The 72,089-nt window shown below is 37.6% G+C and overlaps 1 protein-coding gene, 1 long non-coding RNA gene and 1 pseudogene across 3 annotated transcripts; 1 reads left to right on the forward strand and 2 right to left on the reverse strand.

Moving 5' to 3' along the window:
* Positions 1-4,764: 4,764 nt before the first annotated feature.
* On the reverse strand, positions 4,765-6,720 carry LOC149029326 (rop guanine nucleotide exchange factor 1-like). 2 transcript variants are annotated; one of them, XM_089141547.1, is made up of 4 exons: positions 6,199-6,720; positions 5,909-6,024; positions 5,182-5,261; positions 4,765-5,060 (listed from the first exon to the last, which is right to left on the reverse strand). In XM_089141547.1, the coding sequence occupies exons 1-4, from the start codon at positions 6,482-6,484 to the stop codon at positions 4,895-4,897; spliced, it is 648 nt and encodes a 215-aa protein (XP_088997673.1). In that variant the 5' UTR covers positions 6,485-6,720; the 3' UTR covers positions 4,765-4,894. The 2 variants fall into 2 exon arrangements, with proteins under 2 accessions (XP_088997673.1, XP_088997668.1); XM_089141542.1 differs by having other exon boundaries at positions 4,765-5,078.
* Positions 6,721-6,731: 11 nt separating this feature from the next.
* On the forward strand, positions 6,732-10,468 carry LOC149029327 (uncharacterized). The gene is made up of 4 exons (XR_016171068.1): positions 6,732-7,092; positions 7,198-7,324; positions 7,954-8,467; positions 9,675-10,468. It is a non-coding gene; the product is annotated as an uncharacterized LOC149029327 (long non-coding RNA).
* Positions 10,469-53,963: 43,495 nt separating this feature from the next.
* LOC149029328 (uncharacterized) lies at positions 53,964-62,087 on the reverse strand (annotated as a pseudogene).
* Positions 62,088-72,089: the final 10,002 nt, after the last annotated feature.

Genomic DNA, 72,089 nt, shown 5'->3' on the forward strand with positions numbered 1-72,089 from the left:
GCTCTACACGGAAGAGACCGGTTATATTTTGGTTTTTCTTAAATATTTTATTCCAGTTGATTCAATAAAACTCAAATGTATCTAATCTAATGGTTTTCCCTAATTTTCCAAAGAGACACCAAGCCCAAAGCGGGCCCCAACCAGGTTTGCATCGGAGAGTGCCAAGTTTTGAAGCTTAGAATCCTGAAGACCCAGCCAGCCACTTGATTTTGGCCAATTAAACCCTTCCAACTAGATCCAGTGGATCTTGGAAGTCATTTTTGCCAAATAGAATTCAACAGATTTCACATTTTTTGGGAGCTATGTTTGATGCTAGTAATAGTGATTGAGGGCCCACATGCCCAAAGGTGATGGGATAGGGGAAGGGGAAGGTGTGGAAGAAATGAAAAATGGACCACTGACCTCTTTGGACTTTAGGTCTCTAAATAGAGGTTGCCACCCAATGTGCTAAAAGCAAACCCACCAGCAGCTTTCTTACCCAGATGAGAAATGGATGGACCGAGGGATTTTGAAGTGAGAAAAATTAGAACTAAGAACGCCATTGATTTGAGTAGAACTTTTTAGACAGACTGATTCATAAGTTAGTTCTCTCGTTTTATAGATGTATTTCTAGCATACTGGTGGCAGCCTCCATCTTCCTGTCCATATAAAGATAGTAAGATTAAAGAGGTCATGGGTTTCAACCTCTATCTTTCTATCCACCCACATCTTCCCCCCAACCACTCCCTTTTATTGCTTGGCGCTATTGCGCCCCCAGTCCCTATGATTGGTTTAATGACGACCCAAAAAAATAGTTTTCTGAACTTCCAAACTTTTGATTTGTCAAAACCCCTTAGGTGATACATAGATGAACCTCCCATACTTGATTTTCAGCACTCCACGAATTTTTGAGGTTCATTGCTTGCCCACTCACTTGGCAGTAACTATTCGGCAACCTTTCAAACTTGCAAATTTCTTGGAGCTTCACCTCCCTGAATAATAGACAATTGTCTGCAAACATCAAAGGACACAAAACACATATACACGATTTTGTACAAGTCAATATCTTCTTTCTTTGTTTTTTTAAAATTTTTTATTGAGTTAAAAAATTATAACAAACAGTGACATCTATACTACAAATACATCAAAGCCAAAGAAAGGCAGATGACCAAACTGTCGAGAGTTCTTCCAATAAGGCCAGCTTGGACAAGAAATTAGGCACTACACTAACATTCTTTGGAACAAATTGAAAAAAAAAAAAAAAGAAGCAAAGGAAGAACAGTTCAAACAATATACCATGTGAAAGAACAGGACAACAATTAAAAAATCCTCTTACTTTATTTTTTTTTGTGAAGCTGGTAGCCTGGGGTGGCAAAGGCATATTTATACTCACAGTTTTGGCCCGTAATACCACATAACTTTAGATTATGAGATATTTAACTTTAAATTTGACATAATATCCAGAACAATCCCTATATAACCAGAGATCCATTAAAATGAGTAACTATAACAGAATTTTACAATAAACCAACAAATAGACAAATCTCGAGACATTGCATAATAATTTTCAAATTAAATTGAGTCTTTGTCAGTAGGGATAAGTTAATTCAGTCTAGTAAAAACAAGGGATAATTACTATTGATCTCCTGTACTTTGATTTTATTACTATTGTATCCCCTGTATTTTTCAAAATTATTAATCCAACATTTAACTTTGTCTACAATTACTATTGCCTCTCTACTGTTAAGTTCCGTTAGTTTACTGATGATGTGGCATCTGTATATTTTCTCAAAAACCTTAAAATACCCCTATACTTATTTCTTTACTTATTTATCCTTTTGTCAAGTTATAGTAGTATCCTTAATTAACCGTGGAGAAAAAAATAACTATAATCTGTTTTATTCTGAAGAAAAAAAAATCATAAAATAAAGAAAGAATGATTGAATAAAACTCAAATAGAAACCAAAGAGGAAGGAAAATCGAATTTAATTCAAATTAGAAACTAAATATCACCTAAAATATTTTCAAAATAAATGAACTTTAGTGAAGGTGGGAAACCAAATTGGATTTGGATTTTGCTCATTTCTTAATTCAAAATAAATGAAGTTTAGTGAAGGTGGAAACCAAATTGGATTTAGATTTTGCTCATTTCTTAATTCAAAATAAATGAAGTTTAGTGATGGTGGGAAACCAAATCGGATTTGGATTTTGCCAATTTCTTTAATTCAAAATAAATGAAGCTTAGTGAAGGCGGGAAACCAAATCGGATTTGGATTTTTCCCATTTTTTAATTCAAAATAAATGAAGTTTAGTGAAGGCGGGAAACCAAATCAGATTTGGATTTTGCCCATTTCTTTTAATTCAAAATAAATGAAGTCCAGTGAAGGTAGGAAACCAAATCGGATTTGGATTTTGCCCATTTCATTAATTCAAAATAAATGAAGTTTAGGGTAAAATTGACATTTAATCTTGTTTTTATAAATGGGGTAGCATCGTCTTTTGATTTCTTAATTTTAATGAAGGGCAAATTAGACATTACATATTCAAACTTAACGGCTACTTAACACCGTTATAAGGAAGGGGCAATAGTAATTTTATAAAGAACAGGGTTTTATTAGTAATAAAATCAAATTATAGGGGGCAATAGTAATTATCCCTAATATTATGTATTTATTTGTTTTGAACTTTATATTTCTTAGAGCTTTTTACATGTGGGCCCCCTTAGTGGGCCATAAACTAATGTTGGGTCTCTTTAATGCAAAATATTATGTGTAGGTCCCAACTATATAACACCATTAAAATTTAAAGATGTTCCTGTACATTTAGTGAAACAGTATGATGCCGTTTTAAAGTTTGAAGGGGGTAGTGAAACGGCATGGTGTCGTTTTGCAAGACTTTGAAACAGTACCATGTCGTTTCAAATTTTGAAGGGCAACAATTAGTGAAACTATATGGTGTCGTTTCACAATTGCACAGAACAACACCATGCCCTTTTAATTTAAAATTTTTTCCCTTTTCATTTAGTATGTGTTGGTTTAAAAAAATAGTCATCGGATTCGTCTGCACCAAGGTACCTCCATCGAAGGCTTTACTAAGTTGCTTCAAATTCATGTAAATTGAATTATTTCAAACACAGCTAAACTAATTGATAAACATAAATGCGTAAATAATATGTACATAAAGGCTTTGCTTCAAAATTTGGCTTTCGGAAAAAACTACAAAAAATACATACCAAATTTTCATCAAGAGGATTCAACATTAGTTTGCATTAAGGATACCTAACATTAGTTTATGGCCCACTAAGGGGATCCACACGTAAAAAACTCTAGTTGTTATTTGTTAATCAAAGTTTTTAATTGGTTTCATGCACATTTGAATTTGGTATCCCTATTTAATGTGGGGTGCGAATTTAGTCATATTTATTGTTTTAACCATAAAATTTTGTAATAAAAACATATTTCTTGTAACAGTTTTATTAAACATTGATATGTTCTATAAGCGTTCTTTTTCCATTCCTGGAACGAGTTTATCAAACACCAAATTGTTCCGGGAATACTTTTAGAACAGATTTATCAAACGTCCGTCTATTTTCAAACAGAAAATGTTCTTTAAGCATACAAACATGTAAAAATGGTTTTACATAAGAACTGATCACTTGAAACGGAAACGTTACCAAACGAATACATAATTACCCCCTTCAATAGGAAATATCGGTTGAGACTGTAGAAACTACACTTAATAAATCACACAGCCTTTCAAGAGAATGCTGGAATATGGTATTCCCGTCTATCTACAAAAGAAGATTCTTTAATGTCAACAGTACTGAGTGTGGAAATTTGAGCAGTGAAATGGCAGCAAAGATTCAGAACTGGTCAATCATTTTCTCGGCACTATATATGGTACGTGAGGATGGATATACTCGTCCTGTCAAGGGTGTGGATTTCTCTAACTGCATTTATGTTTTATGTTTTCAGAGAGATAAAAGAGGAAATAAAGAAAACGATGGACTCACTATATTTCAAAAGTCTTATAATGTTTATGAAAAAGTGAAAAAGAAAACTCTTTTTTTTTTTTTTTTTGCTAGTACTCATATTTTCAATCATTTATCTTAGTTCATAGATCAAAATATTAAACATGGATTTTGAATTCAATCACTCAATGGACAAGAGCCCCTCTAATAAGAGGATCCAAATGGAAATAACGAACTAACAAGCTTTATTTTATCCATAATAAAGATCATTCTTGAGATCCAACAGAAACATTTATATAGCAAAAAGATAAATAAATGAGAATAACACATTCTCTTTCACAAGATTCCATCATGATTTAGATTACCGTGAGAAAAAACGAAAATGCAGTAAAAAAAAGTGAGAAGTAAAAGAAATCTAATGGGTCCTCAAGGGATTGGTCCGATTTGCTGAAAACAGTCACGGACAAGGTAGTAAGAAATTTTAAAGAAGTTGGAAGATGAAGAATATCTGCTGAATAATAATTAACATTAGAGTGAACATGTGAGATCATATATAGTTAGAGAACATGAAGACGTCAATTACTTGATACAATACCCTTTGCAAGAATTAAAGGAGATGGCAACCCTGTTCTTGTCTCCCAATTTTTGCTCTTCCCGATACTGTCTTCATGAATTAGCTTTCATGATCGAATCCAAAAATCAAGTTATTCCCATATTCTAAGATGTTCACGTCTCTGATCTTGCGATTCTGGATGATGGAAGCTTCCATCATGCGATTCTTGATGATGGAAGCTTCCATCATCCAGAATCGCAAGATCAGAGACGTGAACATCATAGAATATGGGAATAACTTGTTTTTTGGATTCTACCATGGAAGCCAATTCATGAAGACAGTATCGGGAAGAGAAAAAATTGGGAGACAAGATAACCAACCCAACCTTACAGTCACGCAGCTTCAAAGGCTTCATGCAACACTTCTCCAGGCTTCAGGCTCTTGTAGTCCAAGAAGGGTGGAGGTTTTTTTCTACGAAACGATCGTAAAACAAGGCTGCGTAGCTTCGTGTCTAACCCACGGTAGCATATGAAGATATTAAACGGAGGTCGAGAGGTCCTGCGAGCACTTTTCTTGCTATTAAATACAGAGAGATTAATAATGGATCAGGTATCCTATATATTTAGGAGCAATCAGGAGACAATATAAATGCGTTTAGAAATTATAAAGCAAACGAAACCTGTAGTAATTATTCATCCATTGCTGCTGCTGCGGAAGGTCTTTCATAGTCAAACGAATAGAACGTTTCTTCACCTTCATCTGAGTTGAAGGAACCATAGAGAAATTGATGCTTGAAGATAAATGAAAGCTAGGATACAGAAGAAGGAAGTGGAGTAACAATTCATAGTTTACTCTCTCTTTCAAGATTTGTTGAGCCACTGGCTAAATGAGTCTATTTATAATAATTCGGGAAGGGGAGGTCGCAAGCTCACATGCATGGTGGAAGAGATCTTCGTAAACTCACATCATGGGGGAGGAGATCTTAGCAAGCCGTGAAACTGTGGTTGGGGTTAGATTGATTTTTCCTTTTTCCATCTTCTGTTTTTTTTTCAATGTTAAAATAATAAAATGGAGGAAGGAAAATGGAGGTAGAACCGTAGAATAAAAGTAAAATGGGATACATTTCGTAATTATTGGTCATCGCATTATGCTTCTCCTTGCCTAACAAAAAGCAAGGAGCAGATGTCTGGTGATCGCATTATTGGTCCTTCTTGCCTAACAAAAAGCAAGGAGCACATGTATTATTGGTCGTACTTACGTTGAATTTTTTTGGGTAATTTAGTTTGACACTATTCGAACCAAGCTGCTATGAAATCGTCTGTTTTGGAATCCTCCGCCGGCCAAAAAATTTTCAAGGTTAAAAAAATCAACGAAGTACGAAAAAACAAGGGGAAAATAAAACTAACCAGATAGATTAGTAATGGCGTTCGAGATTGCCAGAGCAGTGCATACTCCCTTCCCCCACCCAACATGTCTTCTCCGAGCATAAGCTTAGCGAACCGCTCCTTCATCATCTCAACTTCTGCAGAGTAAAGAAACATTTATAATGCTAAAAATGCAACAGTGGAAGTGTGGAACCAGTAGTTCAAGATCAGAAATGTGAAAATTAAGCTCTTAAACGGTTAGTGAGTACGAATCGAAGAAAAGGACAAAGAAAATCCAACAAATAATTAAATAAAATATAGAGAACACTAACCAGAGAAATCTGCCTCTGGTTTTTCTGGTTTCTCATCCCAAACAACCACATCTTTGCCACCAATAACTGGTAACGTCAAAGCCTGCTTCGGAATTCTAGAATTTACGTTTAACGGACATCCGGTGAGCGGAGAAGAGGCGAGAGAACTTGAAGCGCCATCAGCATCATAACGCCGGCAAGAGAAACTACTCGAACTTTCAGACTCACTGACGTCGGCACTCAAGCTATAACTCTCAAATCGTTCACTCTGCAGATCGAAACCATCTTCAGAAGACAAACTTCCCATTGAGTAAAAGGAAGATAAATTTCTGGCTTTCCTAAAGTTCAGAGGCAAAAGAGAGATCTCAGGCGTGAATTTTCTTCCGGCGACCAAAAGTATTGAATCCAATCTAGCTCTCGCATGATGTGAGAGCTGTAGAGTCGCTTCTGAGCATTAGGCAGTGAGACAGAAAAAAGAAGAAAAGAGCACGACAGGTTTTGTGGTTGCGGTTTACTACCAGCACACTCTTCTCTCTCACTCTCTCTCTCCAAAGACAGAAACTTGTCTGTCCTCGTCTCAATCTCTGTACTCTATGCTGCAAAAGCAAAAGAAAGAAACGCCGTTTACAGATTTGCTTTCCGTAACGGCAGTTCGTCCCGACTCGCGATTTTGCGCATCAAGCAAACCGTCGGATGCACTCTAATCCATCCTAGCCATTGATCGCAGTTGAAAGGGTTAATGAGCAAACCGTTTGGGTTCTATCCAGAAACCGAACTAGCGCACTTGAGCAGACGAACCAAAGTTGTACGATTTTCAAAATGAAAAACACAAAACCAAAAGGGCGCATATCCTGCTTTCTTCTCAGTAACGTGATTTCAGAACAAGACGCTGGAGCAAAAGAAGCTCTAAAGAAGGTATGCGGTCGATTCCTCTTCTTCCTATCTCCCAACTCTTTTTTTGAATATCGTTGAAGGGAAACTTGATTTTGTCTTCTTCCATTTCATGGAGATAAAATGAAGATCACGGAACTAGTATAATCCCTACTTGTGAAGAACCAGCTGAAGGTGAAGGATGGTCCTACCTGATTTCGTCTTCTACCCTGATTTCAATAGAAGAAGATCTGAAGAAGAAGAAGCTCTGAATAAGGTATACGTAGATTTGTCTTCCACCTTCTCTCAACTCGTTTATGAACGTTTGTCCTCGCTCTCCTCTCTGTTCTTCCATCGTCCTCATCTGTTTCTGCTTTATGTTAGGGTTTTGATCATTTTTTTGGAGATTAGAATCCTATCTGTTTCTGTATTTTTTTCTAGTTTCACCCAAAGAATCCCTCAACTAGGTGTTGTTTTCCCTTTCTTATTTTGCCATAGCAAATCAGTTTTTTCTGACTAAAATGCTGGTTATGTAGGTGCATTCTTATATGTATTTACCGTTTGCTCTGGACTTCTATTTGATGTGTATCAATGAAGCATTTGATTGTTAGAAGATGATATTTTCAACAGTTTTTTGGGAGTTAATTAGTGGTTTAGAGGTGATGCTTGTACACTACCTACTCTTGGTTGAGATAGACCAATGTGGGTGACCTGACAGAGATTAACTGCGTCTAGTTTGATATATAGTTTCGTTGGATACTTTACTCTGGTTTATTTTGTAATTGTGTCCATAAAATCAATTTATTTTTTAAATTCTGGTATTGTTGAGTTATTTGAGTCCCTGGAGTTTCTAAATGTGGAATTTCTTTGTGATTTCTTTCCTTGCGGAATTGTCTTGAAATGCAGGGAAGAATAAGAAAGAATAGACAAACTCGGCAACAGAATTGTCAGATGCAGCTTAAGGGAAGAATGAGAAAGTGGAGAGATTTGTGACCCACACAAAGGAGCCCGTGTTTTGCTGCATACTTACAATACTCCAGAAGAGGCTGTGAGCCAAAAGAATCCGTGGTGAGAAGGCAAAGCTGAACTTTCCCAAGAAACCACCACCACCACCTTCCAAAAGACGCTGCCTGAAAAAAGAATCCAGCAAGAAGAGCTTAACTCTGTCACCACTGCCAGCAGAAGCTAAGGAAAAAGTACTGAAACAACCAATGGTTGTGCCTGGTAAAATGGTGGTGATTCCCAATGATTGGGCCTGGTAAAATACCAGATACTATGGACCATGGAGTGAAAAAGGATGAGACAACAAGATACGGATCATTTATGGGAAGCAGCACAACAGGTAGCAATTATGATGACGAAATGGAACAACAAACAGAAGATTGAGCTAAAGTAAGCTCACAGCGCTCAGTTCAATTGGGTAAGTTAGAAATGTATTAAAACTTATTTTCGTTTATTTTGTTAGAACATACTTACGACTGATTGTGATCTTTTGCTCTGCTGATGATCAAAGCTATTGCAGAAGTTGCCTTGACTTGTCTAATTGAATTTGTACAGGAAAACAGTCATTTTTTTTTATGTTTTCTTGCTCGTTTTAACAACTCATCCATAGGTCTGTGGTTGAGTCACTAGTTAAGGGAATTTTCTCTATTTGATTGATATTGATGAGGCCTAGTTAAGGGAATTTTACAGTTTTGTTGGTTATCAAATAAATGACTGGTGGTTTAGTTTCTTGCCATAATTGAGTATTTATAGAATATATGTTTGTTTTTCTTTTTTTGGTTAAGGTGGAGAACCTCAAGACAACAGGTCAGCATGAAAGCAATGTGATCTTGTTTTTCTTTTAAATTTTCTGAGGGTTGTTCTGACCAGCATCATACTCTACATTCAGATACACTATAATTTATGAATTTCATTCCAGCTGAATTTCTGTTTCAGTTTCTACATGCTTTCAGTTTTCTGGTAGTAGTAGGATTTGCCAGGGTATTGCTGCTATTAGATATCCTGATTTCACTGGAAGTTTGCAGAAACCTATTGTAATTGCTGGTATAACCCATCAATTGCATACTTAGATATATTTGATTTGTTTAGCAGAAGTTATTTACTTTTCTCTGTTTCTGGTTGCTTGTTCTTACAATCCGAATCTCCTGTTTTTATTCTGCTATATTCTTCTACTAGTTCTAGAAGTGCAAATTCCCATTAATGGGTCTGGTTAAATTTGAAGATTAAGATTCCTTTCTTTTGATACCTGTAACCTTCTTTCTATCTGTATTATGAAAGATAGCATTGAGCCAGCCAAAATGTGCTTATACAATTCCAATTATGGTTAATCACAACTTCTCATCATCGCCTTAATTGTTTCTCTTATCGTAGGGGAAGCAATTCGTATTGCATCAATATTAGTCTTGATTAATTTATTATTTTTAAGCTTAATATATGTAGATGTGTAGCCTGAGAGATTTGCCTATTTTCGGCAGGATTATTATCAGACTGTCACTTTAGTGAAATAACAACTGCATTGTTTGCTGTGTTGGCTAATGGGTTTTTTGTTTCTGTTTCCGTATAAGTCCTGTATTTGTTACTGTAGTAAGGAATTAGCCATATCTATCTCTACCCTTTTTTTGAAGGGAAAGCAAGAGAAGCACGAGGCATCCTGATTAGAAATGTGGAGGGGCCACAGAAGCTGCTACATCTCCTTTTAGTCAAGGTTTAAAGTATCCCACAACACTCTACAGGATTGAGCCTAGATGCCAAGATATGATCAAAGAAGACATCAAGACAGTAGAAATAGATGGGGTTGATGTCAAAATCATAGCAGGAGAAAGCATGGGTGTTAAGTCTCCAGTATTCACCAGGACACCAGCAATGTATCTTGATTTCTCCCTAAAATCTGGAACTGAATGGTTTCAAAGCACCCCAGAATCATGGAATGCCTTTGTGTATACACTTGAAGGAGAGGGTGTGTTTGGATCCTCAGATGAATCACCTGCAGGGCCCAGGAAGCTCTTGCTTTTGGGTCCAGGAAATGGGCTTAAAGTGTGGAACAGATCAAGCCAACCATTCAGATTTTCTTTGATTGGAGGCTAACCTTTGAATGAACCTGTTGTTCAGTATGACCCTTTGTGATGAACACTAAATCCGAGATCTAGAAGTCCTCTGAGGATTTTTGGTCCTACAAGAATTGCTTTGTAAATGCTTGGTATTGGAGTTTTGAAGTCTGAATCAGTCTCAATGGATTAAACAAAACAAGGAACATGCTTGGAGAGTCTATACTTGAGCTTTAATATACACAGTTAAAAAGCAGGGATATTCAATTTTAGAGATTAACAATTTCTTTTAGAGGCTCAATATATGAGTTGTGTTCTTTATTTTTGTTGAAAGGTTTAGATGAGTGCTTATGTAAGTTCCTTATGTACTCCATAGTGTGTAACATGTATACTTTTTTTTTTTCCATTAAAAGAAAAGTTCTTTATGATTTCTATTCATTTGAGACACAACTTAGAATTCATTCTTTTTTATGATAACTAAATCAGAGTATGAATTCAACTTTGTACCATTTGATACAATGCAGCAGGTTTTTTTGGCAATTGGATTTGTTAGACACAAAGCTAAGTACTAATTTGGCTAACTGGAATTGAATCTTATTACCTGATAACTTCTCATGCCTTCATTTTTCTTAGAACAGAAGCACACATACCCTTCTTCATTTATCACAAACAAGAGTTCTAAAACAAATGGAATTGAACTTGAAAACAGTGACAGATCACCCTTTCTCACCCTGCCAGACTCTAGGGAAAACAGAAAAACATAGGAACCATAATTTTAGATTATTTTGTCTAATACATGTAAGGTATTTCACACTAATGTGGGTTCTGAATAAAGGCTATAGCTGTGCTTTGTTTGCAATTTCAGATTAGATTTGGGTTTAGAATGTATTCCAATACCCAACTCTGTTTCCAACACAGCTGCAACTCCTCTGCATCTTATTCTGCCATGGCTGATCTTACTTAATATGAATCAAGTATGTTTGCATCATGGGATATCACATGGATCCTAGAGAAACAGAGCAGCAATCAACAGCACATATAGAGAACATTTAATTTGAACAGGGGCTGTTCAGGCCTTTTCTTCTGATGTGTAGGACTTGTGGGAGAAGCAACAAGACTGATAAGCCTTTCCATCAAATCACTTAAACACCATACCTTGGGCCAAAATAAAAAGGAATCCTAAAGATGCCCCCGTTAACGCTTACCTAAGTCTTCATGAAATGGTATGATGTACTTTTGCCCTTTGTTTCACTTCTCTATTTCTCAAGAGCACTGTGGAAGCTCATTTGCATCTACAGTTTCTTTTATTTCAACAATTAACTTTTTTCCCCAATGCTCTCTTATAGAAATGATCTAGAAGTTGTCACATTCAAGTATCAAACCCATATCAATTTACAAATTGTAGCTGTTAACAAGCAAAGTTGATGGTCCTAAGGTTTGGAATTTTAGAGAATTTATGTATCTCATTTTAAATGAGGAGGTTTCTTCCTCTGTGCCTGACATTTTGGGCTTTTACTTTCCCTTGGTTAGTGAAACTTTTTAGCACATTGTCTCAGCCAAGAATGAAACCCTGGGGGGACCAGGATTGCTGAACAATTTTTTTCCTTGCAAATATCTGAAAACCTGACTTTATAATGAAAGAAAACAACAGCCATGGTTCCTTTCCCAACCATTAGGATCTCACTGGAAAAGGTTATGAAGTTCATAGTACTTTTGCAAAGGATTTAATGAATAACAATGTACCAAATCCCCAACCTACACATATAGCTAAGCTTTCTTAAATCATTCACCTAAGTCTAACAATAATAGTTGAATGCTTTTAGACTTGTTTCAGCACAAATTACAAATAAACATTTTATATACCAAATCCTGATGGGGTTGAACCATCATCCCCTAGATAATATCTAGGTGCTCTCCCGGTTGAGCTCAGGATTCACCTAAAAAAATCAAATATGTGAGAACCTTTTAAGTTTTAGAATGGAATTTCAATTTTAATACCACTGTTCACCCACTCAGAAAATTGACCAAAAGTGTTTACCTCAATTGATGAACTGTTAACTTGAGTGAAGTCCATGATCTCATATTGAAACCATATAATTGTATTTATAGTATGTCAATTTCATAATACATATGAAACTATGAGACTATAGACAGTAATAGGGGTCTCTAGTCCCTAACATGAACCAGTAAAGGCTGTACCAGAATAATAAAGAAAAGAAGGATGAGCCCATGAAGGGCGAAGAACAGAGAACATTGAAACCCCCCAACCTTACCAATGTGCAAACGGGGAACCAGGTAAAACTGTTCTCTCATTTGAATAAAATCTGAGAACACAGCCACCAATTCCTATGAGCAAACCTTTACATACGACCTTAGCCAAGAAACCAATATAACAGCTCCAAACTCAGGATTCCTACTTGTTCGAAACTTGTTTATGGGGGAACATGGACCAGCCTGCATGCGATGGAGAGCTAGGTGGGGTTAGAAGCAGATCTGAATCAAGAGAGAAGGTGTAATAAAAATCTGTTGCTAAGGGAGTGCTAACCACTACTACAAAAAAAAAAAAATAAAAAAAATAAAACCCTAAGTTGCTAACTATCAAATCAAAATCATGACTTTCTAAAAATCCCTTAGCAACTCAATTAGCAACCTAGCTAAGTTAAAAAACAATACACATGCAAACTATGTAAGCTGATGCGGAGAGATTATGATCAGACCGGGTTCATACCTGGTCCGACCCTCGACCCCGGTCGAGACGGAGAGAACCGACTCGCTCCCGAGCGAACCGGATCTAGAAGATGGCTTGTTGAAGAAGAAAGCTTATTCGGCTGCAAGCGTGCCCTAATCCTACTTATGGATTAGGGTAATTACCCTAATGATGGTAGACTCGAATTGACGGCTGCGGATAATCATTACCGAAGGGATAACCATCACATAACCTAAAGGTTATCTCAGGAGTCCTCTACTAGTCCAAACTAGTAGAAGTCTATTGCTCAATGGATCTAACAGTTAAGATCCAACGACTACCCGAAGAAGGCTCAAGTGCATCCAACGAAGGAGATTCGAAGGTACACTCTATATAAACCTCACTACCATACAATGTGAGGAAATGAAAAAGAATACTATCTGAGACTTAGGTTCATATACATACTGATAGACCAAAAATATCAGCGATCTGCTATCTAGATCACCTTTCCCAGTTCTTCATTCCTTGGCTCTGTGCTTCTAGCAGAGCCGTTTGTGATTAAATTCATCAACTGACTTAGCCTTTGGAGGTGGACTCCCGACCCCAGCGGTCGGGCCACATCTGACGCTTTAGTTTTGCAGGTCATCACGAGGATATTTAAGGGCTGAGCAGATTTTGGACGCATCAATTGGCGCCGTCTGTGGGAAATCAACTTGAAAAGCCATGGTGACTAGATCAGCAGCCGCAGCAGCCGCTGCACAACGCAATTCCGGTGTTCAGATCCCTGGAGTGAATAATCCAGATATTCCCCAGGAAAGCCAAAATCCTATCGAGGTAGATGGTGGCCGGGAGGACGTAATCCTCCTCCCCGATACACTCCAAGATCAATTGGATCAGGTAAAGATTCAACTCTTGGAGGTGAGCCAAGCACTCCGCATGCTCACCAGACGAGTGGTTTTACCACAAGAACCTGATCAGCGTGATTCAGGGAGACGTGCATTGCCACGTGACCAGAGATTGGCTGAAGACCGAAATATCGATCAGAATTTTCGTGAAGGAGATCGAGGACTTAGGAGGATTGATGATCAATTGAGGCGAGATGATCGGTTTGACAAACTTCAAGAGAGTACAACTGATTCAAATACAAGGTTGGATACAGGGGTAAGAACTCACTCACCCACTGTCAGAAGAACCGTTCGTGATGATCGAGCAGTTCGCGATGAGCGGAATGCTCGGGAAGGACGGGCTGTTCGTGATGATCGAGTAGCACGGGATGATCATGTTAGTCGAGGTCGTGATCATATTGCTGAAGATCACCCGACCCAGATTGGTCAGGAATTGGCCAACATCAATGAGAAATTAGGGCAGTTGGCTAAGGGAAGAATAACTGAGGATATTTACTCAGTCATTCGGAAGACTCCCTTTGCCGAGCCAATTGCGGGATATCAGTTTCCCTGTAACTTCCGTTTGCGTACCTTTTCAACATTCGATGGCTCCGGAGATCCAACAGCTCACATCGGCTATTACCAACAGACCATGGCAGTTTCAGGTAATTCTGATGAAATTTTATGCAGGGTTTTTGGTTCATCTCTCACTGGAGCAGCACAAAAGTGGTTTTCGAACCTCCCCTTTGGAAGGATCGTAAACTTTGACGAATTGGCGCGCCAATTCATAGGGCGATTCCAGAGTGGAATACAGGTCAAGAAAACGGAAGAAACCTTGTTTACTGTCAAACAAGGAAAGAACGAATCAATCAGAGAGTTTCTGAAAAGATTCAACAAAGTGACGATGGAGATAGAAAATTTGGATGAACAAGTAGCCAAAACTGCTCTATTCACGGGACTCACTAATCGGAAACTCCTGGAGTTATTACTACAGGATATGCCTGCGACTTATGCTGAGTTGGTACAGAGATGCCAGAAGCAGGCTGAAGTCATGGAGATTCTAGATGCGCGCCAAGGAGATAATAAAGTCTCTAATAAGGAACAGAAGGCTCCTGAGCAGAAGCAGAAGCCAAAGAAAAATGTCCGTGATCGGGTTGGAAAATCTCAGGCTTGGCGCCAAAGGTCCCCCGATAAAAGTGAGTACACTCCATTGAATGCTCCTCGGGCTGATATTTTAAATATCCTCAAAAGAAAAAATATTTTAAAGTGGCCGCCTAAAATTCTTTTGAAACCCGGAGAGCAGCAGGATCGAGAAAAGTATTGCCGATTCCACAAGGACTATGGTCATTATACTAATGACTGTCGTCATCGAAGGCGGATATTGAGAGATTAATATCTCAGGGACATCTGTCCAGTTTCGTTAGCAAAAGAAGGGAGGAGCCACGTGAGCCACGTGCGGCTGCTCCTAAAAGGGACCGTTCGGTTAGTTCGGAACGATCAAGGGAGGCCCCGAAGTCTAAGAAGGGCAAGGAGGTGATTGAAGCTACTCGGTCACCAATCCTTACCATCTTCGGGGGACCAGAGCCCGAATCACTCGGAGTCTCGAAAACAAAATCCAAATTTGTTGGAACCGGAGAGACGCAGAAGCGGAAGAAGCTGAATGGTGAAGATTCTATCACCTTTAGCGAGGAGGACGAAAGAGATGTTTGTTTACCTCATGATGATGCTATAGTCATCAAGGTAGAGATTGCACGACGGGAAGTGCATAGAGTTTTGATTGATACAGTGGTCTGCAGTGACCTAATTTCTTACGAAGTGTATAAAAAATTGAAGGTGGATCACGACTTGATGAAACTTTCATCCACACATCTATATGGTTTTGCAGGGTCATCTGCAGTGGCGGAAGGATCGGTCCAGTTGGATTTATCCATTGGAAGTTTTCCTAAGGAAACAACCGTCCGAATCAATTTTTTGGTGGTTCGGGAACTGCCAGCTTATAATATGATCCTCGGGCGACCATCTTTATCCAAGATAGGTGCTATTGTTTCGACAAAGCACCTGAAGATAAAATTCCCGACTGATATGGGAATTGGTCAAGTCTCCTCGACCCAGAAGATCTCTTGGCAGTGTTACGTTGCCTATTTAAAAGACAAGGAGGGCCCGAGGAAGGTAACTGCCCTGCCTATAGAAGTTCGAGATGATCGGGAAGAGACAGAGATGCAAAGACCCGAACCAGTGGAGAAGCTGGAACAAATCCAGCTGTGTACCGAGGATGAGAAAAAGATTACTTATATCGGGTCCTGAACAATTTGGAAGAATTTAAAGATGAGTTGAAGTTATTTCTACAACAGAATAAAGATGTATTTGCATGGTCTGCTGAGGACATGCCCGGAATCGATCGGGCCATTGCAGAGCACAAACTCTGGATAGATCCTAAGGCGAAACCAGTGATACAGAAAAGAAGAAATTTCTCCATTGAAAAATATGAAGCCGTTCGAAGCGAAGTTGAAAAACTTAAGAATTCTGGTTTCATAGAACCAATTGAGTGCCCAACTTGGTTGGCCAACATGGTAATGGTAAAAAAGGCGAATGGGAAGTGGAGGATGTGTACATACTACACAGATCTTAACAAAGCTTGCCCAAAAGATTGCTACCCGTTGCCTCGGATTGACCTCTTGATAGATGCGACTGTAGGATATGAAACTTTAAGTTTCATGGATGCCTACTCAGGGTATAATCAGATCCTTATGAATAAGGAGGATGAGAAGTATACGGCTTTCATGACTGATCGTAAAAGCTATTATTACAAGGTCATGCCTTTTGGGCTGAAGAATGCAAGAGCAACATATCAGAGGGCCGTCAACAAGATTTTCAAAGAGCTGATAGGAAAGAATGTTGAAGCTTATGTTGACGACATGCTAGTGAAAAGCTTTACAAAAGCAAATCATATTACAGATTTGACTGAGGTATTATCGATCGCGGAAATATCAAATGAAGCTAAATCCAGAAAAGTGTGCCTTTGGAGTCTCCTCGGGCAAATTTTTGGGCTTCATGGTATCACGAGAGGGAATTGAGGCTAATCCTGCCCAAAATACAAGCTCGATTGATATGGAGGCTCCCAAAACTGTTCGGGATGTGCACGAGTGTTTAACGAGGAGAGTTGCTTGCTTTAAATCGATTCATCTCCAAGTCTGTAGAAAAATGTTTGCCTTTCTTCAAGGCACTTAAAGACCTGAAGGGCGATAAGGAAGCGAAATGGACTGAAGAGTGCCGAAAGCTTTCGAGGAATTAAAAGAAGCACTTGGACAACCACCGATCCTGTCCCGGACGGGAGAAGGGGAAATATTACAGCTATATTTAGCGACGTCCCTTTCAGCGGTCAGTGCAGTACTTGTTCGTGAAAAAGATAAAAAACAGTGGCCGATTTACTATGTAAGCCACGTGTTGCTAGATGCGGAGACAAGATATTCACAGATTGAGAAGCAGGCTCTGGCTCTCATGATGGCCGCCAGGAAGCTAAGGCCATATTTTCAGGCTCATCCAATTGAGGTATTTACAACTTTTCCTCTTAGTAAAGTTCTTAACAAACCCGATTTGTCCGGAAGGATAGTGTTCCGGTCGGTTGAACTCAGCGAGTTCCAAGTGAGCTTTAAGCCCGTAACGCAATCAAGGCTCAGGCATTAGCCGACTTTGTAGTATAAACTACTGCACCGGTGGAACCCACCATTGAGGATCCCATTATACCGACCACTTGGGAGGTATATGAGGATGGTTCGAGTAATAAAGATGGAGCAGGAGCTGGAATTCTATTAGAAAGTCCAGCATGATTTATTATTCGATATGCTTTGAGATTTGCATTTGAAGCAAGTAATAACGAAGTAGAATATGAGGCTCTGATAGCAGGACTTCGGTTGTCAAAAGCATTATCTATTGCAGATATTACTATTTATAGTGACTCTCAACTTATAGTCAACCAAGTCCAGGGGGAGTATGGTATTAAAGAACCACGCTTGCAGAAATATCAAGAGATAGTGCAGGCATTTCAAAACCAATTTCAGAATTTGAATATATCTCAGATTTCGAGGAATGAAAATTCAGTGGCAGATGAGCTATCCCGACTAGCCAATGCCAAAGAAAAGAATCTAGACCCTTCGGTCTACATTGAAGAAATAACTTTTCCAAGTTATCATGAGAAAGAAATTTCTTATATTGAAGCAGAACGTTGCTGGATGGATCCGATAATTGAGTATCTAAGGGATGACAAATTACCTGAGGATCCAATAGAGGCAAAGTTGATCAAGATTCGATCAGCTAGATTTGTCATTCAGAATGGGAGACTATACAAAAGATCTTATGCTCGACCCCTTATGAGATGTATAGACCCCGAAGGAGCAAAATCAGCTTTGCCTGAGGTTCATGAAGGAATTTGTGGAGCTCACATGGGTGGACGAGCCCTGGCTCACAAAATTCTGAGACTTGGGTTATATTGACCTAAGGTCCAAGAGGCTGCTATGGAATACGTTCGTCGATGTGGTAACTGTCAAATTCATGCTACAGTATCGAAGTGCCCGGCGGAAACTATGACTTCAATTCTAAATCCCATTCCCTTTGCGATGTGGGGAATTGATATCATGGGCAAATTCACCAATGCATCAGGCAGACAGGAATATCTGATAGTAGCAATTGATTACTTCACAAAATGGGTAGAAGCCGTGCACGGCGGCAATTCTCGAGAAAAAGTGGAGAAATTCGTGCTTGAATCAATCATATATCGCTTTGGGATTCCAAAGATTATCGTCACTGACCATGGTACTCAGTTCGACTGTCCACAATTTGAGCAATTCTGTGGAACATATATGATCGAGCATTGTATGTCCTCAGTGGCATACCCCCAAAGCAATGGACAGGTAGAGGTTACTAACCGAACGCTACTTGGAAGGAATAAAGAGAAGACTCGAAGCTGACAAAGCTTCTTGGGTCGAAGAACTTCATAATGTACTGTGGGCTTATAGAACTACGGTTCGAACACCCACAGGAGAAACTCCATTCAAGCTGGCATATGGATCCGAAGCATTGGCACCAGTGGAGATAATGGCGGGGACATTACGGGATCGTGAGTTCGAGGAAAAAGCAAATGAACAAGGACTGCTTGATAGTCTTGATTTGTTGGACGAAGTTCGGGCAAAGGCAATAGCACGAACTCAACATTATCAAAGAAGGATAGCGTCTCATTATAATACTCGAGTGAAGAATCGTCGGTACTTAGCCGGAGATTTGGTGTTGAGAAACACCCTAGCTTCCGACCCGCGTCACCAAAGAAAATTGGATCCTTCCTGGGAAGGACCTTATATGGTTGTAAAACCAATTGGTTCAGGAGCTTACAAGCTGAAGAACATCAACACCCAGAAAGAGTTGGATCGTTCGTGGAATGCCAGGCATCTCAAAAAGTTTTATCCTTGATGATGATTTCAATTTTGTTCGCGATGTAATCATTTTCAACTCAATCAATGCAATTTTTGGCTTTCAACAAACTATCTTTTGATTGGGGGGCATCATACACTACATTCAAGAACAAGATCCAACTATAAGGCATTGGATGAAAATTCGTGTGGGTCCTTCAACACTTATGGAATTTTTTCGGACTTTCTTAAATCGAGGCATCGGATGAAAATCCGAGTGAGTTCCTTTTGCAATGCGTCGGTTTGAAACCCGAGTAAGTTCCTTCAAGACTTATTGAATTTTTGAATAATCCTTAAGTAAAGGCATCGGTTTAAAACCCGAGTGAGTTCCTTCTCAGACTTATTGTATTTCTCCGAAAATCTTTAAGTAAAGGCATTGTTTCAAACAACTAAGGCCTAATGCAACAGCGATTCAAGTGGCTAGCAAAGTTCAAGATAAAGTTAATTTCTTATTTCTTCAAAAGATCCAAAGAGGCCAGTATCAAAACAATTACAAGAGCTGGATACAATATTTGGTCAAAAAAGAAAGTCATCATCAGTGACTGTTAGAAGTTATACAAGATCGACACGACTTTGCTAGAACAAACATATGAGTCAACCATTGGAGTGGATTCAAGGTAAAGAAGAGAAGAAATGAGGATTACAAAAAATATTTCTGTATGCATAAAATCCTCCGCAATTTCATACTCTTTGTCCAGCTTGTCCAGGAGAAGTATGGTCCTCAACCAAACTCGCATTCAGGACAAGCTCGTCATAATTGACTTCTTCCAGGGGAGAATAAACAGGAGAATCTTCCAGATAATGCATAATATCTGGATCGGAAGGTGGAGGATCAATCTTATCCTTGGTCCAGTCGGGAGGAGGAATACCCAGGTCGGTAAATACTTCGGGATGGCAAACAAGATCGTAGGGAGTCGTATCAAAATGAGGATCCTTCCTTAATATTGATTCCCATACTTCGTTCTCACCATCCCGTGACGCCTTGCAAGTTATAAGCATTCAGCATATCAACAAAGGGCTTACTGTGTAAATACTTGAAGACGCAGGCTCTGCGAGCATCAGTTGGAAGGGATTCGGGCAAAGGAACGACAACTTGCCTTTCAGTTAACGTTTTAGATCCTTTGGCTCCTGACTTTCCAACTGTTCGCTCCAGTCGCCGGATCTTCTCCCTGGCATCATCCAAGTCCGACTGAAGACGACCAATCATCGAATTTTTTTCTCCTGCCACCTCCCAAGCTAGATTCCGAAGGCGAGCAATCTCAACATCTTTAGCTTCAGAGAAATCCCAAAGCCTAGAAACTTCATTGCTCAACCTACTGAGCCTAGAAACTGCTTCCACTTGGTTGTGGAAGTTACTAGCAAGACTCCTGCAAACAACTTCCGAGTTAAGAAGGAGCAGATTTGTAATTTTTCAGAATCAGAGGATAATAAAGAAAGACTTACATCACCAGTGACTTCGTAAAGACTTCATCTGGAAGTTTGGAAAGAACTGCGCTCTCAGAAGTCATTCGAGCAGCAGTACACCATTCCAACGCTCTGTCAAACTCGTTTGACACTAATTCAGGCGAAGGATGAGAAGGATGAGCTACACCAAGAGAAGGATGAGCTGCATCACTTGTCAACTGACGGCGCTTCCTAGTGGCAAAATCCTTCGACTCGGAAGGAGAGGAGGAGGATGCCAAACAAGCATTAGAATGGGAAATAGGAGCAGCACCTGCTGGGACCACACCTTCATCAGACGCCAACATAGTTGCCTCAGATGCCCGAAGAGTCTCTTTCGGGGGTGCACCAACAGTCTCACCAGCAGGGGCGTCGGCAGCACCATCGGCAACAGAGTGATCAAGATCTTCCTGGGAAAGACGAGCGATCACTACGGGCAAAGGAGGCGCAGGGACGGCATCAATAGAAACTGTGGGAATCTGACTTGAAGATTCACCGGCAGCAGTCGCCTTACGCTTGGAGGATTCACTAGCTGAAACCACCTCACTGGCCCCAACCACCACCAACGGAATGATTTTCTTGCAAGATTTTGCTCTGATAAAGTTCGAGTTGATCTTGGGAGCCACTATGCAAACAAACAAGCCGTATCAGTACAGAAATAAAACGACGACAACAAGAGGGAAAAACCTAGTTTTTTATCACTTCCGACAAAACCAAATAACTAAACCCCAAGTATAACTACTGTGCAGTTTACTCAGGGGGGAAGTGGGGAAAGAGATGAGTAATCAAGAAACTCACTTGTTCAGAAGTTGATAGAGCTATTGTTGGAGTACGAGGAATACGGAAGCAGGCCGAAGGACAAAAGGTCGCTTTAGCACTTTAGCAAATCTAACTTGCAGATAGCACGATAGATGGAGGGTACCCACGAAGGCTTTAAATAGCCTCAGGTACTAAGACGACGGTTGAAGGCTAAGGACAACCGACGACCTAGATCAAAATGACTCTTCGAAATCCGCAGAAAGCAAGATCAACGGTCGGAGGGATACCACATGGAAACATGTGGAAACGAGCACCTGATGCAGAGATACCTCCAATCGTCGCACCGCCATTAAAATAATGGATGTATTTCCGATTCATTGGAAACAGTGAATGGTATACAAAAGCAGGAAAACGTTTGAACTTCGCAGAAGGAAAACGTGCGGACTTTGCAATAAATGAAGTGGTGGGGAAGATAAATGCATCTTTCCGAAACGCATCTTCACAATATTTCTACAAGATTATTATTCGGCGGGGAATGTAAAGTTAAGTGATAAGTTTTATCATTTATACTTTGATATTCAAGGCAAGATTTCGGCAGGAGACGGGGAAATATAAAGGCCAACATGAAAAATAAATGTCTATTCATTAAATAGAAGGTAAATCTTTACAAAAAGATAACTCCCTAAGCCTTTTCTTCATTGTTGCCCGAGGGACCCTGGTCGGGAGGACTTTTCTCAGGATCATGAGAAGAGCCTTCCTCAAGAATGGCATCGGCTGAGTCCTCTACAGCAGCAACTTGAGACTCGGCTTGTGATTTCTCCTCTGGAAGTGCCGGCTCGTCAGCCATGTATGCCTCATATTGAGGGTCAGGTGGAAAAGGATCATCTTCTTCCTGAGCCCAGTCCGGAGATCCATACCAACTTTCCGAAGACCTCTTTGTGGCACACCTCACGAAAGGGAGCAGTGTCGAAGGCAGGGATTGATCCGAGAATTTGCTCCCAAATGTCGTTCTGCCCCAAGCGATAAGCTTGAATGTTGTAGATACCTAGCAGCTCGGAGAAAGGTACGCTGTTCAGGTATTTCCGAACACACTCCTTCCAAAGCTCTGGCTTTATATGCTTGGGCTTGCTAGGGATCGCCAACTTCAGATGTTCTTCGAGCTCCCTACTTTTGAATTCAAGCCTGTCACCAAACAACGTGGCAGCTGCTTTTTGCTTCCTGGCCTCGCGCTCGGCAGCAGCGGCACGAATCTTCGAAGCTTCGAGGGCCTCCTTGAGGGAGATCACTTCTTCCTCATGCTTTTTCTGCAGCTCCACGGCAGCTGCAGTCAGTTGGTCTATTTCAGAATTGGCCTTGGCCAAATTCTCTTCACAGGTTTGCAGCAAGGAGCTGGTGCGACCAACCCGGCTCAATGCTTCCATGTGTTGATAAAAGCTCAACACAACATTCCTGGGAAGGCGGAAAATATCAGAAGAAGTCATAAGAAATTATGAAAAAATAAGTAAGCAAGAAGACCGGTACCTTGTAGATTGACTAACAGAGGTGTCATCCAGGGCTTCAAATTCCTGGCGATCAGAAGGAGCAAGACTGTGGGAGCTCCATTCTGCAGCTTTCTCAGGATCCCGAGTCACCCTGTCGGTCAGCTTCAGGGCCCACTGGGGGGTGAAGACCTCCTCACAATCCGTTGAAGCTTTGGATTTTTTATTGGAGGAAGCATCAATTGTGTCATGCCTCCTTTTGGTTCGGGCGGAGGAAGAGATATTGGACCTCTCCACCATCGGTTTTTTCCCTTTACCCGAAGCATCAACCATGGGCATGATATTCCTGATACCCCTATAAGAGGGGTCGGGAGAGGGAACAGAAGCCTCTTGATCTACGGTCAAGGCTCTGGGTGATCGTTGCTTGGCTGTCACAACGACCCTAGCGGCCTTCACCCGCAGGCTCTCAGGGTTCATTCTTGAGGGCGCTGCAAAGAAGAATGACAAGAGTCAGAATTAAAGACATATCACTTCAGTAAAATTAAAGGATGGTGGTTAGAAGCTCACAATGAGCCAAGCCCCAGTACTGAAGGATGGAGTTATACTCCACTTCAAGTCCATGTATCTCTTGATACCATGGAATGGATTTGATCTTCCTGACGGCCGCCTCGTCTTCTCTGGATAAGGGAAGGCCTCGGTTATTCTCGGAAGAAGAAGTACACCTCCTCCAGGTGGTTGGGAAGTTAAGATCTGATGGAGGCGCTCGATAGAAAAAGTATCGTTCGCGCCATCTTTTGTGGTTAGAAGGGCAAGTTCCTTTGACAAGGATGTTGCCCCTCCAATCAAGTTCAGCCTTATTGCATTTGGACAGAAAAACCCATCCGGGAGGATGGGAGATAGAAAGAACATGAAAATGTACAAAGAGAGAAAGAGATGGCGTAATGCCAAGTTCAAAACACAAACCCAAGAAGCCGACGATGAGACACCAGCTATTGGGGAGGAGCATTCCGGGACAAATATTCCAATGATTCAGAACTGCGGAGAACAAAGGATTAAAAAAGGGAAAGCGAACCCCGCTTTTCAGTGCATCTATATACAAAGAAAATTCACCCGAAAGGGTTGAATCAACCCTCTCATCAGGGTGGGGAGCCCTAACCTGATAAGAGGAAGGAAAATCAAAATCTTGGATAGCTGAAATAAGGGTTTCCTCATTATAAATGGAGGGAACAGAGCCAGGTCCACCATCGGACCCGGAAGTTTGAGGCTGCCTAGAAGACTCGACAATCTTGGAAGATCCAGACTCGAGAAGGACAGGAGAAGTTTCGGTTTTTCTTTCTAAACCTTTTTGAGAAACTTCAGCAAACTCGCGCCAGAGGACACTTAGGGTTTTGTTATCACTATCCGATTGTTCGGGAGCGGGGAGAAGCAAAAGCCTCCATTGCTATTACCAACACCGGGTACCGGAGAAGCCCTATCGTCCGCCATTACTTGTTTCGATAAACTACAAAAAGAAAAAGACCAAGTAAACTTACCGATTCGGTGAGGCGGAAGCTTGAGAGCAAGAAGGCGCGAAAGCGAACAACAAAGGTTCAAATTCCAGACGGGAAGAATGAAACCTACGAAGACAACGAACCGCTTTTAAAACTCCCGCACGAGTGTTCGGGAATCTGAACGATCGAGATTGATTCAAAATCAACGATCAAGATTGAAAGACGTTTTGAAAGTTTGAACTCACGAATCCGAAATAGGCGTTTGGAAACCGTCGCTTGGATGACGTGAGCCACGATAGATCAACTGCAAGGAGATACGTGGCCTTACACTCACAACGCTCGAGGAAAAGTGACCACCGCATTAAATGTGATATGACATTTAATGAAGCACACAGAGATTATCACCTGACGACGAACCAAGTTAAAAACCAAGCCTTCGGGATCGACTGAACGCTTGGTCTGGGGGGCTCGTGATACGGAGAGATTATGATTAGACTGGGTTCATACCTGGTCCGACCCTCGACCCCGGTCGAGACGGAGAGAACCGACTCGCTCCCGAGCGAACCGGATCTAGAAGATGGCTTGCTGAAGAAGAAAGCTTATTCGGCTGCAAGCGTGCCCTAATCCTACTTATGGATTAGGGTAATTACCCTAATGATGGCAGACTCGAATTGACGGCTGCGGATAATCATTACCGAAGGGATAACCATCACATAACCTAAAGGTTATCTTAGGAGTCCTCTACTAGTCCAAACTAGTAGAAGTCTATTGCTCAACGGATCTAACAGTTAAGATCCAACGACTACCCGAAGAAGGCTCAAGTGCATCCAACGAAGGAGATTCGAAGGTACACTCTATATAAACCTCACTACCATACAAGGTGAGGAAATGAAAAAGAATACTATCTGAGACTCAGGTTCAGATACATACTAATAGACCAAAACTATCAGCGATCTGCTATCTAGATCACCTTTCCCAGTTCTTCATTCCTTAGCTCTGTGCTTCTAGCAGAGCCGTTTGTGATTAAGTTCATCAACTGACTTAGCCTTCGGAGGTGGACTCCCGACCCCAGCGGTCGGGCCACATCTGACGCTTTCGTTTTGCAGGTCATCACGAGGATATTTAAGGGCTGAGCAGATTTTTGACGCATCACACACCCACCAGAAAAATCTAAAAATGGAACATCTTCAAACATAACCAATTATATGGAATTTAACGTACGTGTGAGTCAAGGGATGACTGATTGGGTCATTTTCTTTGGGTCCAAGTTCCTACGAATCATGATTTGTTTTGTCATGTGGTGTATGATAATTGATAAAGATCATGGATGATTGATTATGTCATTCTCTTTGGGTCAAAGTCCCTATGAGTCATGATTTACGTAAAGCATGAAAGATCTCTTGGGATCAATTTCTTTGGAAGAAAGTTCCTACAAATTATGATTGCGTAAAGCATGAATGATCTTTCATCTTTTGGGTCATTTTCCCGTAAAGCATGAATGATCTGTTGGCAAGGGCGGAACCAGGATTCAATATTGGGAGTGGGGCAAAGAATGAAAGCCACATAATCTTTCCATTGGGGAAGCACTAATGCTTTTTTGCCAAACATATTTTGTGGGCCCTTATAAGACTTATTGAGGATCCCACCTCTAAATTATTTTATTACATTAGGAAATAGCCCACATATATTTTGTGGGGCCCATACATATTTGAAAAAAAAAGAGGCAAATTATTGATAATAATAATTTTTTTCCCCACAAAATATAAGTAAAGTAAAATAACAACACAAAAATATACATATAAACTAATGACTTCAACCCTAAAAAATTAAATGCTAGTCAAAATTTTCTTTGGTAAGAGATGCAAACCAATGGTAGTTACTTTACTAACTATAGATATTTTATTCACAAATCACAATACAATCAAATAAAAAAAATTGAAGAAGAAATAAAGAAACATAGAAGTTAAAATCAAATAAAAAGAATATAAAAAAAAAACCTAATAATTGTGGAGTATATTTTTCAAATTTTCTTAATCCACGCTTATAGAAAGGGAAAAGAATAAATAGGAAGAAAGGAAGGAAGGAGAGAAGAGAGAACAAATAGGGATTGAGGTGTTAGTTTTTAATTAATAATGAAAACTTTTCAAAAATTTCCTTAATCCACGTTTATAGAAAGAGAAGAGAATAAATAAGAAGAAAAGAAGAGAGAGAAGAGAGGAGAGAATAAATAGAGAGAGAGAGAGGAGTTAGTTAAATAGGAATTGAGGAGTCAGTTTTTAATTAGGAATGAAATTTTGAATATCTATTAAGATTTTTTTTTTCAAAACCGACGTTTATAGAAGGAGAAGAGAATAAATAGGAAGAAAAGATGAGAGAGAAGAGAATAAATAGGAAATGAGGAGTTAGTTTTTAATTAGGAATGACGTTTACACCCAATATTTTACCTTTGAAAATTGTTCTCAATATTGGGGGGGGGGGGGCAATAGTGATATTTCACAGGTCGGAAGAGAAAAAAGCGAAAAATAAAGGAATTAATACTATTTTCAAAAAATCCAGGGGTTAGATATTCAAAATTTGATCTTAACTTAGCAACTCAGTTGGCAACCTTTGCTCTGATACCACTGTCGGGTTATGAAAAACCCACCGAATGGGTGGAGGTTTTTTTTACAAAACGATCGTAAAATAAAAAGGGGTGGAGGTTTTTTCTTACGAAACGATAGTAAAACAACCACTCCAAGAAAAAGGAGAATTAGTGACTTTTATTTAGTGGCGGTTTATTATGATATACATATAGTGGCGGTTTATTATAAACCGCCACTAATGGACAAAACTTCTCATCCCACCCCGATACTAAAAAAGTAACCCATATTTAGTGTCGGTTTTTTAAAACCGCTGGCAATTAATATATAATTAGTGGCGGTTTATATATAACCGTCACTAAATAACACAACATCAATTTTGCCTCTTCGTTATTTTGTAAATTAGTTGCGGTTTTTGTAGAGAACGACACTAAATTCGAGTAAATTAGTGGCGGTTTTGTAGAAAATGACACTAAATTCAAGTAAATTAGTGGCGCATTTGTCGAAAGCGACACTAGATTCAAGTAAATTAGTGCTGATATTATAGAAAACGCCACTAAATTCAAGTAATTTAGCGGCGATTTTGTATAAAACGCCACTAATCTACACTATTTCAGTTCATAAAAATGACCGAAAAATTGCCTCCAATAGTGGCGGTTTTATATACCGCCACTGTATTGACCGAAATTTTGCCTCCCCGCCCACCACTGCGCGCCCTTTTTTTCACTTGGTACTTGGGAGAACGCAACGAGTTAAGTCACTCGAGCCTACTCGCAATTTCCCAGCTTGCCTCTCTCTCTGTGGCAAATCTCAACTCGTCTCTCTGAAGTGGGGGTTTCCAACAACTACCAGCTCCAAAGGCTCGAACTGCTTGATAGTAATGGGCATATCCTCAAGATCCAGAAGGTCGGTGCGCGGGGATGACAGGCTAAAGCAAAGCAAAGATAGAAGGCGGCAGCGTCATCTCTTCTTCATTTTCACCGAGATCGATTCGTTCTCGCTGGCGATATCCATCACTCCAGGCTCAAAACCTCTAAGGTATAGTGGGTTCCGAATTTATTCTTTCTCTTTTTTGAATAACATCAAGTGGTTGCCACTTTGCCTCTCCAAAAGTCATACAGTTCCTTGCCTTCTATAAGCATCCTAACTCGCCTATGATTTCTCTCAAGTCTCAACGTTCATAGATTGCTGGTTTCTAGTGTGAAATCGCTCGGATTTCTACCCCTTTAACTCGTGGCTTCGAGACCGAGAACCTGCGCCTTGATTCGGCGACAATTGTGGACCATTCAATTCGAGTATGAAGGATTGGAAATTGAACCAATGTTGGTAGATGACCCTTGTAATGACAAAAAAACTCTCCTAGAGTTTAAGTGAAGACAGAAGATTAATCCCGATGGTGTAAAAAGGGTGATCTTGAATTGTCCACAGGTCAACGATGGAGAATCTGATTGACGCGAATAAGGTATCAAATTGAAGATCGTCGAAAGACCTTTCCAATGAGCCAAAAATCATCAAAATCAGAGTTAGTTTGAAGGTCCAACCATGGGCCGAAAGTTTGGAACGTTTGGGTGAACCAACCCCCACCCCATTTTCTATTTAGGGGCAATATTGGAATTCGGATTTTTAAACCCTATTTATGTTTTATCTCATCTGTAAATGCATTTTTGGAGGCTAGAAAGAGGCGAAGGCTTTGGAGAAAAGGAGAAACAAAAGGGAGGAGCGATTTCCATTCTTCCAAAGGTGTCTGTGATCCGAATCTTCGCAAAATCACTACGAAAGGTTAGTTTTCTTTAACCCTTCCCTTTAATCATAGTTGGCGAGAATTTATCTTCTCTTCTTTGGTGGAGATCTTGAAAGGGAAGGTTGTTAGGTATCTTGGATGCTTTCCTTTTTTGTGTTAATGTCCCTTCCTGGTTTGTGGGAGTAATTTCTCCTCTTTTTTTGAGGGATCTATGGAAAGGAATACTGATAGGTATCATACAAGCTTATCTTTTCTTATATTAATGTTTCCCTTGAGTATGGGAATAATGGTAAGATCTTATGCTAAGGTTTACGCATTTTGACTCTCTAGGTCACCCACGGGTGATTTATGAGAGCCAAATTTGAGGCTTTTTGAGATGGGTCAAATTTAATCAAATTGAAGTTACCCGCAGGATCCTATTATTTCCAATTAGACTTTCCCAAAGTTTTGCTTCATTATAAACTTCGAATTGGTGGTAAATTAGTGACCATTCACTAGTGACCCTTTTTAACCTAGTTTTTCAGATTTGGGTTTTTGTGGGAAAATTTTAGGATATCCTTTGAAATCCAAATTGGTTCTAATTTGTGATAATTATGTTTTTGCATAAATAGGTTAATATATCTTTAATCACTAATTTGTGGGAGTGGATTCTTGGATTTGGAGGAAGAACAAAGTAAAAGGTGAGGAATATACTTACCCATTATATTTAATTGATTATTGTTATTTTATATCTTTTGTTAAATATGAATTGCCATAATTTATGTTTATCATTATTACTTATGATGTTGCTCCTTGCTTTGAAATATATTAATGTTGTTATGATATGGAATGTGAATGTATGTGAAAGGAGAAGAGAAATATTATTATTTCTTCTTCCTTGTATTTTCTGCTTGGGTTGTGGGTTTGCCCATTGCCCTAGTTATGTGATTGCTTAGTTGTGGTTGGGGAATGGGGAATGCACTTTTGGCATTTATGTCATAGGATACCAGAGGAGGCGGTATGGGACGCATTCCTATGGTGCCCTTGGCTCTTTCCCGATTACTGGTTTACATATTTAGGGCATGTCTAGAAGTGTTTGGTTAGGTGACCTCATGAGTACTACTACCCTTTCGGTAGGGGTATTGAAGCAGGTTAACCCGTGATGTTAGTGGCTGAGTCCTGTGTGTCAAGTAGGCCCACTATCATCATAAAGAGGTATGGTTGCATATAATAGATAAGGGCTCATGGACGCTCAAGACCGGTGAAATGACCCGTGAGAGGACATGGAGATCATCCTGTCCATTATATGTGGATGACCACTGGGTTAATGAATGGGGTCCAACAGATGCCTCCCGTTGAGGATTCCATTCATAGGTGGGAAGGTATTGAACCAACAAAGCACTAGACGTGAGGGAAAATATCCGGACCATATGTAGTAAGAGACCGTATGACCTTGCATTGGGCCTAAGATTATCCTTGACACGCGCCAAATCTTATACCAATGGTGATGTGAGAGAGTAGTGACCTCTAATCCCTGACCATGGCTTGACAGGACTTTACACAACAACCGCGGAGAACCCAACAGACGTGCTTGAGTGCCGTGAGGGAAGAGTGATGAGACCGCCCAAAAAAGACTGGTGTATGACTTAATGCGTGTCTACCATAGAGACTTCATGATAGAGTTAGGAGCATAATCATTCATATATCATATCATTGTCATTAATTACATTATCGATATTCATGTTGTATGTGTGGTGTGTAATCTTGTGAATGAATGCATGATATGATGTTGAGTTGACCTCACTGAGTTTTGCTGAACTCATTCTTTTTATATGTCTTTTTCTATTAGATTATATTGCAGGTCATGAGGACTTCTTCCAAATGGAGGATTCGTTGCTAGTATATCTTCTTGAAGGAGTGACCGAAGAAGAAGTGGACGCACATGGAGCTTTATGCCAGTATCAAGACTGTTCTTTTGGATTGGTTTCCATTATAGAACTAGTTTAGTTTATTTTTTTGCGAATAAAACTACTCTCTTTTCTTTTCAAAACTTTGATGTTATACCTTTTATTTTGAAGTAATGGATGATTGTAACCATTATTTCGATTTTGATACTTATTACTTGAACTTGATTTATTCTTGTCCATTTAATTATGCTATATCATGTTTCGTATGGATTTGTCACTGAACCTGGATCTTGCAGTGTATCACCCCCACGGGCGTTCGGGTATGACTGGATCCGGCTGGGTGGGGTGTGACATCTAGTGTCATGGTTGCATCTAAGATGCTTGATGACGTGTAAGCTCTCTTATCTCTTTCTCTCTGTTGCTGTTGCTCTCTCAAACACACACACAAACACTATTTATTGATGTTGATGATAATTATTGGGGCTTATGAATTGGGTTATTGATAAATTGAATGATCTTTTCTGGGTTATTTACAGATTTGGTTTCTAGGTACTGGGTTGGATTTGAAATCAAGTTACCTGGATATTTTAGTGAGAGGTTATAGGTCAAGATGATGGGTGAAATGGATTCTCTGTTTTTAGTTTTGTTCTTCAAGTTGAATTGTTGGTTTTCTGATCTGCAAAACTCAGATTGGTGTCCAGTATCTTAGGGATTTTGTACTGAAACCTGCTGAGAGGAGAGGGAGGTTATTGCAAGAAGCTTAGGGTTTCAGGAAGCAAGATTCAATTCTCTCTCTCTCTCTCTCTCTCTCTCACACACATGTCGAAAAAGAAAAAACCGAAAAAATTAAGAAAATATATATAAATGAAGACATTAAATGGAGGCCGAGAAGTACTGATATTAAATACAGAGAGATTAATAATGGATCAGGTATCCTATATATTTAGGAGCAATAAAGAGACAATATAAATGCTTTTAGAAATTATAAAGCAAATCAAACATGTAGTGATTATTCATCCATTGCTGCTGCTGCAGAAGGTCTTTCATAGTCAAACGAGTAGAATGTTAATTCACTTTCATCTAGGTGGAAGGAACCATAGAGGGCATGTCGCATTATTAGTCATTGATGCTTTTCTTCCCTAACAAAAAGCAAGGAGCAATCTTACGGCATCACAATAAATCACTAGTACAATAGTACATATGAGAAATGAAAAAGACAACAGACAAGTTTTAGAAAGAAAATACACATACCTAGGAAGCAGTGGAGCCAAGAGTGATCGAAGGTTTTTTCCGTATAGAGCCGCCATTAGATGATTCATCGATGGAAGTAGTAGTAAGAGACTCAGAGAAATTATATAGAGATTTTTTTTTTTTGGGCAATTTAGTTGGAGGAGCATGTGAGGTTGTCATCTCGTATGACAGATGGTCGGTCTACCATTCAAAGTCATGATTCCACATGTGGGGGGGGGGGGGGGGGCCAAATAGTGACATTTCACACGTCAAAAAAGTAAAAACCAAAAAAATTAAGAAAATATATATAAAAACTAAATAAAATAAAGGAATTAGTACTATTTTGAAAAAATCCGGGGGGGGGGTGGTTAGATATTCAAAATTCCATTCCTAATTTAACAACTCAATTAGCAACATTTGCTTTTATACCACTGTCGGGTTATAAAAACTCATAGAATGGTTGGAGATTTTTTTCATACAAACGATTGTAAACATGAAGAGGTGGAGGTTTTTTTTTACGAAACGATCGTAAAACAAGGCAGCGATGTTTCGTTTCGTGTCTAAACCACGGTGGCATATGAAGACATTAAAGGGAGGCTGAGAAGTCATGCTATTAAATACAGAGAGATTAAGAGACTCAGAGGAATTATATAGAGATTTTTTTTGGGCAATTTAGTCGGAGGAGCATGTGAGGTTGTCATCTCGTATGACGGATGGTTGGTCGACCACCCAAAGTCATGATTTCATGATTTTGATTTGATAGTTAGCAACTTAGTTTGTTTTTGTTTTTTTTTGGTAATTTAGTTAGAGAAGCATGTGAGGTTGTCATCTCATATGACGGATGGTCGGTCGACCATCCAAAGTCATGATTTCATGATTTTGATTTGATAGTTAGAAACTTAGGTTTGTTTTTGTTTTTTTTTTATTATTATTTATTATTTTTTTATTTGTAGTTAGCACTCCCTTTGCAACCGATTTTTATTTTCCCAACGGTCTGGATTCTTTCGTGATTAAAAGAAAAAATCCAATGGCTAGGATTATGAAACGGGGAGTATAAATGTAAAAAGAGTTTTCATCTTTTATAAATTTACATATTAAAACCCTGATTTGTAAATTTATAAAATAGAGAACCTTTTAAGGTAAAAAATGAAATTTCTATCTACATTTATACCCCCTATTTCTTAATCGTAGCCATTGGATTTTTATTTAAATCATGAAAGAAACCGGACCGTTGGGCAAATAAAAATCTATTGCTAAGGGAGTGCTGACTATATTTGCTAAGGGCAAATAGTGATATTTCACATGTCGAAAAAGTAAAAACCGAAAAAATTAAGAAAATATATATAAAAACTAAATAAAATAAAGGAATTAGTACTATTTTCAAAAAATCCGGGGGGGGGGGTGGTTAGATATTCAAAATTTCATTCCTAATTTAACAACTCAGTTAGCAACCTTTGCTCTGATATCACTGTCGGGTTATAAAAACTTATAGAATGGTCGGAGGTTTTTTTCATACAAACGATCGTAAAACATGAAGAGGTGGAGGTTTTTTTTTACGAAACGATCGTAAAACAAGGCAGCGATGTTTCGTTTCGTGTCTAAACCACGGTGGCATATGAAGACATTAAAGGGAGGCCGAGAGGTCCTGCTATAAAATACAGAGAGATTAAGAGACTCAGAGGAATTATATAGAGATTTTTTTTGGGCAATTTAGTCGGAGGAGCATGTGAGGTTGTCATCTCGTATGACGGATGGTTGGTCGACCATCCAAAGTCATGCTTTCATGATTTTGATTTGATAGTTAGCAACTTAGTTTGTTTTTGGTAATTTAGTTGGAGGAGCATGTGAGGTTGTCATCTCGTATGACGGATGGTCGGTCGACCATCCAAAGTCATGATTTCATGATTTTGATTTGATAGTTAAAAACTTAGGTTTGTTTTTGTTTTTATTTTTTATTATTTTTTTATTTGTAGTTAGCACTCCCTTCTCAACCGATTTTTATTTTCTCAAGATCTGGATTCTTTCGTGATTAAAAGAAAAAATCCAACGGCTAGGATTATGAAACGGGGAGTATAAATGTAAAAAGAGTTTTCATTTTTTATTAATTTACGTATTAAAACCCTGATTTGTAAATTTATAAAATAGATTTTAATTTGTAAATTTATAAAATAGAGAACCTTTTAAGGTAAAAAATAAAATTTTTATTTTTTATCTACATTTATACCCCCTATTTCTTAATCATAGCCGTTGGATTTTTTTTTAAAATCATGAAAGAAGCCGGACCGTTGGGCAAATAAAAATCTGTTGTTAAGGGAGTGCTGACTAAACTAAATTAAAAAAAAAAAAAAAAAAACACTAAGTTTCTAACTATCAAATCAAAATCATGACTTTCTAAAAATCCCTTAGAAGCTCAGCTAGAAGCTCAGCTAGACCTAGCAATAGACATGCAATTCTGCATCCCACCAGAAAAATCTAATAATGGAACATCTTCATTCATAACCAATTATATGGAATTTAACTTACGTGTGAGTCAATGGATGATCGATTGGGTCATTTTCTTTGGGTCCAAGTTCCTAGGAATCATGATTTGTTTTGTCATGTGTTGTATGATAATTGATAAAGATCATGGATGATTGATTATGTTATTCTCTTTGGGTCAAAGTTCCTACGAGTCATGATTTACGTAAAACATGAAAGATCTCTAGGGATCAATTTCTTTGGAAGAAAGTTCCTACAAATTATGATTGCGTAAAGCATGAATGATCTTTCCTCTTTAGGGTCATTTTCCCGTAAAGCATGAATGATCTGTTGGCAGGGGTAGCCCCAGAATTCAATATTGGGAGGGGTGGGGGTGAAAAATGAAAGCCACATAACCTTTTCATTGAGGAAGCACTAATGTTTTTTTGCCACACATATTGTGTGGGCCCTTATAAGACTTATTGAGGATCCCACCTGTAAAATATTTTATTATATTAGGGAATAGCCCACATATATTTGAAAAAAAAGAGAGGCAAATTATTAATAATAATATTTATTTTCCCCACAAAATATAAGTAAATTAAAAATATCAATTAAAAAATATACGTATAAACACATGACTTCAACCCTAAAAAATTAGATGCAAGACAAAATTTTCTTTGGTAAGAGATGTAAACCAAATTTTTTGTTAGGTAAGAGATGCAAATCAATGGTAGTTACTTTACTAACTATAGATATTTTATTCACAAATCACAATACAATCAAATAACAAAAATTGAAGAAGAAATAAAGAAACATAGAAGTTAAAATCAAATAAAAAGAATATCAAAAAAGAAAAGAAAAAAAAAGCCTAATAATTGTGGAGTATATTTTTTTTCAAATTTTCTTAATCCACGCTTATAGAAAGGGAAAAGAATAAATAGGAAGAAAGGAAGGAGAGAGGAGAGAATAAATAGGGATTGAGGTGTTAGTTTTTAATTAAGAATGAAATTTTGAATACCTTATAAGATTTTTTTTTTCAAAAATTTCATTAATCCACATTTATAGAAAGAGAAGAGAATAAATAAGAAGAAAAGAAGAGAGAGAAGAGAGGAGAGAATAAATAGGGGTTGAGGAGTTAAGTTAAATAGGAATTGAGGAGTCAATTTTTAATTAGGAATGAAATTTTGAATATCTAATAAGATTTTTTTTTTCAAAATTTTTCTTAACCCACGTTTATAGAAGGAGAAGAGAATAAATAGGAAGAAAAGATGAGAGAGAAGAGAGGAGAGAATAAATAGGAAATGAGGAGTTAGCTTTTAATTAGGAATGACGTTTACACCCAATATTTTACGTTTCAAAATTGTAGAGAGGCATTTGTTGAATTTATAAACATTAGACTGCAGGCTAATGGTGTTCATTAACTAGAAAGAGATGAAGAAAAGAGTTTTCAAAGAAAGAGGAACAATAATGAAGAAGAAAGCAACAGATGAGGAAGAGACCATGTAAGAACGCAGTGAGAGGGAAGAAGATGGAGTTGAAATGACAAACGATGAGAAATTTTCAGGTTTGGTTTTCCCTTTATTTTAGAAACGGGTGGGTTGGCTAAAACGGGTCATAAACGTGGGTATTTTTCATTTAAAACTCAACTTTTTAATCTGTACCATTAATTAAGAATTTGACATGTGTCAAACTGTGGTGGCGCACTGCTGTGCACAGCAGAGGATTTTTTTTTCCATGAATGATCACTTGGGTCACTTTATAAATGATCTCTTGGGTCATTTTATTTGGGTCAAAGTTCCTACGAATCATTATTCCCGTAAAGCATGAATGATCTCTTGGGTCATTGAATCATTATTCCCGTAAAGTATGAATGATCTCTTGGGTCAAAGTTCCTACGAATCATGGTTTGCTCATTTTCTTGGATTTTTATTTGCAGCAGCAACCTGCTGATCGTGCCACATAAGCAAAATATGATCAAACGGTTGAGAAGATGTGGATTTATTTGTAAATACTCATTTTTACTTTTACATTTTAAAGGTTTAAAGTTTACTAATTTACAAAATAAGTCCCTCGTACACCCGACTCCCTTCTCAAGGTTCTTCTTTGTGTGGAACTTGAAGCTTCATAACTTCATTGCTCCGAACCACAGATTGTAGAGTCTAATGCTTCATCAGATTCACATAAGTTTCTTTCAATTACTACCCAATCATCTCTCAATCTCAAATTCTACAATTACCCATCTAGCAAAAACCACAGAAGAAAATTTCGAACAGAGTTACCGAAACATCTGCGATCTTTTGCTCAGTCCCAACTCGAGATCATCACCGTCGGTAGCAGCCAGTGGCTGCAGCATATAAAAATCCCATTTTCTTTGGGTTAGAGTTCCTACAAATCATGATTTTCTTTTAAGGGTTGAAGTCACATGTAATTTTTCCCCCTTTTTTTTGTAATGTTGCTTTAATTTGCCTATACTTTGTCGGGATTAAAAAATCATTATCAATAATTTATCTTCTTATTCTTCTCTTCTTTTTTTTTTTAATTTTTTAATTTTTACATTTTTTTTATTTTAAATATGTGTGGATCCCACAAAATATGTGGCCTATACTTTAATAAAATAAAATAATTTAGAGGTGAGAATTAAGGGTGTCAATTTGGTTAAAAAACCGTTAAACCGTACCGTACCGAACCGTTTCCAAATTCGGTACGGTACAGTTATGGTATAATGTATCATACCGTCGGTAAATACCGTTTACCGTACCGTTAAACCGATTACCGATTACCGTTTACCGTACTGCATTTTATACTGTATACCGTAAAGTTATTAACCCTTTAAAGTTTAAACCCTAAACTCATCTCACTCTTCACTTCATACCCACCTTACAGCCTCAATCTGCTTAATGAAAAGAAATTCAAGCACGGTGCAAATATAAACATACAAGGAGACCCAGTGGATTATCAAGTTAATAATGGCTTTGATCCAGCTAGACAAGCTTATGACCCCAATCAGGGAGGCTGGGCTTCCACATCTGGTTCTTGTCCTGATGGCTTGTTTGATGGCCATTCTTATCTGCAGGTAAGCATTTGATAACATGCTTCATTTTTATAAATAGGTTTTCAGGTTCTTTATTCCTAGTAGTGATCCTTGTTCCTGCCAGTACCACTAAACTCTTTAAGGGCCTGTTTAGTTACTTGAGTCTGTAGATTTCAAAAATTTAGAGATTTCAAATCTATAGACTTCAAATCTCTAGAGTCATGGTTTGTAAAATTAACTGTTTGGTTAGTTTGAATTTTTGGAATGAAATTTCTAGATTTATCCTAAAAAAATATTTATTGAATTATGGTTCAAATCTTTAACACTGTGATAGTATGGGTGAAATCTCTGGACTTCACCTCATACCCATAAATCTAGAGATTCACGTTTTTAGTGTAAAAATGTGAATCTCTAGATTTCATGAAACTAGAGATTCACACAACCAAACAGGTAAAAATCTCCCATTTGTGAACCCAGAGATTTCAAATCTCTAGATTCGTGTAACCAAACAGGCCCTAAGTCTATCTAAAGTTGCTGAAGCTTCCCAGGTGCTTCCCAGGTAAAGATTGGCATCCCAAGCAATCCCAGTATAAAGGACTTTGTGGTTTTTGTTTCATATGTTTTGAAGGTCCGTTGAGTTTTTTTCCTTTAAGTGACCAAGTCATTGGCCATTCCATAATGCATTATAACCGAAGCAAGGAAGCCAAGACTAGTCATTGGCCATTCCATAATGCATTATAACATCATTGGCAAGATGTTTAGAATGGTGGTTGTATTAATTCAATGACAATTCAACCTCACGCGACTTGGTTAAGATATTTGAATTTTAAGTAATTTGCTGTTAGTTTTCTGTTTAGGTTTGATTTTTCTCACTCGTTCCCATACAATACCGTAACAAAACCGTACCGTATACCGAACCGTGCCGTTTTTCCATACTGATTTTATACCGGTTTCATACCGTACCGTTTTTAAAAATACCGTTTTCATACCGTACCGTATAAATATGGTACGGTACGGTTATGACTTGATGTTTTCAAATTCAATACCGTACCGAATTACCGTTACCGTACCAAATTGACATCCTTACCCCCAATGGGTCTTATAAGGCCCACACAATATATGTGGTGAAAAATTTTTAGTGCTTCTTCAACAAAAAGGTTATCTAAATTTTTATTATTTGGCCCTCCAATGTTAAATCTTAATTTTGCCCGTAGGTCGAATATGATACCTCCCTCAATTTCAACATGAATGCCTAGTAGTGAAAAGGATTTTTTTTTGTTGGGTAAGAAAAGATAACGTTGTTGAAAAGAGAAAACGTCATCAAGAGGCCCATTAAGTGGACCGAACACATGTGTAATCAATGAATGAATGTTGGATTTGTGCCTCTTTTTTTCTTCAAAGTAGAGATATTATGCTTGTTTTGTCTGTATTATAAGTACTTGTTATTTCTTATGGATAAAAAAGAATGTGGTGGTCATCCTTGAGCAAATACCCAATTCCAACAAACTCTTTTCACATAATGCCTTACATATTAATATTAACAATGGTCATAATGAAAATAAAGGTCTATATCATTTGTTGTATTATGGTGTGCAATTTTATTCATACATACTATCATGTGCAAGGGTATTTAATAGATTTTTAAACAGGGATACATGGAGTGTGAGGATTATTAGTAATCAAAGACTGTTGTTCCTTAAAACATGAGTTATTGAACATGGAAGTTATGCTCATGGTGATCCAAGAAAAGTTCAACCACCCAACTATAAAGGAAATTCACTTGAATGGAGTTAATTTGGTGCAGTAGTAAAGAAGCAACTTGGCTCCTACCTAAACCATAAACCACAACATGGCCCTTAGATCTACTCTCAGTTTTTTTAAACATCTATGTTCGAGAATCTCCTATTTCTTTTTGCCACCTTAAATCTCTCAAACTGTTAGAACGTTGTATTAATATTGTTAATCAGAATTTCAACAGGATTAGTACTACTAATGGTCCTAGAAATAGTAGGAATGAACTATCTACTTGCACTATCTGTAACTGCTTACTAGAATCATAATAAAGTTGGAAAAAAAGAAAAGAAAAGAAAAGGTATTTGGTGAATCTACTTCAAAATGTTTTTAGAAGCAAAAGAGAATGAAAAGTTGTAGGTGTTTGTTTGGAGACTTAGTATGCATTTGATCACGTTTCTATTATGGGTGATCAATTCTTGTATAAAACCGTTTTTACATGTTTCTATACTAGGAAACTATTCTTTGCTTGAAAATGAGCATTTGATAAACTCATTCTAAAAATATTTCCAGCACATTATTAGAACAAGTTGATGTTTAATAAACTCATTCCAGGAATTGAAAAATAAAATTTACAAATATATTGATGTTTGATAAACCTGTAATAGAAAATATATTCCTACTATAAAAATGTACGATTTAGACCAAATTATAAATTAAATCATGCCCTCACACACATTATACGAATACAAGATCATAATATCGATGAAACAAATAAAAAAAAAATTTGGGTTAGAATATTGTTGATTTAACTTAAGTAATCTTTAGTATATTAATAGAATTTGTCTTGAAATATAAACTTTGTATTACTGTTAAATGTCATTATCTTAATTATCATAATTGTCTAATGTACCTAACCTTGCCACAAATGATAACTTTATTCAATCAAAGGAATTGTACAAGAAAATGTTGGTTATATAATAAAATTGGTGGCTCTAAGCATTGCATTTAAAAAAATAATGTTATCATTTGTGGTATCAGATGTTAGGTACATTAGACAATTATGATAATTAAGATAATGATATTTAACAGTGATACAAAGTTTATATCCTAGATGAGCCCGATAGCAAATCCAATGCTTTGCTAAGTGACTATTGCATATATGTGAAAAGGAACTTGATGATACTTAAAAAAGTATTTTTGGACTAAGTCATATGACCTAGTGTTGTCCTAAAGATAGTAGGTGATAATGCAAACAAAAAAGTATGACGTGGTTAACAAGATAAAATCGTCATTAGCATCTAAGAATACTATTGTTCTCTCCTACTATTCCCCTTTAACTTCTACAAACTTTTTATTATTGATACTGAAAGAAAAATTAGTATTAAATAAGAGAACAAGTACACAGACTAGTAGCATCTATAACTACTACAAACTCGTGCCCAACTTAACCAAAATTCCTCTCCAAAACCATCCCTTAAGAAAACCCATGATTTTTTGAACATCCCTTAACCCAAAAGCTCCCAACTCATTTATTGCTGGTTCTAACTACAGAAAGCTCCTAGAGATTAACCAAGAACCTGGGTTATATTACTTGTATTCTTGATCTTGAGGATTCTGGAATGAAGGACATGTTGATCTTTTCATAATTTTTGTCTCTGTTTTGGGAGCTCGACCAAGTTGCGCACGACCTGATTGGGGGCAAGAGCTCTTTAGGCGATTTGGTTGTACATTGCTAACTCAGAGAGTAGTACCTTGACAAGTCTACCAATATATGGGTTGATTTGAATGTGGATGCAGCCATGCATTGACTGGGATTTAGGTTTCCTTTTATTTTTTTTTTCTGACTTGAGATAAATGGTTAAAGGCTATATACACACACACAATTTATAGTGAGATGGAGATGTCTATTGTCCTGCTGCATCTCAATGGTAATGAAGTGAGTCATGTAAAAACCTTAAATTTTTTTATGATATTCAAAATCTTGCTTGGTTTTGTAGTACATAGTGTTAACTTGTGTAAAATTCACTATCATATATTTTGACCATTTTACAGTATATATAGAATATTTATTACGTGTAAGACTATAAATAGAAATAATAGATTCTAGTCCTTAACACCCTCTGTCACGACCCCAATTCTCACAGGCTTAGTGGGGCCCACATCATGTACATTCCACTAGGGCACGTGACAGCTCCTCTTCGTTAACACCTCTTTATAATCAATAAAACAAAATGCTAGACAAAACATTCTCAAAAACAAACAACCTGGTTGACAGTTTAACCCATAAACATATATATGTACACAGTTTAAAGTCCTGTTATATTTACATTTGACCTTTCAACAGTGTCTAGATCAATACATACAGTCTCAAAGAAATATATACATTCACTGTCCAGTTATACAAACATCAAACGTAACGAGATGAATGAGATTACATCTTCAACTTTAAAGGCATTGACAGATGGCAACACCTTGCCTTTATCATGAATCTGAGTACCTGTCAACATTTACAATAATGAGCTTTGCGGCCCAGTAAGCAATAAAGACAACCATGGAAGTAAGTCAGGCAATTCATTATGCATCGATTATCACATCAAAATCATATAACATCATACATTCCATAACATCATACATTCCAAACTCTCCTTTCTTTTCTTCTTTTCCTTTATCATTTTCCTGTTCCTTTTTCCTTTTCTTTTCCTTTTCCTTTTCCTTTTTCCTTTTTTCATTAAACTAGACCTAAGCGTTACCTGTAGAGAGAGCACCATCAGTCTAAACCACACAAGTGGCATCAGTCTCAACCACGCAAGTGGCATCAGTCTCAACCACACAAGTGGCATCAGTCAAAACCACACAAGTGGCATCAGTCTCAACCACACAAGTGGCATCAGTCTCTTGGCTCAAGGCCAGGTGTTCTCTACAGGAGGCCATCATCGGTCTAGTATATCTTTCCACTTTTCAGTCTCGCTTCATGCCCTCCCATTTGGGTACATAAGTACCAGGACTTACAGAAGCCATTACATTTTATTCCTTTCTTTATTTCTTTTATTTCCTTTCTTTTCTTTTCACTTTTCAGTCTTGCTTCATGCCCTCTCAGGACTTATAGAAGCCGCTTCATGCCCCCCCATTTGGGTACATAAGTACCAGGTCTTACAGAAGCCTTTAACATTTTATTCTTTTACTCTTTCTTAAAATTGCCTTATCATGCTCTGCATATTTCCATGAACATTTTTCAATCCAGTCATCATTCAGTCTCATCTGAACACAATTCATGCAATTCAATCATGTAAATATGTGAGCATGACAATTCCATGTCTGATAATCATAAGCATCATTCAATCTCATCTGAACATAGTTTATGACATTTCATCATTTACATATGAGAGCATGATAATTTACATTTAACATGCATAAACATCCTTTCAAATTCACGATGACAGTCCAAGAATACTATTAGCATTCCAAGTCAAGCAGTTCAGTCAAATCATTAGGCTGTCATCCAATCCAGGCATTTTGTTCAATACACAAACACACATATATCATGTACTTTCCATATATTGCATCAATGACCATATATTGCATCAATGAATAAATAAAATAGACTTTATGTCATCATGTGCACATTACATGTCTACTAAAAGGAATCACCCACTAACATTTACAGGTTGGTCAATATTACTTACCTGTTCTGTGCGTGTCCTGACCTTGGTTCCATCATAATCCGCTCTCCCTGCATCTCGATCGATCAACGGCAATTATGAAAATGCAGGAGCCAACAGGTAATTTTTTCCTTTTTATATTATTTTCTCTCTCCTCTTTATTTTCTCTCTCCTCCTTTCTTGTCTTTTTCCTCTTTCTCCTCCTTTAATGGCTTCCCTTTTTCTGTTCTCTCTCCATTCAACTCCTTCTCTCTCCAAAGGCCTTCAATGGCTTCTCTTTTAATTCCTCTTCTTCTCTCTCCACTCCTCTTCTGTCCACTCGTTCTCTCTCCTCTCTTCTCTTACAGTCTTACCTCTCTTTTCTCTTTCTCTGCACGTTCTGCCTCTGCTCTCTCTTATGCTCTTCTTCTCTTTCTCTATTTCTATTTGATTTCTCTCTGTGTAATGACTTTACTCCACGTTTTTCCACTTCTTTTCTCTATTCCTTATTCCCCACTTCCTCTCTGTCTTCCTTTTCTGAAGTCTGAAATTCCTTCTCTTACCTTGTAACTCCTCCTCAACTCTGCTACATGCATGCTCTACTTCCTCCTTCTTTTTCATCTCTTTCTCTTTCCTCTCCTCCTTGACTATCTTCTAATCGTTTCTGTAATCTGAAATCTTTCCTTCTCTTTCCTCTTTCTCTTTTCATTCCTCTGCACGTTTCTTCTCTCTCTGTATATTTTGTTTTCTCACTTCTCCTCTGCTCCTCTAATGGCTTCCACTCCCTCTCTCTCTTGTCTTTCTCCACTTACTCCTGCTTCCATCCACTTTCTCTTTGTCTCTCTCCTCACCTCTTAACTCTTCTGCAACAGCAAGCTTATCTATCTATCTATATATATATATATATATATATATATTGTACATATACAATATATTTAATTAAATAACTAATGGGCTTTGATCTGGGCTTGTGGGCCCGCTATAATATCTTATGCAGGGCCCACTTTCAGGTGCTAATATTCATACCTCTAGGTCCAGAAATTTATGCTGATCATTTCCTTGCTTTCGGTTCAGTCTAATTCCACTGTTGTGGGACCCACAAACGATGTCTGACCTCAATCACAATGACACGTTCACCCACAATAATAAAATAATAATAGAAAAAGATGTGGGGCATTACACCCTCCCTCAAAGTCAAGGGTCCTTCAAGGAGCTTGAGTTTGGATCGCAAAAGTCAAAACCGAGGACTAGAGAGACCTTTGGTGAGAAGATCCGCAAGTTGCTCTTTGGTAGATATATAACGAACAAGAATATCCTCTTTAGCAACCTTGTCACGAACAAAGTGGAAGTCAACTTCAATATGTTTGGTGCGAGCATGAAAAACCGGATTGGCCGATAAATAGGTAGCACCAATGTTATCACACCATAAAACAGGAGGAGAAGTGAAAGAGATTCGAAGCTCAAATAGTGAAGATTGAATCCATGTCAATTCCGTGGTGGCCAAAGCAAGAGCTCGATACTCACTCTCCGTACTAGAACGAGCAACAGTGGACTGTTTTCTAGATTGCCAGGAAACAAGATTGTCACCAAAGAATATAAAATAGCCACTTTGAGAATTTCTATCATCAGGGCAGCCAGCCCAATCGGCATCAGTGTATGCATCAAGAGACATAGAAGAAGAGGGTGTGAAGTGGAGCCCAAAAAGAATAGTCCCTTTTAAATACCAAAAGAGCCTTTTAAGAGCCAACCAATGCTCCTCAAGTAGGAGCTGCAGAAACTGACATAACTTGTTAACAAAATATGAGATATCCGGCCTGGTGAGAGTAACATATTGCAAACCACCAACCAAACTGCAATAAAGAGAAGGATTAGTCAATAGCTTTCCTTTGGAAGAAAGATGAGAGGTGGTGATAGGCGTGGAAATAGGTTTGGCATCAAGCAAACCAGCCTTATCAAGAAGACCATACACATACTTTTGCGGAGACAACAGAATTCCCTTAGAGTGAGGAATTAGTTCAACCCCCAAAAAATAACGAGCTACCCCTAAATCTTCAAGGCAAACTCAGCAGACAAAACATCAAGTAATGATGAAATGGCTTTTGATGATGGGTCAGTAATAAGAATATCATCCACATAGACCAGCACAAATAGAGTATCAGTGGGATGATGACGAATGAAGAGAAGAGTCCGTCTTGAAGCCCTCAAATCCAATTTGAATGAGAAAAGTACTTAATCGATGAAACCAAGCTCTAGGGGCCTGCTTGAGACCATATAAAGAGCTTCTTAATTGGCAAACATGATTCCGAAAATGAGGATCGAGTATCCTGGGGGTTGTTGCATAAATACGTCTTCAGTTAAATTGCCATGTAAAAAGGCATTATTCACATCTAATTGGCAGATTGACAATTGACGAGAGACACCAAGAGCTAAAATGATCCGTATGGTAGTAGGTTTAACCACGGGACTAAAAGTTTCATCATAGTCCAATCCATATTCTTGAGTATACCCCTTTGCAACTAAGCGGGCTTTATGACGTTCGATGGAACCATCAGAATTACGCTTCACCCGAAAAAGCCATTTGCAACCAATAATCCGACGATTCATTGGAGGTGGAGTAAGAACCCAAGTATGATTAGTCAACAAAGCATTAAATTCAGCATCCATTGCTTGACGCCAAATAGGAGACTGAGAGGCTTGACTATAACAAGTTGGCTCAAGATCACTAGAGATGGAAGCAACAAGTGCAAAAGGTAATGGAAGGCGAGTGGCAAAATAGCTTTTAGGGATTTTGGGAACTCGAGTCCCATCTTGGGATCTAGTAACCATGTGATGAGTTCGTTGTAAGGGTACCATGACCCAAGTGGTCTCAATAGGCCAAGTCGAAGAAGTAGACACATGCGGTTCAGGAACCAAACTAGAATTACACTGACCACATTCCAAAAAAGAACCAACGGACTGGTTAGTAGGTGAACCTGTACTGCTAATCAAATGTCCAACAGATGTCTCAAAACCAGAATTTAAAGTCCCATCAACATTACATGTGAAGTAGAAAGCCCATCAATATTACATGCAAAATTTAAAAGTCCATCAACTTGCTGGCCAAAATTATTAAATCCATCAAAAACCATGGGTAAAAGTCCATTAGAAACAGTCCCTCCATTTAAACATACAGGCCCAGAAGAATATCTATGATTACAATGGCTAGCAGAACCATTATTGAATGCATCACCATGAGAGGGCATACAGCCAGCAGAAACAGATGTGTAGAAGGCCATCAACAGCTCCAATTTTACCTGTATCGGGAGCTAACATGGACAGCCATATCACTACCATCAGAAGACCTACCAGTGGTGTTAGAAGGGCCAAAAACAGCAGGAATTGGCTTATTAGTAGGAGGAAAAATGGAGGAACAAGGGATCAACAAAGGATCAACATCAGAAGTAGAAGAAGGAGAAGATGCTAAATTGGAAGCAGAATGAAAAGGAAAGAAATTTTCATCAAAGATAACATGTCTAGAAACAATAACCTTCCTAGTTTGAGCATTATAACACCGATACCCATGATGTTTGGAACTATAGCCAAGAAAAATACAAGCAACCGATCTATAGTCCATTTTGTGATGGTTAAAAAGCCTCAACATAGGATAAAAGCAGCAACCAAAAGCACGCAAGAAGTTGTAATCAGGTGAGCGATGAAAAGCTTGAAAGAATGGTGAAGCAAACTGTAAAGCAGCAGTAGGTAATCGGCTGATAATAAAAACAGCAGTATGAAAAGCATCCCCCCAAAAAACTCAATGGAAGACCAGAGTGAGCTAATAGTGAGAGCCCCATTTCCACAATTTGGCTATGTTCTCGCTCTACCCTACCATTTTGTTCAGAAGTATGGGGACAAGAAAGACGATGATGAATGTCGGAAGACTAAAGAAAAGTAGAGAAACTCTGGAACTCTCCACCCCAGTCAGACTGAAAATTTTTAATAGATTTGGAAAACAGATTTTCAACAAGAAGTTTAAAAATCTGAAAAATGTGTAAAGCATCAGATTTATTTGCTATGGTATAAAGCCAAGTAAATCGAGTATAGTGATCAATAAAGGAGACATAATATCTATGTCCTTCATTGGAAGCAACATGACAAGGACCCCAGAGATCATAATATACAAGTTGAAGAGGACCAGAAGTATGAACATCACACTTATGAAATGGGAGCTTATGAGATTTTCCAAATTGACAAGGAGCACAAACCAAAGAAAACTTAGTACCAATAGAAGGCAAGGAAAAAATACCTATGACCCTACTAACAGTAGAAAAATTAGCATGACCTAAACTTAGATGCCAAAGATCAGGAGTGGCACGTACAGCAGACAAAGCCATAACAGTAGCAGAAGAAGATGACACCACTGGTAGGGAATAAACTCCATTATTGACAAGCCTTGTGAGAAGGATGAGGCCCGAGCAACGATCCTTAACATAGAAACAATCCCCATGAAATTCAAAAAATACATCATTATCAGTAGCAAACTTGTTAACAGATAACAAATTTTGAGCAGCCTTTGGGACATGAAGAACATTAGTTAATTTGAAAGAAGAATCACCAACTTTAACACTGGAATTACCAACATGCTTAATTGACAAACCTGATCCATCTCCAATTTGCACAGTATCAAGGCCAATATATTCAGAAGGTGAACTAATAGCATTCAAATCAGAGGTGATGTGGTGAGTTGCACCAGAATCTGGCAACCACTGCATAACCAATCTTGAAAATCCAGCAACATAAGCATGAGGATTTTCAGCAACATAAGCATGAGGATTTTCAGAACCACTGGAGAAAGAAGGAGGAACAACACGACTTTGATAATGAGAAGGAGGACCAATGTATCGCTGATAACAATTCTTAACATGATGACCATACTTCTCACAGAGTTGACAAAATATTCCACTAGTAGAACGACCACCACGGCGCCCTCCTTGAACTTGAAATCTATCAAAGCGACCATATTGAAAACGAGAATTATGATGAGGTGAAGAACCAAAATTTGACCAAGAAGGACGCACACGAGAAGCCATATTGAAGGTTGCAGAAGAAGAGGCAGCATGTGTAGAAATATTAGTCAATTCTTGCAAAGCAGAAGCAAGGCGAATTTCTTCGCAGTAAAGAAGACCTTGTAAACCAACAAGATGAACATGATGTTCTCTAGTATTGATAGAGGTCACAAAAGGTTGGTATTCAGAGCCCAATCCAGCAAGAATGAAAAGAATCATATCAGGATCTGAAATTGGCTAAGACGCAAGACTGAGAGAATCTGAAATTTTCTTGATTTTGAGAAGATACTCAGACATTGAATTGGAACCTTTCTTTATACTGTGCAACTGCATTCGTAGTTGCATTACTCTTGCCTGTGAAGCAGAGGCATAAGCAGAAGATAAAGCCTCCCAAATAGCAATAGCAGTTGACATTCCAACAACCTGAGAGTGAACTGCCTCTGTGAGAGATGAAAGAATCCATGAGAGAAGAACTTGATCTTGATACTGGCAAAGAAGATAATCTGGATTTGCAACAGGCGGTTGTGAAATGGAATCAAGAAACGGTGGAGGACATGTAGAAGAACCGTCAACATGTCCAATAAGACCGGAACTTCTCAAAATAGGCAAAAATTGAAATCGCCAGATGAGAAAATTTTTAGAGGAGAGTTTGATGTGAAGAAAATGTTGAATATTAGTAAGACCAAAGAATGAGGAAGAAGAAGAAATAGGCGATGGAGGAACAGATAAACTGGTAGTTGATGGGGCAGAAATACCAGGTGGAAACAATTGTGGCGGTGAAGGAGCCGAAGCAAGAGGTGGAGATGGAGATGAAACCAAAAATGGTGGAGGCGGAGGCGGTGCTGGAGATGATGTTGAAGCAGAAGCCAGAGACAAGAATGAAGAACAAAGAAACCCTAAATCGTGATTTCAAGATTTTCCCAAAAACAATGTTTCAAGAACTGAAAAGAACCAATCAGAAAAAGTTAGGTCCACAATGAACCAAACCAGCGAATGATACCATGTTAACTTGTGTAAAATTCACTATCATATATTTTGACCATCTTACAGTATATATAGAATATTTATTATATGTAAGACTATAAATAATAGATTCTAGTCCTTAACACATAGGACCTTAGAATGAATTCATGTCTTAATCTAACTGGCCGATGAACAGTAACCATTAACGATCTCCTTCCCTGATGGGATATGTAAGCAGACAAAATAAGTAATGCTGGTGCCGCTTCGAATAGATATTGGTGTGTGAAGTGATTTATTGAATGGTAAACTTCTTGAAGTTGTTGCTTCAATTTGCGAAATTTGAGAAACTATGTTTGACCATTATGTGTAGGTAGTTCCTGTAGTCCATAATGAATTATCAGTATCAAATATTAATATTTGCACACTGACTCGGGTACCATGAGCTTACACTGAACTAAATTGCATATCTTTGTTGTATGTACTATGTTTAAGTGGATATTGAATTCATGTTACCACCATCTGATGTCTCCATGAAAGAAAATTCTTGCTAGGGCTGTTGGTTTGTTAATTTGTAGAAATTAATTGGTTTTATTCTTCATTAATATAAAAAATAAATGATCTATATAATGTGTTTGTAGGTTGAAGGACAAAAGAATTCCTGCCGGCCCATACCACAATCTGTACTACGGCGTGTGAATGAACTTTGCCATCGTTTATCCATACCCGAGAGAGCGCAAGACCAACCTCTCGTATGCTTCCCCAGTTGCTGCTCCCTTTACTTCTGCTCCCAGTACTCCTATTAGCCGCTCACAGTCCAGAGGAAAAGTCATCTTGAAATTAGTTGGATGAAGGAAACACCGTTTCACGGGATCAAACAGATTGCTGCTGGAACATTTTTTCTTTGACAATGGAAGTTGAAGTGAGATACGTGGTTTCCCAGTCTCCGGCTATTGGTTCACTTCTTCATATGTACAGTTTCTAATATGACGACTTTATATTGGAAAACCATTGCTGCAGATGCCAGCAGTTGTAAAAATAGACGAACTTTCGTCTTGCTCAGTACAACTTTTTTGCAGTTTTATCGGTCATGTCTCAGATTTCTGGAGTGATGTATTGTGAAGCCTATACCACAAGCAGAGAGGTTTTGGGAGGTATTAACGGGCCTTTTTGATGACAGTGAAGGTGGGTGTTATCAAAAGGGATGAATCAATCCCCACGTCTCCAAAAATACTTATCCCAATTTCCCAATTTCCATTCCCACCTCCAATTAAGTTTCCCCTCTGGCGGAAATGAAGATATCAAGTTAGTGCACACGATTTCAACTTTTGAAAAGTTGGTCATGGGACAAAACAACTCATTTGATACTTTTTCCATGATATCCATTTTGGAGGCCAACAAGTTATCCGGCTCTACATTTCATATCAGTTTGCCTGCCCAGAAACCTCCAAATTCATGAGGTCCCAAGCACAGTTCGTATTTGATTGAAAATGACTTTGGCAGGCCAACCCATTAATTCAATTGCTCTAACTCAACCAGGAATTGAGATGTGGCGCTTAGTTTTTTTTAATATCAAGGCCTTCACCCAAAAGTCTACTTTGATTATAACAGGTCTGCCCCCACTAGGGATTGGTCAGGGCATGTGTTTAACCAACAGAAGTAACCAACAGGGCTCGGCTCACATGCTTGTGGATGGATATTTTTATTTATGATTCTGTCAATTAGTTTTAGTTGGGGGAAATGAATGTTGAAATGAGCTAATTTCCTATAAAGACCTTCAGTGAGAGATACCTTGGTCAGTAACCTGTAAAATGTAATCAGGAGATCAGTTTTCCAGCTGTTCTAAATGAAAATGACTGGTCAAGCTTTGTATCTCAGATGGTTGTTCTTATGAATGTTGGTTTGCCCACACAAAAAACCAAACAAAATAGGTGAAGTTTCTTCAGACAGCATGTCATTGTCTGTGTTATGTGTTATTCCAATATAAAGGTGACAATAAGCCAAGTGCAAGCAGAGCTTGAATACAAGCAAATAGATGATAGCAGAGGCCGGAAATGAGGCAAAAAAACGAATGTAAGAACACAACATTCACCCGCAGAGCTTGAATTTTTTTTCATAATTAAAATTTAAAATAGGGAACCCATTTCAAGAAGAAATAATTTCTACTAAAAAAAGAAATAAGCAAGACAACAATAATCTATTTCTTGTACAATACTTAACAAGAAAAAGATTGACATACAAACTTAACTAAATTACAAGTTGAACATCTAGGTTAAGATGTGTACAACCAAAAAACGAATGTAAGAACACAACACAATTAGTAGTTAATTCAATTATCATGATTTACAAACACCCTGATTCAATCAACTTAACGAGACCTTTCGCGATGATCGAGTTTAACTTAATTTCCTCATTCTTTGCTAAGGCTTCAATAAGCCTTGTAGGAACCAAACACTTCTCTTCCAAGTAAAGCTTCTTTTGAATTCTTGGGGATGTAAGAACTCCAACTTTTGATATTGTTGTTCTCATCCTTATCTTCCTACACAAAAATAAAGCAAATAATACAAAATTAAAACATTTTTAATTGCACTCATTAAACAAATAAAATCTCATTAATCCTTAATTAAGTACCTGAATTGGCCCATCATATTGAAAAATTCCTACTTGTGCATGGAAATACTTCACGTACTTGAAAGCAGCTTGGAGCATCTCAGCAGTGTTAAGCTTATTCCAGGTAGCTTATCTCCACCTGGAATAAGCTTTGCAAGGCCTTGAGTCTTCTCAGCAATCTTCCTCTGCCTCTGTCGAGCAGCAACACTCTGTAAGATTGCAAGCTCGCATCGCATCAGCCACATTGACAATTTCAGAAATTATTCCAGTAACAAACTTACAATTGATGCCTTCAGAAAGATGATCATGGAGGAAGCCCTTCTGACTACAACAAAGCTCACAGTACTTCAGTTGAACATGTTGCAGAAGCTCAAAGTCTATGATCAAACCATTCATGATAATGGTAAAATTCTCAACGATTTTCACGTCTCCAAATTCCAAAGCTACTGATGCTAGTCTAATCCCATCAACAACATATGAGCCAGGTTCTTTAGATTCATTTTCAAATTGTTCTCCAGCTGCTGAGCCAGTGCTACAACTGATGTCAGTTACCATGAGAAAACCGAAGTCAAGTATATGGGATGCAGTGGAAAGCTGGATGCTAAATAATACTCTCTTTTTTTTTTTTTTTTTTTTTTTTTTTTTTTTTGGGGGGGTCTTAAAAGCAAATCAAGGGTTTTGATTTAATTTACCTGAAGCATACCAAGAACTATCTCCTTCTGGGCGCCATTATATACAGATGGCTCAATAGAAACACCAACGCTATCTCCCTACTTACATGCACAAAACCTAGACATAACAAGTTGTAACAACCTGTTCGGTTATACATGTCTGCCTGCAAAAAGAATCTTGTGAGTTCTATATGGCAACGAGCCGAGGAATTATGAATACGAAGCTTGAACAACACTTACTGTCCAGAATGTAAATAGTCTAGTGTGATAATCACCGGAAAGAGAAGGATAAACCTGATAAATTAGTTGCAGGTTAAATTGAGCATCAGACTATCTCTCATAAAAAAAAATGTAATACTCAGGCAGAGAACCAAGTTTCAAAATGTAAATAGTATACAACAACAGCCAAAGCCTTATTCAAACTCCTTCAGGTCAGCAATATAGATCCTTTTGTAAAAAGACAACAAGAGAAATGAAGAGTGAGAAATGGGAAGTAAAGCTGAGAGTTAACATTAAGAAGAAAGTAAAAGAAAGAGAATAGCCCAAGACATCAAGAATCTATATTTGCATGTTCCCAACTCTTTGCATGTACTATATTTATCTCAAGTCAGAAAAAAAATAAAAGGAGACCTAACTTCCAGTCAATGGCTGCATCCACATTCAAATCAACCCAAATTATATTGGTAGAGCTGCCAAGGTACTACTCTCTGATTTAGGAATGTACAATTATCAATACAACCAAGTCGCCTAAAGAGCTCTTGCCCTCAGTCAGGTCGTGCGCAGCTTGGTCGAGCTCCCAAAACAGAGATAAAAGTTATGAAAAGATCAACATACCTTCATTCCAGAATCCTCAAGATCAAGAATACAAATAATGTAACCCAGGTTCTGGGTTAATCTCCAGGACCTTTCTGTAGTTAGAACCAACAATAAATGAGCTGGGAGCTTTTGGGTTAAGGGACGTTCAAAAAATCATGGCTTTTCTTAAGGGATGGTTTTGGAGAGGAATTTTGGTTAAGTTTAGGTTAACAAAACATTGAATGGGCTAAAGAATTGTGTAACCCTGGGAGTAGAGAAAATACTTTGATATGGCCTTTCAGATGCATTCGTGGATTCTGTATGAAAACAGGACACCAATACAAAAGTACAAGGGAAAGGGCTTTTTACCAGGATACCTTTAGGAGTATACAAACAGAAAAAATTTTAAGGTCATATATTAAAATTTCAAAAGCATGTCATGCTATCAATACAAATAGTTGATATTAAACAATGATGTCAGTACGTCAAGGCCATCACAAAATATCATAGTGTTTTTATGATCTATAAGTTTAGGCTTCCTCAAACCTGGAATAAAATCACCTATTCTAGAACTTGAAAAAGAATCTAGTGGAACATAGTAGAAGGGGAGATAAGGTTGATTCGCAGATAACTTTAGAAGGAATCCTCAAATAATGATGTTAGGTCTGAACAGTTCAAGAACAACGATTCAGCCATAACCCAATTGATTGGGATGGGCAATGAATCCTTGCCCTTGAGACAACTATACTCTTGGTCATACGTGATACAGTGCCTAACCTAGACATGTCTTTCCTCACCACTTTCACCTAAGGTCATTTTGATTGATGTGATTGAAAATGTGTATTTATAATTATATACAACCTCATGTCAAATGCATGCATGCCAACATGTCAAGACCCTCAGTATTAGTTTATTTTTGAACAAGCCTAGTTTGTTTATATCAAAAGACAGCTTGTGGTAGAGCCCAGTGAATTTAAATCTGAGCTGTGGACTATCTCATGGATGTACACATTGACATCTATCTAACACCAACCTAAAAAACTGAATTTTGTATCTCTTCTCAAATTGTACTATAAATATGGGATTCAATAAAGACCTCGACATAGACAAACTAAACCTAAAAACAACAAGAACATCATACACTATAATTGATCTCCATTTGCAACCAGCGACCCATTCATTAACTATTTTTCCAAAGCAAGACAAACATATTCAAATTGAAAAGTATGGATGGAAATTTATAGGAACACCAAAGTAAGGACAAAAAAGTAATTTATTAACAAGAGCATACTTTTATAAGGCCACTTTACTTGTCAAGCATAGTCCTTCCATATTTTGTTTCGTGCTCTTTCCCATGATCATCTACTAAGGTAATGCAACAATCCTTTTTAGGTAAGTTCAGCTTGCAGAATCCAGTAGGAAGTCCCTATAATAGAAACCATGGTAAAAAATTCGAGGAAAACTCAAGTTTCGACTGGGTGAAAATGGAAAACTTAGGTGGAAACTTGGGAAATTTCAGGAAAATTGAGGATTTTTCCGTACAAGTTTCGATAGGTTTTAGAGAGTATTTTGGGATATGATCCAATATTTAAGTTAATTATAGTATAAAGAATACATTTGTTGTATTTTGCTAAAAAAATCAATGTAGATATGTCATTCAATGTACATAATATCAGTGTAGAGTTGTCCAAAAAGTACATTATAAACTTAACTACTTAAGCACATAACATTCAATATATAATTTCTAATTTCAAAATAGTTGACAATAAAAGGAAAATACAACTTAGTGTAAGAGGAGCGCCAAGAATGGATTCATCCTGTGAGCTGAGTAGTACTATGTCTGTAACATCCTCTTCAGCCAATGAACATAGACATCCTATGACATTTTATGCCTATGGTTGTCAAGTTAATCGACAACTGTAACTTTATGAGTTTGGTAATCAATATGCTTAAGATAACCAACCTGAGGGAATACACACTTTGGATAGGGAAGTCCTAATGGAGGGGGTATTTGGGAAAACATGAAATAAACAAAAAAATTGAAAATTTGGAAAAACTACAAAATTTACAGGAAAAAGTCCCAAGTTTCCACGAAATTTCTCAGGTTTCCATGAAATTTCTCAAGTTTCCACGAAATTTCCTATGTTTCCACGAAATTTCCCAAGTTTCCCACGAAAATTGCACGAAATTTCCCAAGTTTCCCACGAAAATTGGAAATTCTTTTTCCTCATGAACCAGCTGGTCCAACTGGGTTGAACCAAGTTTCGACAGGTTTCGACAAAATTTCGACAAGTTTCGACGAAATTTCGACAGTTTCGATCAAAATTGAAGACTTTTTTTCGGTCCCCACGAGTTTCGTTTCGCATTTTCCAAATGGAAAATTTCAGTGGAAATTTCACAAGTTTCGATGGAATTTTATTCTATGATAGAAACAAATGCTACCATAATTAGACAAGCAAGATTCACCCTTATTGAATTTATGCATTATAGTAGGTGTTTTGACCTCACCAGCCAAAAGCCCCGGGTAACATGAGACCGAAGCATAAATTTCACAAAACTTGGGATTCCGGGTTCTAGGTTTGATTGAACCTCCATGGCCTGCACCATTACAGATGAGTACTATTGGTGAGGTGCTTGAAACCGATTGTTGGTTGCCCTCTTTTGTTTACAGCTTCAAATAAATTAAAGGGGGGGGGGCATGATTATTACATTCATATACAATAATTCAAGAAAACAATCAAGAATGATTTGAAACTGGCAACAGACAAATAATACAACCAGAAGAATAATAGTGGTTCAGAAACACTCATTGGCTTCTATTACTCTTTGGTTCATCTGCAACTACCTGTTCAAATATCAAACATATTTACATCAACTCAATGCATTATAGTTCTCAAAGGATTAACTACAGAGAAGAAGAGAGACAGTAATATATCGGTAAAAAATGCTGCAGACCTGGACTATGGAGTATTCAGTACATCTGAGCCGTAAAGAAAAGGAGAAAAAGAGAAAGGGCTTTCTAGACTAACCTGCAAATGGTTAAGAGAAGAAAGTGAAGCCGGAGGAGCAGAATATATTTGCTTGACCTGTAACAGCTTTGCCTTTCTCCCACTTGGTTTCTTTCTTGTATAAAAATGCTAAAGAAAACAGGGAAGAACAAGCACATGAAATCATATAACAGAGACATTAACTGCTGTAGAACATGTAGAATGAGAATGAAGGGGATATTTGGTACTTGATAGAACTAGGACTAGGGGAGTTGATCTTCCATGCTATCCTGGCTTTCGTAAACATCCTGAGATTCAGGTTTTCTTACTGGAATGAACTCAAAGACTGAAATCTGCATTGTGATACTTCACTTGGAGCAATTAGCTTTCATGAAATCTTCGTCTCATATACCATAATTTAGAGATAGAGCTAAACCACAAAAGATAAAAAGGGTTTGAAGGATTGGAAAAGCTATCACTACCAAAGAGTTAAGAAACTAATAAACCAAATGAGGGATAACATAGAGATTAATAGCACTGAACTAACAAGTAATCAAAGGAAATTGATAGACTCTAACCATGAGGGGAAGTGCACTGACATAAGCTTGAACACTAGTCATGAGGGGAAGTCACAAAAATCTGGTTTATCTACACACACACACTCACACACAAAAGTCGGTTTAGATATAAAGGCAAAAGTCACCAAGGGGAAGCCATTAGCATGCTAATATGCCATACCTAATATAGATAAAAAGGCAATAATCAACTATGGGAAAGTCAGAACTCAAGAGAAAGATTCAAACAAAAGCACACTAAGGTGCTGCTCTCCATATAGGGTTTCAAAAAACAAAAAGACACCACTCATTAGCCCTTCAAAGGTTATCTACACATAAGCAATAAACAAACAATATCAAGCCCTTACATTTACAGTTACAATAAGCCATCTTAAAGTTGTTTAATACCCATGTACCTGCGGCAAAGAAACAGAAGCCGCTACTCACATGTTTAGCAGGCTGAGATGAAAGAATATTACCCTAAAAAAATAATGCATCATATTTTAAGTCATTTATGCCATCCAATATAGTTCTCTCTTTAAATAAGAAATATACCTGAGTCTCAGATGTTTGAGATGAATGGATGGTCGGTATGACATAATTAGGTGTTCCATGCTCCTATAATATGAGAAGATATATATTAAAATGAAAAACGCGAATACTTAAGAGTCTAAGTACAACCAATTACTTGAAAGTGAAAATAATTTACCATTACAAGACCACTTGGATGGTTGCCCAAATTTGAGGGACCATGACTCGTTTCCTTTTGGTCTTTCCCCTTTTTATTTTCCAACACACTTTTAATTCAATCCGGCTTCTCTCGTATTATAGAGCGTGTAAAACCAAGAGAAAAACTAGGTAAATCCCAAAGAATATCAAAGAATATATCACACTACCCAATGGGAGCTCCTTTCCCTTATCCTAGAAAATGGTTCTTCATCATCGTTTCACATATTGCACACCCACATCAGGGAAGAAGACCACCCATTCCTGTGGTTGCAGAATTCTGCAACCAATTTTTCTTTGAAAAAAAAAAAATCAAAATTGGTTACTCCTAATACAGAACCCCAAAATGCAATAGGAATACAAAACAATTAATAAAAAACTGGAGCAGGTTCCTAGGAGGAGAACAATCTAAAAAGACGATAGTTTTTAGTTCAAGCCATTGTTCTATCAAAATTAGCCATTACCACAGCAAGGATGAAGGTAACTTCTATGGAACTCAAAGTTATGCCACTTGGTGAGATATGAATAGCAAACTTTGAAGCAAGGGCTGCTTAGCAATCGGAAATACCATATTTAATGAAGTAAACTTTGAAGCTTTATATGGAAATCCAAACTTGCCCATCTAGTAGCACAAATAAAGAGAAACAAAACAATAGCAATTTGGCAGGGAAGCAATTTGACCACTGACTCAATAATTTATTATTTATTATAAATAATATTTATTTATGGATGTCCATTACCCTCAAAGAGATTGTACTTCCAATTGAAGATCTCAACTACCTCAGGATGCAATATTGGTGAAGATCACAATCATCTCATTACGCAATGTTGGCAGTCAATATTTCCATTCTATGCACCTTCTATCTTGGGTGGCAATCTATCATTCCATATCAAGATTATCTTATTGTGTGTGAGAATCATATATTATATTTCTTTGTAGGCTTTGATATTAGCATATCAGAGAAGATGCTAGTTCCATTATAAATATGTAATGACTAACTCAATAGAAGTGTCGAATTCATTTTGTCTTTCTTTTTTGTATTTCATATATTTTCTTTATTTTATAACACGTTATCAGCGACTCCGCTTAAAGTATTACGTTTTGAGAAGAAAAACAGCAAACTATGCATTATATATTACGCGTTTTTGTAAACAATGGAGTTTACCTTGTCAATCTTATAATGTAAGTGCTCATGATAAAAATGTATGTATTTTATTGAATCTAAGAATCAAATAAGATATTAGGTTGTCTTAACAATTGTGGTTTGTCATTAGCCAATCTAAACATGGGTTTTATTTATTTAATATCGTGGTTATTAGTTTTGCACCACAAATATTCTTAAATGCACCTGAAGTTGCAAGATTTGAAATTGTAAATGAATACAGTTCTGTAGATGCACTTGAAGTTACAAGATTTGGAACTGTAAATGAATACAATTCTGTAGATGCACTTGAAGTTGCAAGATTTGAAACTGTAAATGAGTACAGTTCTGCAGATGCAATTGAAGTTGCAAGATTTGAAACTGTAAATGAGTACAGTTCTGCAGATGCACATGAAGTTGCAAGATTTGAAACTGTAAATAAGTACAGTTCTGCAGATGCACATGAAGTTGCAAGATTTGAAACTGTAAATTAATACAGTTCTACAGTTTTTTTAAATTAATTCTCTATTAAGATTATGTGGAGAAAATATTATTGATGAAAAAAAATATTTATTAGTGATTTATATGGAAGATTGTTTCAAATTGAAAAAAAAAATACTCTCTTTTCTAAGGAACTTTTTTTCTCGATTTAATCTAATTTTACGCATTTATATAAAAAAAATATATAAAAAGGGTACCAATAATTTATGAGTAAAAAATAAAATGACAACAAAGCTAATACAAAAAAGATGACACTTAAATAAAGACAAAGGATACAATAATCAAGTGAAAGATTTGCGGAAAAAGAGGAGTACATGCTTTTATAATAGTAGTATGACTAAAAGAAGGGATTTCAACAATATTATATAAAGATTATACTGCATGCATAGCTCAATTGAAGGGATGATACATCAAAGGAGATAGAACGAAACATATTTTATCAAAATTCTTCTTCATTCATGGTCTTCAACAAAATGGTGAAATCGATGTTCATTGAATTCGTTCAAGTGATAATTTTGTAGATTTATTTACTGAGGCATTGCTTACTTCAAATTTTGAGAAGCTGATATATGATATTGGAATGTGCGTATTCAAAGATACTCAATGATGTTATCATCAGGGGGAGTAAAATACGTCGCTGCACTCTTTTTCCCTTCACAAATGTTTTGTTCCACTGGATTTTCCTGGTAAGGTTTTTAATGAGGCAGCTACCAATACGTATTATTTAGATATGTATACTCTTTTTCCTTCACTAAGATTTTTTCGCACAGGGTTTTTTCTTAGTAAGGTTTTAACGAGGTACATTATCTATTGATGGACATCAAGAGAGAGTGTTATAAATAATATTTATTTATGGATGTCCATTACCCCCCAAAGAGATTGTACTTCCAATTGAAGATCTCAACTACTCAGGATGCAATATTGGTAAAGATCACAACCATTTCATTACACAATGTTGGCAGTCAATATTTCCATTCTATGCACCTTCTATCTTGGGTGGCAATCTATCATTCCATATCAAGATTATCTTATTGTGTGTGAGAATTATATATTGTATATCGTTGTAGGCTCTGATATTAACATATCAAAGTAGATGCTAGTTCCATTATAAATATGTAATGACTAACTCAATAGAAGTGTCGAATTCATCTTGTCTTTTTTCTTTGTATTCCATATATCTTCTTTATTTTATAACATCGTCATCATCATCATCATCATCATTATTATTATTATTATTATTATTATTATTATTATTATTATTATTATTATTATTATTATTATTATTATTATTATTATTATTATTATTATTATTATTATTATTATTATTATTATTATTATTATTATTATTATTATTATTATTATTATTATTATTATTATTATTATTATTATTATTATTATTATTATTATTATTATTATTATTATTATTATTATTATTATTATTATTATTATTATTATTATTATTATTATTATTATTATTATTATTATTATTATTATTATTATTATTATTATTATTATTATTATTATTATTATTATTATTATTATTATTATTATTATTATTATTATTATTATTATTATTATTATTATTATTATTATTATTATTATTATTATTATTATTATTATTATTATTATTATTATTATTATTATTATTATTATTATTATTATTATTATTATTATTATTATTATTATTATTATTATTATTATTATTATTATTATTATTATTATTATTATTATTATTATTATTATTATTATTATTATTATTATTATTATTATTATTATTATTATTATTATTATTATTATTATTATTATTATTATTATTATTATTATTATTATTATTATTATTATTATTATTATTATTATTATTATTATTATTATTATTATTATTATTATTATTATTATTATTATTATTATTATTATTATTATTATTATTATTATTATTATTATTATTATTATTATTATTATTATTATTATTATTATTATTATTATTATTATTATTATTATTATTATTATTATTATTATTATTATTATTATTATTATTATTATTATTATTATTATTATTATTATTATTATTATTATTATTATTATTATTATTATTATTATTATTATTATTATTATTATTATTATTATTATTATTATTATTATTATTATTATTATTATTATTATTATTATTATTATTATTATTATTATTATTATTATTATTATTATTATTATTATTATTATTATTATTATTATTATTATTATTATTATTATTATTATTATTATTATTATTATTATTATTATTATTATTATTATTATTATTATTATTATTATTATTATTATTATTATTATTATTATTTTAAATATGAATAATAGTGAAATTCAATATGATTAAGTGACACACGTAATCTTCTTACTGCCTCCTGTTTTAGGGAACATGTAACCAATCAGATGTTTCACACGGTAAGACAAACAATTCTCAGCATAGAGTTTCTTGCTTGAACCAATCTTCGTGAGGGTCATGGAAACCCAGCTAATTTTTCAGCACCTTGGATAAAAGATATAAAGAAGCGTGATACAAGATGGTCCTGAACAATGATACCTGAGCTGAGAGCAGTAATTATATTTCATGATCTGAATTCTACGTCAGATCGGCAGCCTGAGGAGATGCAAATGTAAGATGCAATAACTTGAATTGACAGCCTGGGCATGTCTGATATGGATAACCTCACATTTACCAAATTCAAAACAGCGAGGTAACAAAATCAAAGCTCATCCATGCTTTACTAAGAGATGAGTGGATATGCTACCAACAAACAATGAAAATAAACCTACAATTTGATTGGGTTGATAAAGTAATACATGCCATGGCCACACAAGTTACATCAGAACCAGAACCACCTGATACTCATTTATGGCTGGTCAGATGCTTATGGCTTTATCTTCTGTAGTAACTTCTCAGCTCGGATGAATCCATAGGGTCCTAAAGGTGTGTATTTATACATTTCCATCTGTTCATGATCTTCAGAGTTAATTTAGCAGATGCACATATATCTTATCTGTTGATCATCCAATAGAAAAGAAAAGTGAAGCTTCAACACTTAAGAGAGTAATACAGCAAACTGCTAACCTGGGTATGAAGGGAAGTGCAAAACAATGGAGATGGAGATGGTTAACACTATATTAAACGAAGGCTGATAAAGCCAAATCCGCAGGAAATAGAGAAAGGTTAGAAACATGGTGAACTTTTCCAAAAATACACAGCAAAGATCCAATGAAGGTAATCAGATAGTCCACCCAAATTTTAGGAATATCCTATGTTCTAAAATTGACAAGGGGAAAGAATGAAAGAGAATGGGAACACCATAGGTCTAACCAGAAGTATGGATATTCATTTTCTTAGTACTGGACTTTCAGGAACCCAAAATTGTTATGTTGCAGATATTTTGAAATTCATTCTGTTCTCTTAATAGTGTGATAAGATTATTCCCAGAAAATTGTCTAATCATTATCCAACTGTTCCATCTGATTTTCTGTCAGTAAGATGTGGGATTGGGTACCAAAGTGTGACATCCATAGAATGGGGTTGACGCAAATCAGGCACCAGGTCACTATGTGAGGATTTGATCCGATGACAAAACCATAGGCATGCTCTTAAGTGAGCAACGCCAAACTGCGAAAGCAAAACTAATTGTGCACGCCAGAACTTGTTAACAATGCTTCCGCATCAACCTTTGGATCCAAATGGGCTCAAGAATAAAGAGGAGGGGGTTGGCTATGAGATGAAGCAAGAATAGCTGACTAAAAAACTGTACAAAGAAACTGCATAAGAACCTTCATTACTTGAGAATGCAGTAACAGGGTCTCATTTGCCTTTGTTTAACCACATCGATCCAGAAATCCTCCAAAAAAACATGCTAGAGGCCTCTACTCTTAGGAGACAAATGGACAGAAACTGCACCAAACCAATGCTACACATAAAATAAGAACAACAGGATCGAGGCATGCACATATAATAAAAAAAGAAGCAATACCTGTACTGCTTGGAGTCCGGAGCGTCTCTAAGTAAAAGAGCTTGTCCCACTGTTATGATCCATGATGGTAAAGGGGTAGCCACAGAGGACTCTAGATGGAATATCACTCCTGGCACATAGAAGCTCCTAGAAGGCTTTCTAAAAGGGTAGGGCGAACTCCTGCATACCTCAAGGAATATACTCGGTAGTCCAAGAATGTGATAGTTGTTATGTTTGGTTCATTGCTATTTACTGTTATGCTGTTTGTCTTTGTTATTTGGTGTTTGGGAAATCAATTTGCTGTAACTGTCTTGTTATAGTATAAAAGGCATCCCAGCAATGAGAGGAAAGAAGATTAATTTTCCCTCAATTATCTCTACTTCTCCTTTTTTTAGGCTCTGTTCTTATTCTCTCGGCTTTTTCTTAAGAAATCCCTGCTCATCTCTAGAAGAATCATAACAGTGGTCCGACCTGCCAGATCCGACAATGGCAGAGAATACTCGTCTTAGGCAATTGGACGAAGCTGTAAAGGGTTTAAGTAATGCATCTACCACTCAAGGGCATCAGTTAACAGAACTCTAGCAAGGAATAGAAGATCAGAAGGCTGCTTTCACTGCCTTGGCTGTGGAACTCACCACTCTTTCAAGCCGAGTGGAACAATTTATGAGATCTTCATCCTCTCCACAATCAGCCGAAGTCACCACGCCCTTGAGCTCTGCAACAACAGCGACAATTCCTTTGTTCCCTATTCAACCTAATCTTGGAACGATCCAAACGAGGGCCACACGACTTGATTTTCCTCGGTTTAACGGAGCTGAACCTGATGATTGGATGTTCAAGGCTGAAGGATTCTTCTAGTATCATTCCACTAGAGAAGAGCAGAAGCAATTACTCTCTCGGTTCCACATGGATGGAGTTGCTTCCCATTGGTTTCAATGGATGCAAAATGCTGGACAATTAACGACATGGGCAGCTTTCACTCGAGCTCTGATAACTCGATTCGGACCTTCATCGTTCGATGAACCCCATCGAGCCATTTTGAAATTAACACAAATTACCTTTGTCAGTGAATATCAAGCGAGATTCGAGGAATTAGCTAACCGAATCACAGGTTTACCTCCCATCTTTCTCATCAACTGTTTTATCTCAGGCCTCAAAACAGAGATTCGACAGTCGTAGCTTCTCGTTCAGCAGATATGGCAGACGTCGTAGGTATGGCCAAATTAATTGAAAGCAAGTTACAGGAAGCAAGGAGAGGACCAATACGAGCCATTCCTATCTCCAGTCGTCCACCGCTGTTACCAAACCCACCTGCCAAGCTAATTACCTTGCTAGCTACTCTGTCTTCCTCATTACATATCAAACGATTGACTCCGGCAGAGATGCAGTCAAGATGTGAGAGAGGGTTGTGTTTTAATTGCAAAGAGAGGTTTTCCCCAGGGCATCGCTGCAAGACTCGACAACTGCTCTTGTTGGAATTTGACGACGTAGGGGAACCACCTAGAAATGCAGATCTGTCAACGGAGGAAGTTGTAGAAGCCATCACGGTAGAGGAGATACCCGTTACCACAGAGCTATCCTACCATTCACTCACCGGTGCAAACTCAACCACTACATTGCAATTCATCGGTAGCGTTAATGGAGTCCATATTCAGGTTCTTGTGGACGAAGACAGCACACACAACTTCGTGCAAGGACATGTCGATGAAAGTTAGGGTTACCAATAGTCATCAACGGCAGTAAACGTTTTGGTGGGAGATGGCAGCAAACTCAGTTGTGAAGGCTTGATCAGGAATCTTCATCTTAAGGTACAAGGGCATTTAATTATTATTGATGCTTATGTTTTACCTGTATTTGGGGCGGATATTGTATTGGGGTATAGTGGATGGCTAAGTTGGGCCCTATAGTATTTGATTGTAGCTAGCTTACCTTACAATTCTTGGATATGGGCTGATAAATTTTACTTCAGGGAGAGGGAAGGGAAGGCCCAACCCAGTTAGATGTTCGGTCCTTGAGGCGTCTAATTGAAGAGCAGCATTATGCTACTTTTTTAAAATTAGACTTGCAACTTCAGAAGGCCCAGTCCATTTCAACAGTTGAACCTGAGCTTCAATTCATATTGGATCATTTTCAAGATGTTTTTAAAGAACCTACGGGGCTTCCTCCACCTAGGGCCCAAGACCACTCCATCCATTTACAACCAGGGGCCAGCCCAGTAAATGTGAGACCTTATAGGTATCCCCATTTTCAAAAAAAAATGAGATCAAAAGACAGGTGACTAGTATGCTAGCTAATGGGATCATACAGCCAAGTATAAGCCTGTTCTCATCCCCGGTATTGCTCGTCAAGAAAAGGGATGGTACTTGGAGATTTTGCGTCAACTATCGCACATTGAACGCCATTACGGTCAAAGACAAATTTCCAATACCTACTCTTGAGGAGCTCTTTGATGAGCTACATGGGGCACAATATTTTTCCAAGCTGGATTTGCGGTCTGGTTATCAGCAAGTAAGGGTGCGAAAGCAACGTGTGGACAAAACGGCCTTTAGAACCCACGATGGTCACTATGAGTTTCTTGTGATGCCATTCATGCTCACAAACACACCCTCAACTTTCTAGGCTATGATGAATAATGTGTTAAAGGCCCATTTACGAAAATTTGTATTAGTTTTCTTTGATGACTTGTTGATCTACAGTTTTAGTTGGGCTAACCACTTGAAGCATTAACAAATTGTGTTGGGCCTACTCCGAGTCCATCAACTTTATGCTAAAATGAGAAAATGCTTGTTTGGGAGGAAAGAAGTGGAATACTTGGGGCACATTGTCTCAGCCCGTGGGCTGGAAATGGACCAAGAAAAAATCAAGGCAATCTTAGAGTGGCCCATTCCAAGGACCATCAAGGAAATCAGGAGGATTTTTAGGACTAACGGGTATTATCGCAGGTTTGTGAAAGCTTATGCAAAGGTGGCAGCTCCATTAACGGAATTACTAAAAAAGGGGGATTTTAATTGGAACCCTACAGAGCAGAGGGCGTTTCACAATTTAAAACAACGATTAACTCAAGCTCCTGTATTGATGCTGCCAGACTTCTCCAAGGCTTTTACGGTGGAGACGGATGCCTCCGGTGTCGGTGTTGGAGTTGTGCTTACACAAGAAGGGCATTCTATTGCCTTCTACAGCAAAAAGCTCTCTCCTCGGTTGCAAGCTACATCAACCTACAGTAAAGAAATGCTTGTCATCACCCTTGTTGTAGCACGATGGCTCCAGTATCTTCTCAGTCGGCGGTTCTACATTCTTACGGATCAACGGAGTTTAAAGGAGCTTCAAACCCAAATTATTCAGACTCCTGAGCAACAGATCTGGCTTGTCAAGTTGTTAGGGTTCGATTTTGAGATCCGTTACAAACCAAGAAAGGAAAATCAAGCAGCCGACTCTCTCTCTCTCTCGTCCATGAAGCATCACTTGCTGTTCTGCTCTCACAATTGCCCCAACTCCCTCCTTTTTGGGAAGGTTTAAAGAAGTAGGTTGCTGCCTCAGTGGAGCTTAAAAAAATAATTTTGGTGATCTCGGATGGGTCTGACTGTTCCTCAGAATATAAATTTCGAGATGGACTTTTGTATCACAACCAAAGGTTAGTCCTGCCATCTGATTCTCAGTACAAATCCTATTTTTTACAGCAATTCCATGATTCTTTGATCGGAGGCCATTCGGGGCATTTACGAACCTTGAAGAGAATCAGTTCAAATGTGACCTAGAAGGGAATCCATCGAGATGTCAAAGCGTCATGAATGCTCAGTTTGTCAGCAAAACAAAATTCAAAACACCTTGTACTATCTAGCCCTATTCTAACCCTGACCCTAACCCGGATCCATTGTTGTATTCAGGTCCGAAGACCCGAAGCGGTGGTAGAAGAGACCTATGGACCATTTTGATTGATGATCATGATTCGGAGACTGAGCCTATGGACATTGATGATGATACCCCTTGCTTAAATGCATTATCAGTGTTTAAGGAAAGTCTGCGCATCGGAGAAGATTAATCTCGTTGATGTACCTAATGACCTCCTATGCGCAATCCAAAGGTAATCCCCGAAACTAGACTTCTTGATTGAATTGTGGAAGAAAACCTCACTCAAATTGACCTTGTATAGCCTTTCAAATCCCTACTTGAAGTTGCTGAACTAAACCTGTTTTTCTGCTGAGAAACATTTTGGTCGATACCATCGACCAAAGTTTCCCAGTCTGCCAAGTTAAAGATTCCATGGAATATTCCTATTCTATTTATTATGACCTCGAGCCTTGAGCCTTGTGCAATCATTTTTCTCACCTGAAATCGTGGGGAGAGCTTCCCAAGGCACCTCCTTGGCTAATGTGAAGGGCACCTCATCAAAAATTCATTGTTAAACTATTGATTCTTGTCTACTTCTTCCACACTAAGGTATGAATCACCATTCCGCTCTCTATCCTACCATTTTCTACTCTTTTCTTTTCCTTTCTTGCTGGTGAGACATTGGAAATGGTGTTGCAACCTTGCAACCAACACTCCAAGTGTCTACACATGATTAGCCTATGAGTTTCTTAGCCATCCATTGATGCTATGCCTCCATCTCATGCCTAGCTTATGTATTCCTCTATTCTTCTATTAACATCATGTCATTTTGTACCAAACTGAGTTGTAGGGCATGTTATGTTCATGTTTATCACTTCTATATGATTCCAATCGAATTTCTATTAGTTCCTCTAACTATTACATGCCATTCCTCATCAATGCAATCAATTCCAACTCATGCCATGATGTTTATCACTTAAACTTGTTAGCTCAAATTGGGGCTTTTTGTTTGGACCATTGGATTGTGTATTTTTTTTGACTTATAGTGTCCTACTACTGTTGTTAAGTGTTCCTCTAAGTTTCAGATTGATCCGAACACCGGAAAACCAATTTAGGATGAAAACACCCAAAATCCATCACTCTTGTCCGAAGGAAATTTTGGTCGATCCTTTTGGTCGATACCATCGACCAAAACCATAGACCAAAGTTGTTGCTAACAGCAACCTTGGCCAGTTTTGATCCAATTGATATCCAATCTTCCTAATTTCTTCTCTAACTTATTATTGATGTTTGTTTAGGGCCTTAACAATTATTTTGGACTATTTCTTGGGACTCTCAATTCATCATCAATTCAACCCAAGGTAAGGATGGTTATCTCCATAAACATATAGATCACCAACTTATGATTTATGTTCTTGTTTATGAATGGAACCTTTTGATTACTTTTAAATCTTTATAAGACTGTTATATATGTGTTAGAACAATAGTATTGACATCTTTATACTCTTGCCATGTTACATTACTGTTCTTGTTTACTTATGTCTATGATGATTCATTTCAATATCATATTTTAACTTTTATGATAAGATGTATTGGATGCATGAAAGATGATGAACTTGAATATGTGATTGCTTACGTATTGACTTGGGATTGGGGAGTGTTCTATTGACACTTCTGTCCTTAGGCATCAGAGGGAATAGTATGGGATGCTCTCCGATGGTGCCTATCGACACTCTCCCGGGTTATTGGATGACATACATAGGACTGTCTAGTTGGTTGGCTAGGTTTATCCTTGTCGTGTCAGACCCGAGTCGGAAGGGCATTGAGACCGAACAACCCGTGGTAGTGTATGGTTGGATGGGCGCTCTAGGCCGGTAACCAATCCGGTAGGGGACATAAACCATGCTACGGATACCTGAAAGGGGCCATTTATTGGTAGAGTTGCATATGGATAGACTTGGGCTCACGGGCACTCAAGACCGGTAACCAATCCGTGAGAGGACGTGAGAGCTTCCCGTTTACTATATGTGGATGACCAATAGGGTTAATGACTCCGAAATTCGGGATTTCGCTGACTCTAGTGTGAAGGATACCGGAAATGATCGCCGGGGGCGAGGAATGGACGTATCTGAATCTGACTTGACCGACTGAGTAGATGACTTGCATTGGGCTAGGCTTTACTGTGACATGCGCCAGTACTTGACCAAATGGTGATGTGAGAGAGTGGTGACCGATCCCCTTACCACGGTTTTGATGACTTTACCGATCTTCCCCAGGCATTCCCAAGATATGGAAATGGGAGAGTGACTGACGACCCAGAGAAGTACGGTGCTATGACTTAAAGCATGTCTACCCTAGAGAATAGCATTCATAGAGTTAGACTCATATTTGCATCATATGTTCCATATTGCATTGCATTATACTATGTTCTGAATGTGTATGATTTCTAATTATGGAATAACTGCCTTGCTGAGTTCTTCGAATTCATTCCTTTTTGTGCAAATGTTTTTAGATTATATTCCAGGTACCGAGGACTACGATGGCACCTCCCTTGAGGCGGACTATGATTCCACATACTACCCTCCGGGTAGTGGCGTCGGTGAGGATCCGTATATTAGAGCCGAGGAGGATTACTATCCGCACCAGGGTTAGCCCCACAGTTGTGCGGGAGCGGCAGCGTTGGGTTTACTTCATCCGTACTGTTGAGGAGACCACTATTAGTATAGAAGAAACCCTAGTGTAGTGCCCCATTTCCCCGGTGTGTTTATGGAGTATACGAGCCTGAAATTAACATGTATTTGGATTCTTCTGGTGATACTTGGACATGTACTTAACTTCTTTTACTTTCCGCTGCTTTGAGAGAGTAGTTACCACACCTTCTCTCCCTGATATGATTTTGACCACATTCTGATATTATCTATCTTCTGCACTCTAATATATATTTAATCCTATCTTATACATATTGTTTAGTATTAATTGTTTTTACCATTGATTATTACTGTTCATGATTATGTTACCGTGTATGTGGGAGGCATGGACCTCAGATCATTGATCCTTGGACTGTGGATCACATCCCGGGTATTCCAAATGGGGTACCGGCTGGGTGGATGTGACACACCTCCCCTATTGGCTTACTACAACCCCTACCAATTCCACAACAGGTCTGGGAGGATATTTTACTCGACTTCATTACTGGATTACCCACGTCTAACGAAAAGGTAGCCATAATAGTGGTGGTTGATCGATTAACAAAATAAGACCATTTCTGTTCACTAACTCCAGGGTATACCAGCCACCGTGTAGCTGAAGTATTTGTTCAAGAGGTGCTGAAGTTACATGGAGTACCTAAGTCCATCATCAGCGACCGAGATCCCTTATTTTTAAGCGGATTTTGGAAGGAACCTAACTGATTGCAGGGGACTACATTGGTTCTCAGCACTGTACCACCCTCAGACAGATGGCCAAACTGAGGTTCTTAACAAATGTTTAGAGATGTATTTGCGCAGTTTCATTTCTAACAATCCGAAGCAATGGGCGCGACTTCTACCATGGGCAGAATTGTGGTATAACACTTCCCATCATACTGCAATTGGGATGACACCCTTTCAAGCTCTATATGGGCATCTACCTCCAACCTTGAACATGTACATTTCTGGCACTATGCAAGATGCTGCTGTAGAGGAAGAATTGGTTGATCGCAATCGACTCTTAGGAGACTTGAAGACCAATCTCCAGCAAGCTCAATCGAGGATGAAAACTAATGCTGACACACGACGATCTGAGCGTACACTGGTAGTGGGTGATTGGTCATATGTTAAATTACAGCCCTATAAACAAACTTCTGTTGCCCAGTGTTTACATCCCAAAATGTCTTGACGGTACTTTGGTCCATTTCAAATCTTGGAACGCATAGGCCAGGTTGTTTATCGCCTTGCTCTACCGGAGTCCTCACAAATACATTCAGTTTTTCATGTGAGTTTGTTGAAGCAACACTATGGGCCACCTCGGTAGGAAGTTCTTGTTACTCACCTACCCCCAACTCACCCAATCCCTGTGGCTATTCTACAGACTCGAACTATTATGCATGATCAGGGACAGAAGCTCCAATTGTTGGTCCAGTGGGAAGGCTACCCAATGGAGGATGCCACCTGAGAAGATGGCTTAATCTTTCACAATCAGTTTCCAACTTACAACCTTGAGGACAAGGTTGATCTTCCAGACAGTGACAATATTATGATCCATAATGGTAAAGGGGTAGCCACAAAGGACTCTAGGTGGAATATCACTCCTGGCACAATAGAAGCTCCTAGAAGGCTTTCTAAAAGGGTAGGGCGAACTTTGGCATACCTCAAGGAATATACTCGGTAGTCCAAGAGTGTCAATCATTGCTATTTTCTGTTATGCTGTTTGTCTTCCTGTCACCGTCTTGTAGTGTAAAAGGCATCCCAGCAATGAGAGGAAAGAAGATTAATTTTCCCTCAATTATTTTTCGTGAGACCTCGAGTCCAGATGTGGTGCAAAATTAAAAGAATATGAGTTCAATGAAGGTTTTTTTATTTTTTGGCCGGACTTTTTACTGGAAAAGTGCTCAGATGTCAACCTAGGCTGCATCAACTCTCCATTTAGTTCATCTACATCGACTAATCAACAAGGATCTCATGATTTTGATGCCATTCTTGAAAGAGGATTATTTCTCTAATTAATTTATTTTTCGAATTATTTTGTAAGAAATTAAGATAATATTGGTGTATTTCATGTTTTATAGGTCTACACATTTCCATTTCTTCAACATTTCAGTTTACATTTCAACTTCAAACTTAGGTTAAGTGTATATCTCACAAGTTATGTCACCACCATGTTTAAAAGGCCCAAAATAGACTTAGATACCAAATTCCAACAAAACTTGAGGCCTAAAACATATCAAAATAGGCCCTCAAGTAGATCTTACACTGATCAAAAGAAAATTTTGAATGGAAAAATTACAAGATCTCAATCATTTAGCTGGCTGAGTTCTAGATTGTACACTGATCAAAAGAAAAGAGCTGATTAAGCCAAGTTTTCTTCCTTTCCATTGGGTATTTGTAGGGGTGTCAATTTTCAACCCAAACCGTTAAAACCGGACCGAACCAGCCTGTTATAGCCCGAACCGGCCCGAACCGATCCTTAATTGGCCGTAATTGGGCTGAGGGTCCTCAGTCCGAACGGTTTCGAGCTGGCCCGGCCCAGCCCGTGTGCGACCCGTCAGCCCGTTAGTCTTTACATAAATAAAATTAAAATATTAAATGTAATTAAATTTTGTTTGGAATTGTTTAAATGTAATTAATGATCCATGAATTTCGGTGTTTGAGACGTTGAGACTCGAGTTTGAGTAGTTGAGAGTTGCTTAAGTTTTAAGTTTTAACTTTTTAATTTTCAAATTTCATTTAGTTTTATTATTTTAAAATTTAAAAGTCTTAATTGATAACTCTTAACTCTTAAAGTCTTAATCTTAATCGTTAACTTTTTAATTTTCAAATTTCATTTAGTTTTATTATTTTAAAATTTAAAAGTCTTAATTGATAACTCTTAACTCTTAAGTCTTAATATTAATCGTTAACTTTTTAATTTTCAAATTTCATTTAGTTTTATTATTTTAAAATTTAAGATTAGTTTCAGTTTCAGACTTTCAGTCTTTAACATTTTCGCTTTTGTGAAATCA

This window comes from Hakea prostrata, chromosome 1 (assembly GCF_041222555.1).
Source record: "Hakea prostrata isolate BN-2017 chromosome 1, UWA_Hpros_2, whole genome shotgun sequence".
Lineage (NCBI taxonomy): Eukaryota > Viridiplantae > Streptophyta > Magnoliopsida > Proteales > Proteaceae > Hakea > Hakea prostrata.

Excerpts from the sequence above, each read along its gene's own strand:
- LOC149029326 (XM_089141542.1), bottom strand. The coding sequence starts at position 6,484 with ATGGGAAGTTTGTCTTCTGAAGATGGTTTCGATCTGCAGAGTGAACGA. Across the intron at positions 6,025-6,198 it reads ACCAGAGGCAGATTTCTCTG|AAGTTGAGATGATGAAGGAG; the intron begins GTTAGTGTTCTC and ends TTTACTCTGCAG. Across the intron at positions 5,262-5,908 it reads CGCCATTACTAATCTATCTG|ATGAAGGTGAAGAAACGTTC; the intron begins GTTAGTTTTATT and ends CCTTCAACTCAG.